This window comes from Neopsephotus bourkii, unplaced genomic scaffold (genome assembly GCF_033783945.1).
Source record: "Neopsephotus bourkii isolate Nb327-2 ecotype Australia unplaced genomic scaffold, CSIRO-AGI_Nbou_v1 NB_1476, whole genome shotgun sequence".
NCBI classification, from domain to species: Eukaryota; Metazoa; Chordata; class Aves; order Psittaciformes; family Psittacidae; genus Neopsephotus; species Neopsephotus bourkii.
The window spans coordinates 639,871-709,650 of record NW_026901952.1 but is presented as its reverse complement, the minus strand read 5'-3'; the positions used below and the strand labels follow the sequence as shown (position 1 = coordinate 709,650).

General features: G+C 40.8%; 1 protein-coding gene across 4 annotated transcripts; it reads left to right on the top strand.

The window, feature by feature from the left end:
* Positions 1-11,816: 11,816 nt before the first annotated feature.
* On the top strand, positions 11,817-51,708 carry GRAMD2B (GRAM domain containing 2B). 4 transcript variants are annotated; one of them, XM_061369145.1, is made up of 14 exons: positions 11,817-11,998; positions 32,951-33,073; positions 35,070-35,157; positions 35,483-35,549; positions 36,501-36,604; positions 40,215-40,310; positions 41,447-41,518; positions 41,636-41,716; positions 42,396-42,507; positions 44,203-44,325; positions 44,517-44,604; positions 45,015-45,116; positions 46,677-46,770; positions 50,435-51,708. In XM_061369145.1, exons 1-14 carry the CDS (start codon positions 11,874-11,876, stop codon positions 50,474-50,476), a joined length of 1,317 nt encoding a protein of 438 aa, XP_061225129.1. In that variant the 5' UTR covers positions 11,817-11,873; the 3' UTR covers positions 50,477-51,708. The 4 variants fall into 4 exon arrangements, with proteins under 4 accessions (XP_061225129.1, XP_061225128.1, XP_061225131.1 ...); XM_061369144.1 differs by having other exon boundaries at positions 44,176-44,325; XM_061369146.1 differs by lacking the exon at positions 11,817-11,998 and adding an exon at positions 17,946-18,129 and having other exon boundaries at positions 44,176-44,325.
* The last annotated feature ends 18,072 nt before the right edge of the window (positions 51,709-69,780 follow it).

Sequence of the window (69,780 nt, the reverse complement as noted above, 5' to 3'; positions counted from 1 at the left end):
ATTTGTTAAATTTTTTGTTCACTATAGAAGATATTTTTCAATACAGCATAATACAGAGTAATGATCTGGATGAAGAGCCTGATTCTTTTAAAATTATAACCTATGTACCACTGGGAAGTACAAATGCTTGTTACATAGTGACAGATCTAATAGTGGTTTTAAAAGTGTTTCCTTATTTTTTCACGTTTCTGCATATGCTAATCATATTATTTACAGATGCTTTCCCCACAGATTGCCAGTTTTGTTGCACTAATCTTTTTTAGATTTTGATCACTTTCCTTCAAGGAATAGGAAAAATTGACATAAGATTATTAAAACAGATATGTAAAGGAGGCTGCTAAAAACTGCAGTTACCATTACCTGATGAATGCATGCACAGATGAGCAGATCAAAACTACCATAGAATCATAGAATAGCTAGGGTTGGAAAGGACCTTAAGATCATCAAGTTCCAACCCCCTGCCATGGGCAGGGACACCTCACACTAAACCATGTCACCCAAGGCCTCATCCAACCTGGCCTTGAACACTGCCAGGGGTGGAGCACAACCTCCCTGGGCAACCTATTCCAGTGACTCACCACACTAACAGGAAAGAATTTCTCCCTTATATCCTATCTAAACTTTCCCTTTTTAAGTTTGAACCCATTACCCCTTGTCCTATCACTACAGTCCCTAATGAAGAGTCCCTCCCCAGCATCCCTATAGGCCTCCTTCAGATACTGGAAGGCTGCTGAGGTCTCCACGCAGCCTTCTCTTCTGCAGGCTGAACAGCCCCAACTTTCTCAGCCGATCTTCATATGGGAGGTGCTCCAGTCTCCTGATCATTCTCGTGGCCCTCCTCTGGACTTGTTCCAACAGTTCCATGTCCTTTTTATGTTGAGGACACCAGAACTGCACACAATACTCCAAGTAAAGTCTCATGAGAGTAGAATAAAGGGGCAGGATCACCTCCTTCGACCTGCTGGTCATGGTCCTTTTGATGCAGCCCAGGATACGGTTGGCTTTCTGGCCTGCAAGCGCACACTGAAGCCGGCTCATGTTCATTTTCCCATCAACCAGCACCCCCAAGTCCTTCTCTACAGGGCTGCTTTGAATCTCTTCTCTGCCCAGCCTGTAGCTGTGCCTGGGATTGCTCCAACCCAGGTGCAGGACCTTGCACTTGGCATGGTTAAGCTTCATGAGGTTGGCATCAGCCCACCTCACAAGCATGTCCAAGGTCCCTCTGGATAGCTTTCCTTCCCTCAAGTGAACCACACAGCTTGGTGTTATCGGCAAACTTGGTGAGGGCGCACTCTGACTGGGTGTGTTGGGATGGAATGATGTCCCCCTCCCTTAACACATCTAGTTTAAAGCCTCCTTGACCAGTCTGGCAAGCCTCCTACCAAAACTGCTCTTCCCCTTCTTTAGCAGACCAGCTCCACCAGCCCCCACTAGACCTGGCCTACAAACTTGGGTCCCATGTTCAACACCCAGAACCCTGACTATGATACCACCCTTTTAACCATTTATTAACCTGGCTAATCCTCCTAGCTTTTTTTAGGTCCTCCCCTGTATCCTGGAGAATAGACGAAAAGACTATCTGAGCTCCAGAGCCCTTAACCACCTCTTCCAGGGCTCTGTAGTCCTTCTTTATGTTCCCCAGGCTACTACTACCTATATCCCTAGCACTCACATGTATCACCAGAAGTGGGTAATAGTCCGTGCGGCTTACTAGAGCAGGCAGCCTCTCTGCCACATCCCTGATCCATGCCCCTGGTAGGCAACGCACCTGCCTTGAGACCGGGTCAGGCCGACAGACGAGTGTTTCTGTCCCTTTCAAAGTAGAATCCCCTACTACTACAACCCGCTGCTTTTTCCTGGTATCACCAGTAAGATCTTTACCAGTGCATCAGCCGGCTGTTTCTGGCATGAGTGCGTTTCCTCATGAGCCCCCTGCAGGACAGCAAAGTGGCTCTGCGTGGGGACAACAGATTTAGGAGGAAGTCCCTTGCTTTTAATTGTCCTTTTCCTCCTTTGGTTTTTTGTTTTTTTTTTTTTTTTTTTCACCAATTCCCAGCTCGCGGGTTAACAGCCTCCTTCTTTCCTCCATGAGCTAAAGGGAAAGGTTGAGGACCCTGCACAGTTTAGTTTAGGCCGGGAGCAAGCATTCCTGCTTCCTCTCAGCTACCCTGACGTCTTGCAGCCTATTAATAGCATCCCGCAGCTCAGCCACCTGCTGCAGGAGGACCTCCACCAGGGAGCACTGACTGCAGCCCTGCCCATTGTGCGCCTTTCCCTCACCAGAGCAGTGCAGGCACTCAATACACCCCGAGCTCTGCACTGCAGCCTCCCCTCTCATCGGCGTTGTCTGGGTGCCTACGGTGGCCACCGCCAGGGCAGCCAGAGCAAAGCGCCCAAACCGAGCCCTGGTCATGCGGCGAGTGCTCACCATCCCGCTCGCCTGCCCCAGCAAACTGCCTCGACCCGCTCTGTTCTTCGCGCTCCCTGGGGCAGGTTTTTACCCAGTCAGGGCTGGTGCCGCTCCTCCTGGCTCCGCCCCCTGTGAGTCCCTGCTCGCGTCAGCTGAGCTGCCGGCTCCTGGGCAGGTCCTGTCGAGGACTTGGGGCTCCCTCGGTGGTTCTTGTCGCTCTGAGTTGAGGCTTCTGGACGCTGATCTCCCCCCGCTCCGGTGTTCAGGGTGTCCTCTCTTGAGCTACTCACCTCAGCGATCGACCGGCAGCCGTCATCTTTCAGCTCCTTCAGGCAATGCTACCTACATGGATTGAGCTGAACAGTGACTTCATGTAATTCATTTGAAGTATTAGGGACCCCAAAGACATAGTCCTGTATTGCTGGTCAAACTGAAGAGTTGAAGTTTTGAAGCCTCACTTATCGACATGACATGGGCAGCTTGAAGAGGCTTTTAAAACACTCACACTGTTGGCAACAGACTAAATTAGAATCCTCTGAGTTCCTTTAACGTTCCCCAAATACCCTCACATCTTCAAGTTTCACTTAATGTAATTGTAAAATGAGGTCTACTGTTAATCATCTCTCCAAGGTGGCATTAACTTCATTAGGTGCTGTTTGTACAATGTTTTAAACTCCTCATTAGAACATGCACAGGAGTATTTTAGACTAATGAGGCTCTATTTTTATAACCTTTCACTGCGTATTTGCGATTTCTTTTTAAGTAGCTGTTGCAGCACAAACTCTTTAATGGTAAATACTGGCATAGCAAACAGTTTTCATTGACTTGTACTTTCAAATAAATCACCCTGTTAGGTTGCAGACTGTATACCCACAAGATAGAGACAAAAAAATATAAAGTAAAAAAGACAAAAATAGAAAGAAAACTACACATGTGACCAACACCTCACCCCTGCAGAAGAGGGCTGCAGCCTCCTTTCTTCTCTGTGGCCCCACTAGACAGCCTGCTTTGTTGACCAGATAATACCCTACGCAGGACTGGTATAAACAGCAACTCATGTGCAACACCTGTGTTTTGGGATTAAACAAGTTAAGCAAATCAAGGGAGAACCAAAACCAAAACCAAACAAAACAATGTCCAGGTTGCAAAGAGGAAGTCTGCTTCTGAAACAGTTTCTGAACAACGTAATATCTATGCTTTCCTTTGCCCTTCAAGAAGGAAAGACATGAGGGTTATGTAATTTAAACTGTGTACACATAGCTAAAGATAAAACAGCCTTCAAGGAAAAAGAGCCACACCTTAAACCTTATCTTTCCTGATGCCCTAACAAGATTCCTTCTAACTCTCATACCTGACTAAAACCAGTTTTGCTTTAAACACAGCTGCACAGAGAAAGACAGATTAAAACAGATGTCTGCATACACAGGGGGGGTAGAAATTTATTTCTGAAAGTACATTCAAAAGGAAAAGGGTTTTTAAAAAAAAATATGTGCAATCACTTGAGATTAAAGTTGTCTCTCCAACTCTTTCTCCTACTGTTTGTGTTAAATACAATAGAAATATATGGTAAGTTATGGAATATAACAGCAGGGCCCATATTCTGATCAGCAGTTCACCAGAGCAGTATGCTGCCACTTTTATTATAAAGAAAATCAGTTTTAAAGTGCTTAAGTTTCCTGGATTTGCTTACTTTCCTTATGGGCTAGCCTGAAAAAATCCAAGTAACCGAATCCATGATGGTTCGGTTCAGACTGTCTTTACTGATTACTGTAGGCAAGTTCATATTAAGCAAGGTTTTTTGCCAGCTATAAATGAAGTTCACTCACTGTTGCAGCACAGGGATGCCTGACACTGATCTCATTAGAAGTCTGATCTGATGAAGCTTCTGTTTATTGGGACAGAGGGGGCAGTATAATGTCTCAAATGTCCTTTCCATTTTAAGGATTTGCTGCACTGACATTACAGCTGGCCTGTTATTTTACCAACAACTGTATTACCAACTGCTATCTCACTGACATCAAGTGTCTCACAAGTCTACCTAGCGCTACACTAGCTAAGCATTACTGGAATTCCTGTTTTATTCACTGGGCCATGCAGTCCTTGAGATGGTGTGTCACTATACAGTCAGCAATGGTATTTTACACTGTGCAGTATCTCATTTACAAAGTGTTTGATAAAGACGAGATCTAGATAGAAGGCAGTAGCATAAGCTCACCTAGAGATTACAGTACTACAGGTAAGCAGAAATCAGTATTTTACAACTCTGCTTACTGAATTTATTTCTCCCTTTCACATCAGAAGCCACTAGCTTGGTAAGATACTGAGTAAACTCCTCATTCTTAGCAACATTTTACTACAGGCCTGGCTGTAATCCTCACTGTTCCTGCTTTGAAAATATGACCTTCACAAACTCACCATATTCAAATGTGTAAATAAAAACTTTGTGGTTTTTTTGTGTGTGTGTTTATTATTGTCCTCTTACACTACAAAGAGGAAGAGGAAGAAGAGAAGAATCAATTTCTATTTTTTAATACTTAGACTTCAGTGCTGCAAGCCTCTAGACATCACTTCAGGAATAAGAAATGCAGCTATTCACAAAAGTTCTTTACTTTTTTTAAAGCATATCTTGGAAACATCCATAAGGCAAAGAATGGGCTATTCACTCAAATAAGCAGCAGCCTGCAAAAGTCTCATGCAGTAGCTTATTTACTTCACATGCCTACATTCTCTTCTTTACTACCACAGAGTCTATATTCCCATTCTCACCCAAGCCACTCAGACCAGATATTATTAGTAGCAGGAGTCCTTGCGGCTTTTTTTTTTTTTTTTAATTTTTTGTTGTTGTTAATTCAAGTCTCTCACACTGGACAACAAACTCAGGCACTCTTTGTCATATTTATCAGCCTCTAGTGCTCAAGCATTAAAGCCACACATACACCAAAATTATAGATTTCAGGGTTTCCTACTGTTATAAGAAAATTTTACAAAACCTCATCTTCCGAGTCAGAGTTGCTTTTCATAACCCCACCAGACTCACTTCTCCACTCCAGCAGCTTTCTTTCAAGTTCATTGGGTGTGGGTTTGTTTTCTAAAAAACTCTTTACTGCCTGGAAGTAGAAGCTCCTAAATACAATACACCCAAGTACTCCATGTGGGTAAGTAAGTCTCATCTATGTGGTTCCAGAAGTTACAGGGGAGAAAGGTGAGCATTCATACAATGGAGCAAGCACAACTACATCTGCTGAGTTGACCACCATGTCAAGAGAGCAAAAAATACATAGTTTTAAAGAGAGAAAATTAGTCACTGGCTTTCATAAACATAGACACCACATCATTCAGTTCATTCCTCTGCACCCACAGCTGCCATTCTTCTTAGCTACATTTTCATTTACCTCTCACTTCACATGACCTCTTTAAGTTTGTTGTCTCCTTGCTCCATAAAGGTGTTTCTGATTCTACCAGTTCTGCTCTCATTCCTCATTCAGAGCAGCACAGAAGGAACCACAGAAATCCTAGGTATATGCCTGCAGCATTCCACATACTCAACGAAGTACTGATACAAGTTTAAGCAGAAACAGGCACAACTCAAAACTCACTGCATACAAACTGAGTGTATCTCACTGCTTTCAGACTAAGCATAGGGTAGAAAAGATCAAATACAAGCTCGAGAGGAAAACCAAGAAATCTAGTATTAGAAAGAGGAATAGAATATAGGAACCTAAAAGTAAAACTTACCTAAAAATGTCCAAACTGATTTTATAGTGAATTATATCTGATCCATATTTCATTCTGGAATTATCTGTGGAAAGGTGCACTTTTCGAATGTAGAATTCATAGAAAAAATACTAGGTTTTGCAAGGGCTTGGTCCAGGCAGCAAAACAGAAAAAAAATAGATGTCATCCAAAGCACGAAAGACAATGTCAGCTCTGAATCCGAGCAGCTGCTTCTTTATATAACACAGAAAACAAAAATTATGTGAGTCAAAACCATAAACACTGTGCCCTAGGCTACTAGCGAAATGTTATCTTGTCACTCCCCCCCCCCAATCACTTATTTAAGGATCATATCAGACTAATAAGAGAACCATAGAATAGTTAGGGTTGAAAACGACCTTAAGATCATCTAGTTCCAACCCCCTGCCATGGGCAGGGACACCTCACACTAAACCATGTCACCCAAGGCTCTGTCCAGCCTGGACTTGAACACCGCCAGGGATGGAGCATTCACAACTTCCTTGGGCAACCTATTCCAGTGCCTCACCACCCTTACAGTAAAGAACTTCCTCCTTATATCCAATCTAAACTTTCCCTGTTTAAGTTTCACCCTGTTATATCCCTTGTTCTATCACTACAGTCCTTAAGGAAGTGTCCGTCTTCAGCATCCTTATAGGCCCCCTTCAGGTACTGGAAGGTTGCTGAGGTCTCCACACAGCCTTCTCTTCTGCAGGCTGAACAGCCCCAACTTTCTCAGCCTGTCTTCACACAGGAGGTGCTCCAGTACCCTGATCATCCTCATGGCCCTCCTCTGGCCTTGTTCAAAAAGGTCCATGTTCTTTTTCTGCTGAGGACACCAGAACTGTACATAATCAAGTGAGGTCTCACAAGAGCAAAGTAGAGGGGCAGGATCACCTCCTTTGACCTGCTGGTCATGCTCATTTTGATGCGGTCCAGGATATGGTTGGCTTTCTGGCCTGCGAGCACATACCGAAGCCGGCTCATGTTAAGTTTTTTGTCGAACAACACCCCAAGTCCTTCTCTGCAGGGCTGCTCTGAATCTCTTCTCTGCCCAGACTGTAGCTGTGCCTGGGATTGCTTCGACCCAGGTGTACGACCTTGCACATGGCATGGTTAAACTTCATGAGGTTGGCATCAGCCAACCTCACAAGTATGTCAAGATCCCTCTGGATGGCATTCCTTCCCTCCAGCATATCAAGCAAACCACACATCTTGGTGACATCAGCAAACTTGCTGAGGGCACACTCAATCCACTGTCCATGTAACCAAAGAAGAGGTTGAACAAGACAGATCCCAACACCGATCCCTGAAGGACACCACTTGTTACTGGTCTCCAGCTGGACATTGAGCCATTGACCACAACTCTTTGCGTGCAGCCATCCAGTCAGTTCTTTATCCGCCGAGTGGTCCACCTATCAAATTGATGTCTCTCCAATTTAGAAACAAAGATGTCATGCGGAACAATGTCAAACACTTTGCACAAGTCCAGATTGATGACGTCAACTGCTCTATTCCTGTCTGTCAGTTCCGTAGCCCCATCATAGAAGGCCACCACCTTGGTCAGGCAAGATTTCCCCTTGGTGAAGCCATGCTGGCTGTCACCAACCACCTTGTTGTTTTTCATGTGCCTTAGCATGCCTTCCAGGGGAATCTGCTCCAAGATTTTGCCAGGCACAGAGGTGAGACTGACTGGTCTGTAGTTCCCTGGGTCATCCATTTTCCCCTTCTTGAAAATGGGGGTTATATTTCCCTTTTCCCAGTCATTGTGAACTTCACCTGACTGCCATGATTTTTCAAATATGATGGACAATGGATTAGCAACTTCATTTCCCAGCTCCTTCAGGACCCTCGATGGATTTCATCAGGTCTCATGGACTTATGCATGTTCAGGTTCTTAAGATGGTCTTGAACCTGATCCTCTCCTACAGTGGGCCTAAGGTCTTCATTCTCACAGTCCCTGCATCTGTCTTCCAAGACTTGGGTGGCATGGTCAGAGCATTTGCTAGTAAAGACTGAGGCAAGTAACCCATTAAGAACCTCAGCCTTCTCCAAATCCAGGGTAGCCAGTTCTCCTGATAGCTTCTGGAGAGGGCCTACGTTGTCCCTAGTCTGTCTTTTATTTGCAATGTACCTATGGAATCCCTTCCTGTTATCTTTCACATCCCTAGCCAAGTTGAATTCTAACTGGGCCTTGGCTTTCCTAACCTGGTCCCTAGTTTCCCGGACAACATCCCTGTATTCTTCCCAGGCCGCCTGTCCTTGCTTCCAACTTTTATAAGCCTCTTATTATGTGCAGTCTTATTCAAATTTACAGGCCTGGGACTTAAAATAGTAGCAACACGATGAGTATTGCTAATGTATTTCCTGCCATTTCTTTTCTCAGAAAAAATACTTCAGGAATTGAGAAAGCAAAAATAAACTACCATTTCTTTTCCCGGGGTAACTCACTTAAAAAAAAAAAAAAAATAATTCACAGTAGTCATGAGGCTAAAAGGAGAAAAGAAAATTGTAAATTTTTCAGGACAAATTCTAACCTTTCAACAATGGTCACTGCAGACAGAGATTAAAATTGTGTGATGTTCAAGGACACCAACCACTTCCCCCTCCCCCCCCCCCGCCTATCAGAACCAATTGTAATACTGCTAGACTCCACAAGATACAGTCTCATGGGTAGGAGATAACAGTGTCAGTGACTAAGGTCAGAATTAAAGGGCACAGTTTGATAACTGAGAAAAATAAGGATACACTTGGCCAAATATACATATGCGGTTGAAGAAAAGTAGATTACAGGAAAAGAAGGGGAAAAGCTGTTTTCATTATATGAGACAGAAAGAGATAACCAAAACATGTACTCAAGCTTACAAGCCACTGAGGTACTAATTTCTTCAGAACACGAAGAACAATTCTCTGGGGAAAATTCTGCGTACAGCAGATAGCCACACCATCAGGGGTATCAACTTCTCTCCACACCTGATCCACTGCTTCAGAAAGGAAAAAGATATTGGTGTCTGTTAGCTACTGCTTAGAGGTCTGAAGCAAGAAGCTAAAAAAAGTAAGTACTGTATCTGCCACATGCCTTTATAGGTGGCATTTCTGTAGGTATCTAAACCTCCCCTGGAAAATTTTCAGGTACCAGGAATCAGAAGGACTGTGTATGATTGACTGCTTTAAAAATTTTCATACTGATTATAAAGCACAAAGTTTGCATAGACTTGCATCAAAATAGGGCAATCCTGAAGCTTATCCTACTTCTTAGATTCCCTTCCACTAAGAATGGCATGAATTCAGGTCTTTTATAAAGGCACCATCACATCACTCCTCTTGGGATCCTAACTGGAAACTGCCATCTCCTCTTTTTCCAGCCCCAAAACAATCTCCAAATCATCTCAAGATCACAATTGTGCGGTGGCACTAGGTATCAATGGTAAACTCGGTTTGTCTGAGCCTTATACTAAAGAGAGGCACACTACATCCTTTGGGCATATAATGACTTCAGTACCACCCTTGTACCACTCTGCTCCCCCCTGAAATGCATGTTGAAGGCCTGATCATCTTCTTTCCAGCAATCCAGGCAATTACTGCTGCAACACTCAAGAAAGATGAGCCCTCTTAATAAGCAGCAGCAGTAACAGTCTCATGGCACTGTCACACAAGCCTGTTTTGTCTCATATGGCCATACATAACGCCAATGTCACTGCCACACAGTTCAACTGATGGGCTTGGCAGTGCTAGGTTTGCAGCTGGATTTGATCTTTAAGGTCTTTTCCAATCTAAATGATTCTATGTAGTCAGTCCCTGACCTACTCCTAAACTAGCCCAGTAATACCAGCTGTGTAGCCACAACAGCATTTAACTCACCAGCGAAGTACCTAGCCTCATTAGTATAGTACTAGCATGGACAAAGCTAGAAATCTTCCAGGACAGACACGTGATTGTGGTCATATAACTGCAGATTGGAAAGCATAGATTTAGCCTGAGGTAGCATATACAATGGAATACAGTAACTTAGAGGGGAGTATGGTGCTCTGTGAGAGAACTTAACAGGTTTGTGGACAACAGCAAAGTCACATAAAATTGAGAGGAGGAAATTGTGTCATGGTTGCTCCTTGCTAAAAATGTTCCTGTAGTTACCCATTCAGGCAAAAATTAAATTGCCCTCTCTGTGTACTTGCTCTTTAACATACAGAAGTAACATAGTTGCCATTTTTAAAGGGTTTTATTACATTTTATTATATAAATAGATTGTTTTCAAAGATAAATACTTCATATTAATAACTTCAGAGTTCACTATCTCATTTAAGAGTTCTAATCAGTTTTAAGGATGTTTGTTTCTTCTAGAAGAAAAAAGACTTCCTATCCTAAGTGGATAGACGTGAACAACAACATAAAGCCAAGGCCAATTCTCCTTGTGACTAGAGAAGGAAAATAGATTATTTTTTTTTTACTGTATTTGTTGAAGGTTATACTGCTTTTTTTATGGAGAAGGAATAAAGTACAGAGACTTTGCCTACCTAGGCAGCCTTCTGTTTGTAGCCTGCAATCACACAAGATCAAGCAGAATCAGGGTAACAAAAAGGCCTAGGAAAACAATGACGCATAGCACAGGTACTGAAGGAGGCATTAATTAAGAACGTTTAACTCAGGAAAAACAGGAAGTCCAACTCAATTTCCAAGCAGCTTAAATACTGTTCCTAAGTACAAGCGTTCAATTTATTATTAGGAAATCCCTAAGAAAATAAAGAGTGCATACTTCATTCTTTTTCTGCCTTTTTTCTTTCAAGTTTTTTCACATTTTTGCAGAATCTTTCCTTCCAAGGAAACTGCTGTTTTGTCTATACCATTCCTTCTTAGCTATTATACTAACCCTGCTTTTGATAGCTATTTTTTCTCCTGTTGTTTCTGACATTTATGATTTCCTTACAGTTTGCTAAATACTAACCACAAAACACATTTTATATTTTAAAACACAGTCATGCAAAGAAACCAGGAACAAAATAAATCACAAAAAACAAACAAAAAAAAAAAAACCCACACAGAGAAAGACATTGCAATTTAACTAGACGTCTTTGAGCATACGAGTAAAACCTGGGAACAGTCCGAATGAATGTGTATTGCTTCACAAATAAACTGATTTTGTTCAGTTCAGTTTTGGTGCACTGAGAATTAAAAGATTATCTGTATTTAAGCTGAACCGCAAGGACTTGACTTTACTGAAGCTACATGCACATATGTGCATCAATGTGTCACCAGAGAAGCGCAATCTAATAGTTCTGACATGTCAGGACAGGTGGATACAGGCATCTCTGAAAGCTAAACAATCATGTTACTCAAACTTCAGAGTGAGGTAGGTAATTCACAAAGCATAATTTATGACAGACCATGTTAAAGTTTTTGGTACAAACATGTTAATGACACACCATTTGAGACAGTTTATTTTACATTACCTCTTTTTCTTAATTCATTAAAACAAGTTATTGCTGTTAATAATGACATTCCAAAGACACAGTGCACCTAGATTTGATTATTTTTGTTTCCAAGTAAACCTATGAAGTGCTGCGGAGAAAAAAGAAAACAAGTTTATGATGTCACATGAATATGTTACTCATTAACTGATTTTAAAACCTAACCTGAGCTGGAGTCACAGCAGCATTGCACTTCTTACAGCAGTGAAAAGTTGTGCGTTTGAAGGAGCATACTGGAACTGAACTTCCAAGCTAACTTCATTAAAATGAGGAGGAAAAGGAGTTCCTTAGAGGACTCTGTTTACCATTTTCAAACTCAAAACAGCTTCCGAAAGTTAAGTAATGACACTCCAGTCAGCCCGACAGAAAGTTTTGGATCAGTATTTATAAGGTAAATCCTGATGTGTTTTGAGTGTTCTGTATGTACTTTATTCTGGGGAGGACAGCACAGGAGGCAGCAACAGGGGACAGCCTGTGGACAAATACACCGGTGATAATACCCTGATGAGGAAGCTTTTAATATGAAATGGCAGTGCATGCAGAGTTGGTAATTTCACTTATGTTACTGATTGAACTGGAAAGGGGAGCACTACTGTAAAGGAGAAATTTGTAAAGGAGGCAATTTTGTTCTCTCTTTGTTTACACTGAAGTAGGGCTTTGAGTGCATATAGAACTGTACACAAAGTCTTAAAATGACCTCTGCAAGGTCATCCAATACTGTCTATGGTATATGAGTGGGTCACTGCATAAAACAAATGTAAGCTTTGAACAGAGAATTTAACAAAATGTTCTGATATGTGTTTTGGCCTATATGAAATGCTTGTTTTATAATTCTCACTAAATTGTGTTTCAAGATAAAAGCTACAATAATCACAAGGAGTATTCATGGAAGTTGAACACTCAACATGAATGAATACTGCTGAAGACTTTGCTGATAGAACAATTGCAAACAGTTTCTAAGGGGAAATCTGTTTTCTTACTTTGGGAGGGTGAACTCTTGTGGATTGTGGACTTCAATTGAGATGGGATTCATTGTAATGAAGAGTTCTGGATAAATCATGCACATTTTAGACAGCACTGGTACATGAGGGAATGTGGCATCAGAGGGTTACCAGCATTTACTACTTATCCTACCCCATCTACTGCAGGAGAGAGACAAGGAAACATCCATGGAATTTATGTCAACTCCTTATGAATAAAATAAGGTATTCAGAATAGCTTTAGACATTTACTAGCTCTTAACCAATTTGAAAATTCTTTACCAAGCACTATCCTTAGTATCTGCTCAGTGTGCAGCTACCCTGAAGAGTGATTTGGAGGGGCACCTCTACATGTCTTTGTGCAGCTGAATTACATTTCTTTGTAGCTGTGCACAGATATGTGGGGTGATAGCTCATATCACTAATTGGGTCATAAGTATAAATAAGTCTGCTGGCCTCATTTTTTCTCTTTTGAAATGTTATTAGGTCTTTTTAGTATTTTACCTGCATAACATTCTTTCTTCCAACTCAAATGTCAAAGAGATAATGTCTGTTTGAACAGAGAATGAGGAATCAGAAATTTTAATTAGAGCCCTGTCATGGTTTAAGCTGAACCCAGGACAAGCCCTCAAAGGCTCTTACCTAGAGTTAGTCCCTTACAACCTGCTTTTTAAAAAACATCTACATGTGGGGTTTTATGCCTCTCTTTGATCTCATCCTCCAATTAGGCATGTAACACATGTACACAGAGTAGCATATGGAGGCTTCAGCACAAGTAGGTGATGTTTAATTACTTCTAATTTGGGTAATAGAAAGTTTGCCCTCGTTTCTCTGTCCAACCCAAAACATGGGGCAGACAGATTTACCTACTTTTTTATTTACCACTTGATAACCAGTACACAAAAAAAGGCTACTATATATGCTCTGACAGCATGTGATAAGCCCTTACAAAGAACAGAGTACTTTGCATCAGATTTCTCAATAATCAACCTGCCTGCCAAGTAGCAAGTGGCAAGGACAGGCCTTCTAGAAATCCAGCTCACTCAATTGCTGTTTCAGTAATAATAATATGATCATAAAACCCTGCTGTGAAACTATAACTCTATCAGTAGAAAAGATGGAATAGCAAGCTGCAAATACTAGTCAATCTAATAAGAAAATGCATGATCACAGAAGCATAGAAAGGGTTTAGAACAGACTTTAAAGATTTTCTATTTCTGTCCCCCCTGCCATGGGGAGGTACACCTTCCACTATACCAGGTTCTTCAAAGCCCCATCCAAACTGGCCAGGGAAGCTTGAGCTGTCATCAAACTTGCTTTTCATGTGTTTGTCACTGCCATGATACACTTTTTTCCAAGTTTTTTTTTTTTTTTTTTACATGAAAAATGAAGAAAAATGCTCTGGGGAGAAAGAAATGCAGGCTCTGCATTGTTAGGTACTATTTTCAATACGGTCCTATTTACTTAGAGCATACAGATAGATCTATGATTGCTCTTGTTCGTCCTAATTATTCATACCTGAGGACAAAATCTGACTATATGCATAAGTTTTATATACCTCTGTTTTCCACTCACTGCAATTGGCACCATGTGGATAAGCACACATCTGCCAGAATTCAGGGGGGTATTAACATTTCAGACAGGGAAGCTCACAGTTTATCACCATGGCAGCATGTTATTCCTGACATGGAGCGGAACTGATTTCAGAAGCAAATTAAGACTCTGGAGCTATAAAGGACATGTCAGCCATGCATAATAGATGAGAGATTTGTATGGATAAAAGTACTGGCCACATGTGTATGCAGTATTTTATCAGCATGAAAGTACAGACTTGCTCTGACATTAAAATAAAACATTTTCCAGTAGTCCAGATCAAAACACTGGCAACACAATAGATATCAACCTCCCTTTTGGAACCCACCTCTGTAATGTGAGTCAATACCCTGCATCCAGATCTGTTAAACTTTAGAAGAACCTTAGGCCTCACAGTTTTGGCCAGCCTTCAGAAAGACTGTGAAAAAAGTACACTGAACACAAGAGAATAAGATTTTTAAGCAATATACATCAGCTGACCACCAGCTGTGTGAGTGTCACACATGGTGTGTATGTTAACATCAACCTTAGCAATAATCAAATGTGGGTTGTATATCAAATGTTCATTAAAAAATATCTACAGAGAGAAAACTTGAATGCACGGAACCTGTCTTGTGTCCAAACAAAACCTAGCAGAGACAAAACAATCTTCATAGTTTTTGTTACAACTTGTCATACAGTTTTTCTGTTATTCTGCTGTGCACAAAAGATAGGTAAATACTAACGTCAGATCACAGCTGAAAAACACAACTATTGTATTTAATTGGTTAATGCAGTGCATCAAATGAGCTGCCAAGCCAGGATTAGAGTCAAGGACCCTTTTGACTCCCATTTCCATGACTTTGCATTTACAGAACATGTCTCCATATTCTACTTTTTTCCTGGTGGTGATATAATAATAATAATTATATAATATCATAATGTTAAATAATAATAATATTTTTACCTAGTATGAATGTTACTAGCAAATGCTTCACTTTCGTTTTTTAACCAAGTATTTGTGGAACCAAGTATTTAGTAATGACTCATTTTTACGGTGCTGCAGATATCAATTTAGTTGAATATAGGGGGTTTTCTACACTAAATGACTTGACTAATTAAACAGAGTGCTTTGCATACCTTGGGAATGGAGCCAGATAAAACTGAAACAGAGACTCTATTCCAGGGACCAACTAGCTCCTTCCCAGTACACATCTCTACCACTGTGGCAGAGACAGGAACCTCTGGGGAAGAGTGAACAAAAAACTCAGTGACAGCATTTATTTCCTGCAGCTAAACCTTCCAGATACTGAGAATATAAGCACTCAAAAGACAGTTGATTTATTTGTTCAAATACTAAAATGTCAGATTTTTGCCTACTGTAACCCAGAATTATTCTGCTGGAGTGGGTAGAATGACTGCAGAACAGTTTGACTTGGCCTCAAAATTGGCACTAAAATAGCAACCAATACCTTTCTAGTGTAACGGAAAGCCTCCAAAAATGAGATGAAGGGTAGGCAGTCACTTTACCTCCTGTTTTCAAACACACTGTGCATGCGTTGGTAGCATACACTGATATGAGAATAATTCCCAGGGAACCCAAGGCCTCACAGAGGTTGCTGCACCCCAGCAAAGGGCCCTGGGTCCAAGCAGACACAGGATGCCAATGTTGCCTTCCCTGGCTCTTTCAGTTCCAGCTCTACTCACAGCCCAGAGAGCTGAAACAGGGCCTATCCTGTTATCACTTGGGTAAATGGGGTGCCTCTATATCACCAGAGTTGTGTCTGGCATAAAGGGAGAGAGAGGCTCTGCAATGCAGCACCAAATCTGCTCAGGTGCTGCACAGAGGCAGCAAGCGAAGTTTCACAGGTGCAGGACCTAACAGATCTGAATAATCTTTCATGTAAATTACTTCTCATTTCTCATCCAGGTATGCCTTGGTTTCTACTTTAAATAATATATAAACATTAGTTAGTTATGTTTCCCATAAATACAGGCATTTTAAATGTCTTCATTTCTACGCAGCTTGGTACAGTCTAAATTTTCTTGGACTAGAGCTAGTTAATATCACATACCGCCTAGCCAAGACCATACAGCACTCTCACATTTTCTGTAGGATCTGTGTGCCCAAGCAGCTGTGGCAGTCCTGAGCCTGTCACCATTAACACCTCTTTCTTCTTACCGATTCTCTGAATATATTACAATACCTGATACTTACTTCTTGCATCTTCAAAAGACAGTGTAAGTATTCCCTGGCCAGTTTGGGGCTTCGAAGAATCTGGTCTAGTGGAAAGTGTCCCTGCCCATGGCAGGCTGTTGGAACTGGGTGAGCTTTAAGGTACTTTCCAACCCAAACCAGTGTATGATTCAAAGCATCAAGCAATCCAAACAGTACCACTGGAAGGTGATTGAATTGCTTCATATATCTTTTAATCTGAAATGTACATCAGTATCTATCTCCTACCCTGATGTCCCGTAACAGGAGGCCACTCATGTACATGTTCTCATCTTACTTTAAGTGATTTAATTAATTAGATATTTAATTTTAATTAGAATTAATAATACCACATTAAAACCTGAAAACAGGACTTTTTCTAGACATGTTAGTTTGAGGTCTGTCCCAAGACTGGCCTTCCTTAGATTGTATCATTATAGCCACAGACTCCATCTTCACTTTGCGAACAGCTCGCCAAATTGAACACTGACTCAGGTATAAACCAAGTAACAAAAACATTTCTCGCATGCTGCTGGTTTGTATCTGCATCAGGAGATGCCTTTAACTTTCCTGAGGGCATGCAGCTTCCACAACAGTGAAACTCACCAACAAAGTTTGTGTTGGCAAGCAGGTATTCTTTATTGCAGCCCTGGGAGACATGGGGGATATCTCCACCTCGTCCTCGTCCCAGCAACAACCAGGCTGTGATTAGATTATCACTTAATATATATAGTCATTATAATTCTAGTAAATTATATACATATTCATAACATTTCCCAGAACTACTTTAATAGGTTTACGTCTACGTTGTGCATGCACACAACAACGTGGTAGTGGGCTTTGAGATCGCTGGTGGTCATTTCTTCATCATCACTTCTTTCTTTGGTTGAACTTTTGGTTTGGGAAGTTCCATTGGCAAGCTGCCCACCACTAGTCCAGTTCTAACTGGCCACTGTGAAATATTTATCCAAAATATTTCCTTCTTGCTATTATTACTTGCCATCATGGTCAATGTTGCTGAGATACAAAGCAGAACTAAATTTACTGCTGAACAAAAAAAAAGTGTATTTCATTTTGTACTTCCCTGTTTCAACAGCCTAAAAGTCAGGTGAAGGCTACGCTCGCTGCTTTTTGTACAGCTCCAGATCGTTTCCCGAGCAGACAAACCAGCCCGAGCTGCTCTGGAAACAAAAAGCCACCGCAGGCAGCCGCAGGTGGGAGGGCCACATAGTCACCACACAAATTCGTGTTGGTACAGCTACCTGGACACTGGAATACAGCCTGTTTGGTGAGTCGGGGCAAGCAGCCCCACGCGCCGCTCGCTGGCCGGCCCGGCTGCCCTCACCTCGGGGCCCCGCTCGCTCACTGAAGGCGCCCTTTGCTCGGTTCCACGAGAAGCACCGCCTCACACAGCAAAGTCCCGGCTGAACCACTTAAGGCACGCAAGGGATGGGCCACGCTGAACCCGACTCTCGCGACGGGATGGGCCCCTTCTCAGCTACAGCCAGTCCGAAACCGGCGGAACGCGACTCCACAGCGCCCCACGCTACACCCGTTCTCTGGCTCCAGCATGGCGGCGACAAGACCCGCCTCGGGGCGGGGCTGCGCGGGTAGGTGCGGCGATTGAGGTCCCTGAGGCGGCGGAGCGTGTTGTGCGGTGGCGATGGTGTTAATGACCGAGGAGCGGTGCGATGTGGAGGAGCAGAAGGTGGTGCGGGCAGCCGGAAAGCGGGAGAACAGGGGCACCTTGAGGCTGTGAGTACTGATCAGGCCGGGGATCCTGCGGCTGTTAGGCTCCTACCCGGGCTGACTGCCGGGGTGGGGGAGGCGGCTATGGGGAGACCCGAGGCGGCCGCAGGGCTCGGCGGCGTCGGGCGGGCTTCGCGGCTCTGGGCTGCGACTGTGGTTTGGAGTCCTTAAGAGAGAGTTGTGGAGGGGTTTCCGCGTCCAGGCTGAAGTTGAGCACCAGCACATCTGCCCTCAGCCAAGTTACGCGGACTTCGGGAGCGGCTCCAGTCGCAGCGTTAAACTCCGAAGTCGTAGGAACAAGGCTTAGTGGTACAGCTTCGAGCAATTTTATGCAGCATCCTGGAAATCCTTCTCTGCCGTGGCACAGGAGCACGGCAGTTGTGCTTTATCGTTTACGTGCATGGCTCCAATGGGAAGCTGTGATACTCCTCTTTGTGTGCCAGGAAAACCCAGAACTTTGTCAGAAGTTCACAAACTTTTGTACAGGCAAGATGCAGTAAAATGCAAGCTCAGCCTGACTCCTATCCCAGAGACAGGACAGACTGCGCCGCCAAGGCAGTGGGTGCTTGCTTGCCTTGGCACAGTTCCCCACCATGCTTCTTGCCCAGTGTGGCCATAGCCTTATTGTGCTTTTTAACCTGAGAGATACTGTATAAACAGAGCAGGTAAAGAGATCAAAAATACTTAATATTCTTGAAGAGGAAGAGGAGGCCTTGATGGCTGGCAAAGGCTGCTTAGGCTAGCAGATGGAAGGTAAGGAAGTCAGAAGGCTTCCCCTTCCGTGGGTGGAGGTATTCCCTGCACTCCCCAAGGACACTGAACTTCCTTCCTTCCTGTGATACTTGGGATGCCAGATGTTGAAGGCTGCATCTTCTGCATTGGTCTTTGCCTTTCAGTGAAGGTCTCAAGTTGTTTTAGTTTTTGTATGCCATGGTAATGACCATAACGTGAAAATCTTGCTGGAATCAAGCAGCTGTCCAGTTCTATACCAGACTCCCAGTTCACGTGGGACTTGGTAGTACGAAGGTGCTGTTTGAGAAATTAAACATCTGTGACATAAGGAACTAAAAAATCTGGGTGTTTCTCCTCAAAAGGAAAAACAAAACAAAACAAAGACACACACACCAAAAAAAAAACCCTAACTTTTTTTCTACCCTAGGATGGTTCCTCTCCCCATAAAACTTTTATTCGCAAAGATTTAAGATTAAACAGCCTCCCAGAGAAAGGAGAACAAGCACTTTCTGCAGAAAGAAACTCTGAGGAGGTCTGTGGGTGCTTTTTATTTCCTAACTGTTGTATCCCTGATCTCTTAAGCAGGTGTATTCCCTAAGTATGTATCACAGTGAAATGTGTTGCCAGAAATAACTTGCTTGTTAGAGAACACTGGGCATCTAAGTGTCTTCTCAGTGTTCTTTATCCTGTATGGAGCAGTCATACCAGTCAGAGACTTAATGTTCCAAATGAGGCATAATTCCTTTGTCTCCTTCAGAGCTTTATGACTTCAAGCCTTGGGTTCTGATCCCTCATGCAGAATTATGCCAGTGAACCAAATGAAGTTCTTCGGGTATGCAAGATCTGTATCAGATTTTTCTCTCTGGAACAGGACTAGGAGTCCAAGCCAATGTATAGAAAGCTGTCAGAGGCATTGCACATATGTTGACTAACTCTCTGTCCTGGGTTCAGCTTTAACAGTCATTTCTGGCCTTCGTGCAATGCTGTTTTTGACTTTCAGCCTGGGAACAGTGGTGATAACACTGATGTTTTTATTTCTTACAAAGTAATGTTTACTCCGACCAAGGACTTTCTGAGTCTCATGCTTTGCCAGGGAGGAGTAGAAGCTGGGAGGAAGCAGAGACAGGATACCTGACCCAAATTAACCAAAGGGGTATCCCATACCACAGAACATCATGCCTAGTATATAAATTGGGGAGAGTTATCCAGAAGCCCCAGATCACTGCTCGGGTCAGGCTGGGTACTGGTCAGCAGGTAGTGAGCGATTGTACTTTTGCTTTGACATCAGATCCAGGGACATCTTTTTGTATCCACCGTTTTGTATGACATCCATCTTGTATATACACATGTATATATGAGGCAAAAGCGATGCTGTATTTTAAAACGTGGGATCTGAGCACGACATGAATGGCATAAAATAAGGGGTGGATACCAACAGACAATGCAGCTACTCCAGCTCCAAGCACAGCAGCTACACCAACCCCAGCAACAAGTACAGCAGCTTCTCAAATCCTGACCACAACAAACGGCACAGCTACTCCAACTCAAAGAACAGCTCCTCTTAGTACCCCGATTGCCCATGCTGGGCTGGATATTCAAAGGCAGGGTCTCCTCTACACATCATGCAATTGATGCTACATGGAGTAAGTGGGCTGCGCTAATTACACAGTGAGCTCAAACAGGAAATTCCAGTCATCCAGGAATTCTAGAAGTCATCATGGACTGGCCAGAGGGCAAAGATTTTGGAATGTCACCAGGTGATGCATGCTAAAGAGACCCCACCATATAATAAACGGTCAGAAAGTGAAAAGCAGTATGTGTTGTTTACTGATTGGTCCTGCTGTATTGTGGGAATGCATCGGAGATGGAAGGCAGCTGTATGGAGTCCTTGACGATAAGTTGCAGAACCTGCTGAAGGAGAGAGTGAATCAAGTCAGTTTGCCGAGGTGAAAGCCATCCAGCTGGCCTTGGACATTGCTGAATGAGAAAAATGGCCAGTACTCATCTCTATACTGACTCATAGATGGTGGCAAATGCCCTGTGGGAGTGGTTGCAGCAATGGAAACAGAGCAACTGGCAACGCAGAGGTAAACCCATCTGGGCTGCTTCACTGTGGCAGGATATCACTGCCTGGGTGTAGAACCTGGTGGTGAAGGTACGTCATGTAGATGCAGATGCACCCAAGTCAGGCCACTGAGGAACACCAGAACAACCAACAGGTGGATAAAGCTGCTAAGATTGAAGTGGCTCAGATGGACTTTGATTGGCAACATAAGGGTGAATTATTTTTGGCCCAGTGGGCCCATGACACTGCAGGCCATCAGGGCAGATGTAACTTACCTATGGGCTCATGATCGAAGGGTGAATTTAGCAATGGTCACTACTGCCCAGGTTATTCATGAATGTGGAACATGTGCTGCAGTTAAGCAAGCCAAGCAGTTAAGTCTCTTTTGTATGGAGGATGATGGCTGAAGTACAAATATAGGGAAGCCTGGCAGATTGACTGTATCACAATCCCACCAACGTGCCAACGCAAGTGCCATGGGCTTACCATGGTGAACTCCAAGAGTTCAAACAGAATCTCACCTGTTCCATCATTTCAGCTGTGGAAAAACTGTTCCAAGAGTTGACTGTACTGAAAGGGTGTGTTGGCCAGGAATCAAAGCTTCCCTCTGTTTTGTCTCCAGGTGTTTAATTTTTGACTGCTGAATTAGCTACAGATGTAAAAAGTGAGGGTCAGTCTTAACCAGTGTGATAAATGGAGGTCTTGCTCACTGTGACTCTCCTATTTTAGCTGTCAATTTTTGCTGTTCAGTAGGAGGTAGGCGTGATGCAGGGGAAAGCTAGGTGGTCTGTTATGCTGCAAGCTGCAGTGTTTAGCAATACTAGCCTGACGACTGTGAAAAGACTGGATAGGCAAACAAAGTTGAAACGCTTTGTCTTAAACTAGAAGATTATTTAAGTAGCTGCTGGCTGGAAACAAAGCTAGAATTTATTTGCCAATCCCATTTAACAGGTAGCTGGATCCTTCTGAGAAACCGTCATGTTCATTTAACTGTGAGTTAACCTTCGAGATCAAGTAACTTTGGTTTGACTAACTTGAAGCTACAGGGCAGATTGTTCAGCTGAAGAACAAGGACACAGTATGGGGTTTGACTGAGTCAGAAGTGAACTTGCTACAAGTTATATTGCTGAAGATTTATTTTTAGAAAACTTCGTTAAGTGTGTGTGGTTGTGGTGGAGTTTCATTCCCTTCATGTTTTCATTCCCTTCATCTGATGCTGACCTCTATTTAAAAAAAAAAAACAAAACCAAAAAAGCCACAACAAAACCCCCAGAAATAGCAGTATTGTAGAGGCTGAGGGAATTTTACAGTGTTTTTCAAAGCTCCAGAAGAGATTTAGGTGAGTACTGTAATGTAAACTTTCAGGACGTATGCTTAAAATGTTCAATTTAGAGGTGGACTTTATAGCTTGGTATGCTTCTGCTACTATCACAAAGGTCTTGCTGGGGGATAGGTTCTTCTGAAGGACTGATGCTGCAGAAATGTTTCAGGGTGTTGTTTTTTCTTTGGTTTGTTTTGGGGTGATCTTTGTGTTTGTTTTTTGTTTGGCTTTTTGTTTGTTGTTGGGTTTTTTTTATTTATTATTGCAAGATTAGATCTGGAAAGTGATTCATGAACTTTATACAGAAGGGGTTAAATATGTTCACAGTGATTTAGAAAATGGGCTTCTCTGGCATGTTCGAAGGTTCCTTCCAACCCTAACTGTTCTATGAGTCTATGCTTAGCAACAGTTATATCTTTGAAAAGTGTGCTGTACATCTCTGTGGATTGTACAGCCCCAGAGATAAATCTGCATGGAAGACAGGTGCTATTATTATCCAGACTCAAAATAGCTATGCAAAAAGTTTGTCATTATGTGGAATTCCTCCCAAGCAAATCAAAAGTTCCTGAACAGAAAAAAACTTCCAAGTGGTGTTCTTTGACCATTGCATCCTGATTGGCCAAAAAGGATTTGATCTTGCTTTGTATTTAGAGGATTTTTTATTTTTTTATTTTTTGTTTGTGACTTGAAAGTGTGGTATGTTGTGTTTGTTGTGGAACTGGACCTGCCTCAGAAGCTGTCCGCCCCAGTGCAGTGACAGCTGATGGAACAGATGCTGTATTGTTGAAAACTGAGTGTGGTGTGTTAGGGAGAAGTGACAGACACATAACAAGAAGTCTGTATTCCATGCCAGCCTCCTTCTGCTTTCACACATACTTGCTTCTGTTGAAGTCAGTATATTATTTTCTGGTTTCCACAGGTAGTATTTGGCCTAATACAGCTAAATCTGTCTGTATTAGGGCAATGTGCCGAGTTACTGTATGGTAACATACCCCATTACGTTAAGTGGCACATTTTGTTCCCTTACAGTATAAGGTAATTTCCAGTTACTGAGTGTAACTCAAAGAAATGAGAAGGCTGGGACTTCAGATTCCAGAATGTTTGGAAAGACTTACTGGGTGGTTTTCTTTTGAGGGTTTTTGTTTGGTGGAGGGTTTTGTTGTTGTTTTGTTATCGGGTTTTTGCATTTTGTTTTTTTATTTTGAGAAAAAATACATTGCAGATAGTGGGGAAAATATGCTACTGAAAGCAGTGGAAAATGCTTACAGGCAGGCAAACTACATAATTCTGGGAATAGAGGGAATGTGATTTTTATGGTTTTGTTTGCCTGATGTGTTATGCTATGATAACAGGTGTTTCCTAATAACTATTGATAAGTTAAAAGACATTAATTGACTGACCTGTGCATAATCACAACTCCCTAACTTTTTTTCCTAAACTGTCTTTTTTTCCTAAACTGACTTTCCTAAAATGTCTCTTACACACAATACAGAGAGGAAAGGGGAGGTTATTTATTACTGATTCGAAGTTTTATTTCAGCTTTGAACCAGATTAACTCCATACCAGCAGCCAAACTTCTGTGGGTTGGGGTTTTTTTGTGAAGGGAAAAAGATGTAGGTATGTACCTACTTTATTCATGATCTGTATGTTCAGTGGTTGAAGATATTAACACATGTTAAGTATCATATTTTTTAATTCTTCCTTGGTAGTTTTTTCCCTATTTTTTATAGCAAAAGTTATAATGCATGATATGAAAAGGATAGCCTTGCAAAGTGAATCATGTAAATTAGAGGTGTGACAGAAAAAAGGTTTCCACTCTGGATGACCTCCATTTGTTCATGATGATGATTTTTAATAGCTCCTATTTTTTATTATATTCTTGTTGTTCTTTGTTCACTGTGTATACATCCTTAAGTTACAAAAGACACTTTTTAAAGATAGTTGTGCTATGTGTAAATGCACACCATGAATCTGAGCAGCCTTTTCTTTGTACCGAGCTACCTCATCAGCTAACCTGAAATACACCCAAATGCTGGTTATACGCAGTCTGTGACAAATGCTTGTTAGGCAGCATAATACTATAGATAAGCTTTGGTCAGCAGGATTTGCTGCTGCTATTTGACAGGTGATTTATAAGCATAGTATCAGAGTATTGTCTTTTTACCACCATCTCCATAAATGTTGCAGTCATATGGTAGAAATTACGTGCTTATCTAATAATACCACTGCTGGGATTAATGATCTGTTGCCAAGACCATTCCTTTTCTGTCAGCCTTTTTAGACTTAACATTACTGTTACACCAGAGAGATTTTGTGTTTGGTTTGGCAACCTTTACAGACCTCTTTTGTGGTACTTCAACCAAAATTCATAAGTAGCGGTCTGGATCCAGCTAGCTGATCAGCAAAAGTCTCTTCAAATATTGTCATCACAGAGCAAATAACTTTTCTGCAGATAATCAGAATACAGTAGGACAAGTTGTCTTTCCCCATTTCTCCACTTTTCCTTGAAAAGAAACTTCTTGTTTTATCTAGGAAGATTTCTGAGCTATTCAAAATTACAGAGGGATTATGTTTTCTGTAAATAAATATTTGAAACGCCCGTTTTTCCTTCCAGGTAACGGAAGTCGGAGATTCCAGGAGGACATGGGCATCTGCTCCCTGCCAGCCCACTGTATAAGGGCCCTTGTCTCTTTATAAAACGGCGTAATGTGCTGTTTCATGCTTGGGTGATTGTTACAGTAATGGAATTATGTACTGGCAGGTGGGACACCTAAATAAAATGGAGAACCAGTGGGTGTGTGCAGAACACTGTTGCCTCTTCTTACTTCTCTTCTAACTGAGCTTTAATGCTGTACTGAAATACATGTCCTTTAACTAAACTTCTACCTGACACAGGCTAGCTTTGTGAAAATAACACACTAAATTGAAGGAGGTTAATAAGCTTCCAGAAAGTGGCAGGTAATGGTGTGGAGATTGCAAACAGGCAGCAGAGAAACTCAGCAGCATAGAGAATGCAGACTGAAGCCTTCACTACTGTGAATAGATGGGGGAAGAAGCCTTCTAGTTACTTTATGAAGCCTTGTAGTTACTTTATGAAGCCTTGTAGTTACTTTATTAAGAAACAACAGTTCTTGATGCCCTGCCAAGAAACAACCATATCTAGGCATGTCCTCTAGCATTCCTGTAGGCGCTTCAGTGGTTTAGTCCTCTAGGAATCTTAGTTTAGGATGTTTAAGAAGGACAGACCACCTAGTCAAGGAACTTTCTTGATGGTAATTTTACAGCTACCATTTGTGCTCTGCTAGTTCAAGAAGGGGCATTTAGGTTTTTTCAGCCTTTTCTGGACAAGAAGGAATGTTATAGTTCAAAAATGTCCAGTAAAAAACATAATTAGATAAATGCCCATTTGGTTTTGTCAAAGTTTACAATAATATGCTATAACATATTATTCTAATGCTGTGGCAAAGTTTATATAAGTATGCTATGGCAGAATAGGACAGAGTGGATGTTGCTGTGGAGGACAGTGTGTGGCCACTGGAAAGGCTCCTACTGAAAAAGGAGGCTTACAGAAAATTCAGACAGTGTCCTGGTGATAGAAAATAAATTCAAACTGGCCCTAGCAGGTATCTGGCCCCCACATGTCACATCTGATTCTTATAAAAATATCTTTTTCCAAGACTTTGGAAAGAAAACGGTTCTGTATATACATATATATCAGAGTCAAAAGGCACTGTTATGAATAGCGTCAGTGAAACCCATTGTTAGAAGCGAGTATTTCCTACTGTGAAATAATAGTTCGTCTACATTGTTCTGTCTTTTCTGGGAACAGAGAGGCAGGTCTGTAAGAAAAATCATAGGTTGAAGAGATAATGGTGAGAAATTCAGCATTGCTAGGCCCTTGGTAAACAGTGAACCTCTAACAGTGATTTCACCTTGATCCCCTTCCATCCTTAATGGAAGGTGTGAGGAAACAGGTGAGATAGACACAATTATATGTTCATTTTCATCGCAGTTGTTGCTTTGCACTGTTCTTGCTGGAGAACCTACAAAACCATTGTTCTCTGGCACCCCCTCTCTTTGTGTACAACCTGTATGAAGAACCAGAATTATTTTTCCCATGTACATTCATTAAAACACTATGTGTGCAGCACATTTATTCATTGTCTCTGTGCAGCATACTGAGTCATTATTTCTAAACGTGCCATAAAACAAAAGCTTCTGATCAAGCGATTCATGGCAGCTTCACTTTTTTTCTTTTTTTTTTTTTCCTTCAACAGCAGAAAGGAATCATGATGTTGGCAAGATTGCTCCCATACCTCTATCATCATCTGTAGCTGTTCTGCATTCTTAATAGCAGCTATTAATAGAATTGCTGGTGTCTGTACTTATTTTTGCCTTTAGTTAGCTCTGTAAGCTAAAGATAAAAATGGGATCTGATACAAGGTTGCATACTTCCCCTTCAGTAGGAATTGTGGTCCTATTTTTTGTCTTGTTCTGGGTTAAAAAAATAAAGTAGGCTAGAACTAGAAGGCAGGAAATCTTTTCCTCCAAAAGGCTGCCAGTGAGTTGGAAAACGAAAAAAAAAAAACATGCTCCAGTCCAAAGCAGATGTGAAATGAGTATCTCCCCTAAGATCTGTTGCTCCACATTTGTTCTGAAATGCACCGTTTCGGATTTGTGTCATGTACTGGATTTAGCCCTGGCTGTGTTCATGAAAATAGCTGTTGGTCACCCTGCTTGGACTCCCATAAAAATTGCATCATGGGAATCTTGTGAAGTTGAGTAAAAATATATATGAGAAGACACTTGCTTTTTGAAATGGGTATCTGAAATGGAAACTCTTAAAAAGACAAGAGGGCTAAATGGCTTATGTTGCTGTTCCAGTTAACTTCATAAAATATCTCATTATAGTGTCTCATGTTTCAGAGCACAGGGAATTCTTCTGTGGTGTTTTGTTTGGTTTTGTTTTTCTGCTGAACTTGATAGCAGTCTGATTTTGATTAGACAGGGAATACAGATAGTTAATAATAGATGGTATTTAGAGAGGAGAATCTACATACTTACTAATGACATCTGCAGTGTCAAAGTGATCTTGCTGATGTCCGAGTGCGAAACTTGATCAGCTTATTATGTGAAATGTCTGTTCAGCTGAGGAAAAAAAATTTCAGGATTTCCTCTATTCTTAACAGTGCTGAAGGGGTTTCTGTTCAGTATTAACTCAAAAATTCCATTCATCCTTTTAATAAAAATGTAGCAACACAGACATACAAAACTACTCAGAGGTCAGCAATTGTGTTCCAAGCTGTGAAACAGATCATAGTAAATACTTCTGAAATTAATTACCTTCATATATAAAGTAAGATTCACAACTTTAAAAAGTCTTTAACTATTGGTTTGGCTCCTCTTTCAGTGATAGCTAAAAAACCAGATTCTACCTGTGCCTGCAGGCCTGTTTCAACTTAGAAATGTGTAGAGAAATGACTTCACTTGGAGTATTGTGTGCAGTTCTGGTGTCCTCAACATAAAAAGGACATGGAACTGTTGGAAGGAGTCCAGAGGAGGGCCACGAGGATGATCAAGGGACTGGAACACCTCCTGTATGAAGATCAGCTGAGAAAGTTGGGGCTGTGCAGAAGAGCCTGCAGAAGAGAAGGCTGTGTGGAGACCTCATAGCAGCCTTCCAGTATCTGCAGGGGGCCTACAGGGATGCTGGGGAGGGACTCTTCATTAGGGACTGTAGTGATAGGACAAGGGGTAATGGGTTCAAACTTAAACAGGGGAAGTTTAGATTGGATATAAGGAGGAAATTCTTTCCTGTTAGTGTGGTGAGGCACCCGAATAGGTTGCCCAGGGAGGTTGTGAATGCTCCACCCCTGGCAGTGTTCAAGGCTAGGTTGAATGAGGCCTTGGGTGATATGGTTTAGGGCAAGGTGTCCCTGCCCATGGCAGGGGGGTTGGAGCTTGATGATCTTAAGGTCCTTTCCAACCCTAACTATTCTATGATTCTATGATGTGTATGCATATCTGTTCATCCATATGCATGTCAGATTCAGTTAATGTGCAGCTGTATACCTTTGTCTTCATTATGCTGTGTTTGACTGTGATCTCATGAGAAGAAAATGGGCCTGCTCCTCGAACAACCTGAGGCACTTAAATCTCAGTCTGGTTCATACCTATTCTTATTAACAAACTGACCCTTTCCCTTATGCAGGGTTTCAGATCTCTGCTCCTTGATTAATGCTTCGTGTATCTCCATATTCAGTATAAATGCATCTCTTGGCTGCGTATCTGTCATACAAAATACATAAGAAATGCTGTACTTTAGAATCAGCTGCTTTACTTCCTTCACTTTTCAGCCTTAAATACAGGCTGTGTACTAAGTGTGTGGGATTATACAAATATCGAACACACACATTATGGCTATCCTTAACAGCAGCTGTTAAGCAGCTCTGCTGTTTTGTGAGTAGGGTAGCTGTAGCTCATTTTCTGTCTGTTTTGACAGTTTTGGAGTCTTAATGCTAGTCAGTGTTTGGTTTTCCATTTGCACAGTAAAAGTGATACTTGGGTTTAGAGGTTGATGAAATCATAACATTATTGTGAAGCATATATTTTTAGGAGATGTATTTTCTCCCATAAAGAGTGCCTTGTGCTCCTTAACACTGGAGCATGGCTGTAGAGCTACTGAAGGCGTTTTGCTTCTGAGTGGCCAGACTTTGTAGAAACAGGCATTTAAATCCTTGACCTTGACTATTGTTAGGTTTTCCAGTACATAAACCACTCTAAACTGATATGAGTAGGACAGCAGGAGTCTAAACAGAGTTTACAATGGAAAATGTATTTTCTTCAGTCTAGGGGTGAAATAGTTCAACTGTGTAAAATACGAAAGCAAGCTAAAGTTCATCAGATAAAGCACTCTAAATTCTGATTACACAACCAAAAAAGGCTTGTTCAGGCTTTTGGGGCATAGTGAAGATGTTTAGTGGAATGTTAGTCCATACCTTCTGAAAGAAGGTGTAAGACTTTAGGCCTTGCAAAAGGAGGGTTGAGATGATTACCCCTTCAGGGAGTGATGGGTCAAGGAAAGTCTATGCTGAGGACACCTTTGGTCTGCAGCACGGTTGACAGGGTGTTCTTTCAAGAATTAACACATTTCATCTAAAGCCCTTGCAGTCATCTCTGCTTGAAGCATGTTGCCAGTATGTCTCCAGGATGCTTTCTAGATAGATAATTCACAGAATGGCTTGGGTTAGAAGGGACATTAAAGGTCATCTAATTACAAACCCCTGCCACAGACAAGGACACCTCTCACAAGGCAAGGTTGCTCAAAGCCCTGTTCAACCTGGCCTTGAACAGTAAGGATTTTTTTCCTAATGTCTAATCTAAATCACCCCTTGTGATTTAGATTAGATCACCTACCACTTGTCAGCTTAAAGCCATTCTCCCTTGTCCTGTCACTGCATGTTCTTTTAAAAAGTCCCTCTCCAGATTTCTTGTAGGCCCCGTTTAGGGACTGGAAGTCTCTCTGAGCCTTCTCTTCTACAGGATGCACAAGCCCAACTCTCTCAGCCTGTCTTCACAGGAGATGAGCTCCAGCTGTCTGATCATCTTCACGGCCTCCTCCAGACTCACTCGAGCAGATCCATGTCCCTCTTTTGGTGGGGGCTCCAGAGCTGGATGCAGGACTGCAGAGATGGGGGCTCTCTGCAGAACAGAGTAGAGGGGCAGGATCCCCTCCCTCAACCTGCTGATCATGCGGCTTTTGGTGCAGCCCAGCACATGGTTGGTTTCAGGGCTGCAAGTGCATGCTGCTGGGACATGTTGAGCTTCTCACCAACTAGTGCTCCCAAGTCCTTCTCCTCAGGGCTGCTCTCAATCCACCATCCACCCAGCCTGTATATGTGCTTGGGATTGCCCTGACTCAGGTGTAGGACCTTGCACTTGCCATTGTTGAACTTCATGAGGTTGGCATTGGCTCACGTCTCGAGGCTGTCAGGGTCCCTCTGGATTCCATCCCTTCACTTCTGCATGTCAATGGCACCACATAGCCCATTGTCATCAGCAAACTTGCTGAGGGTGCATCAGTCCCACTGCCAGTGTCACTGACGAAGATGTTGAACAGGATTGGTCCCAACACCAGCACCTGAGGCACACCACTCTTTACTGGTCTCCACATGGACATTGAGCTGTTGACCATAACTTTCCTAACCTGATCCCTGGCTGCTCTGACTATTTCTCTGTACTCCTCCCAGGCTATTCATCCTTTTTTCCACCATCTGTAGGCCTTCTTTTTGTGTTAAAGTTTGTCTAGGAGCTCCTTGCCCGTCCACTCAGGCCTCCGACATTCCTGCTCAACTTCCTGTTTGTAAGCATGCATTGCTTCTGAGCCTGGAGGGGGTGATCCTTAAGTACTAACAGTGTTTGTCCTGCTCTGTCTCCTCTGTTGTTAAGCCTGCCAAAGGCCGTCATCTTGATTTGGGATTCTGAAATTTTTTGAGCCTCTTCCTTTAGTTTTTGGTTTCTGAAAGAATAACCAATTTCTTTGAATAGACTCAATTCTGTTATAAGAATAGCTTAGATAACATTATCTCTTAGTATTTGGGCCTTTTGTGATACTTTGGTTCCTACGTCAAAGCCTTTCAGCCTAACTGCTAGTCAGTAAATCCAATACCCAACAGTACCAAAAGATGCAGTACATCGTTGTATTTCTGATGGATGTTTCCTCATACGTTGTACTAAGCATGATTATGGACACTAGGGGACAGGTTACTCTGCACTCTTTTGGTTGATCATTTGCAATAGTGCAGCAGTCTAACAGCTGTTGCAAAATTAATCCTGTTTGTATAAAAGAGATGAAGCAGGGTAAGAGGACTTCTAAGGTAACATGATGACCTGGTATGTATGTTCCATTTACAGAAGGGAATGCACCTGAGGGGTTGCACCAACGCTCACTCACATTAAGCCCTAGGGAAACTCTAGTTTGGCTACAGTTTTGCAAACAACTGAAATTGAATCTCTGGTTATTCAAGATGCAGTTTTCCTCCTACATAATTGGTCTGCATTTTGTGGTCTGGGGGACTAGTTTGTTGTAACTTCTTGTGGCTTTTGAACTTTTTAGGCCCATTACCAGGTGGACCAAATAGTGTGGGTGTCCTTTAGGGTGGATCTGAAGAAGCTTTATAGAAAGGTTGATGTGGTTGTGGGGATTTAAAGACAGTAACCACTGTACAGTTCCAGAGTTTTTGTTACCTCTTACATATGCCTGAGAAGTGTTCACATGTGTAAGCTTATCTGGGGTTTGTCAAAGACAGCAGTTGTTCCTTGAAGCTCGCTTTCTAAACTGTGGCCTACTACCACATCTCTCTCACAACATTTCTGTTCATTGCTTCTTATTCAAGCTAGTTCTGAAGGGAACAAGAAAACAGTTTATATTTAAATTGCTGTCTTTAATTATTTTCCTCTTGAAAAATCCTAATTAATATGACACAGCATAATTTTTACTAGGAGTATGGATTTCTCAGATCCTGGAGAAGGTTAATGCCAAAGAAAGCCTTTTGAAATTCAGAAAGCTTTCTGCAGTGTGAAGAACTTGACACACCCATCTGTCAGAAAGTTTTTGTTCCACAGAAACCATTCAAATCAGAAGAGATGAAGTTCTCTGACTTCTAAAGTATGTTGACGAATAATGTGCTTCTGAACACTTCACTAGCATGAAACTTAGAGCACTGCCTTGGTTAATGTATTTTATAGCATTTCCCCTTTTCTGTTATTTAACCTTAAATTACTCAATTCAATTATTGGAGTATATTTAAAAAGGGAAAAGAAACATCTCTTGCAAGAAGTTAGTTAGGGTGCTAACTAATGTTTAGTTTAACTCACTTAGATAAAAGATAGAATCCCATAGTGAGTGCAAGCCTTGGCTTTGAAAATTCTATAGCAACTGTTCTTTTCTTGTAAACTAGAGACTACTTTTTTCTTTTCTTTTTATCTGTTATTTTAAATAGGCTTGTTAGTGGTACCAAATACACAGTGTATGTTCTATTTGAATTTTTTTTTATTTTCATATCAACAAAGGCCTGATGTCATACAGTTTACGTGCTTTGCCCTGATATTTGGAAATACAGTTCACTTATATGCAACTATTCCTAACAACTGTAATGAACATCATTTTGTTTTTTAAGTGGAGGACCCTTTATTATGAAAATCATGCAGGTGGATTCTTACAGAAGAGGTGAAGCGAAAGACAATGTAGGACCTAGCTTCCTCTTGCAGCGCTGAGCCACAAATCATCTGCTAAGAACTAAGTACTGTCACACAAGATATTTTTCTCCAAACTCACCAATTAAATTAATTTCCATTAGTCATCATGGCTGAGTACTGAAGATGGAATGAGTTTTTCCTAAACAAGGCATTCTCTTTGGAATGGAAGTTAGCTACAAATTTTATGGGGGCTGAAATGTCCATGGCAGTTTTTCAGTTTTCCTCTCTTCATTGCTGAAATTTCGGTGAAGGAGTTCAGAATACTGTTCAGGTATATAATACTGTCAAGTCAATAGATGAAGACTTTTCAGGACCTTACTATAAAAGACATGTCATAATTTTATTCTTTAATATGTGCTGCATTGTCAACATGTTGCAGTGCCATTTGACATCAGTGTGAATCCTGCAATACACATTGTATCTTCTTAATTATTTTATTTTTCCTTCTGCAGTTCAGATGGAGAAAATGGAACAGATGAAAAAAGAAAGTCAGGAAAATTGCCTACAGTGTTGTTGCAGACCCCTACCAGTGAAATGGAATATTTTGATGACCAGAAGAAAGTTGATGTTGCTAGGTAATGTCAGAAATGCTGTCAGTTTTCTTCTAGTCAGAAGGAATGCTTACAACCCTTTCAAGAGGCTACACTGAATAGCAAGATTTATCAAACATTCTACTTGGAAACAGGAATCAGAGCCACATTCCAGGGGTTGCTGTTGCCCACCACAGTCAGAATTTAGACGTGGGCTGCCATAGCTTCCCTGTTGGAGGAAAAAAATACATTGCACTATTTCATACTACTAGTTACATCCCTTTCACAGAAAATTTCACAGGCAGTCAAACTGATCTGCAGTTTGAGCACTGCGTTTTTATCAGAACACTTTAATTCTGGAGTATTGATTGATCATGGTAAAACTATGACATAAGTTTTAATTTTGGACTCTGTGCTGTATGTTGCATCATTATTGTAATGACTCTGCAAAAACAGGCACTCTTCCTTTTTGAAGAACTGGAATGCATTTGAAACTCTTCTAAAAGAAAGCAAATGATACTAAAATCACACTGGGAGGGCCTGAATACAGATTTTGCATCCCTTTCACTTTGTCAACTGAGCAGCCAGTGCAAAAGTCAGCAGTCAGCCTGACTGTGGTTTTGGTTGCAAGGCAGATATTTAAAAAACATCAGTTTCCTGAAGCATCTTTGAGGAGGTTTGTTGGGGTTTTTTTTGCAAACTCTCCTTCCAGTCTTACCTCTCACAATGTAACTGAGTGTGTGCTGGGCAGGGATTGGCAAAAGAGCCTTTAAAAAAAAAAAAATGTTCACTGTTCCTTTCAGTTTGACCAGTGCTTTACATACGCACACAAGTATGTGTACAGTGTATTCTGGAGTTTTCTTCTGTGAGGGGCCACTTGAGATGTGCAGCCAGTCCTCCTGCTACCCGAATCAGCCCTGCTCTACAATCACTTTTCTAAATCCAGCTGCATCTCCATTACACTTGGGGGTTCTTTTCCTGTCAACCTTACAGTTTTTACTGGAAATCCTGAATCTCTCATATTTAGGAAAGTAAAGAAAACTTATTGTGCACGATAAGGTGCAGTAATGGAAACTTGTGTCGTATATTCGTTTCCCCCTTGAATCTGAAGCACAATATGTTCTTCAGGTCATTCAGTACAGGAGTCCCGTTGTGATTTTCATTTTGTTCTTCAGTCCTGCTCTTCAATCTGCATCTGAAGGCCTCTAAAAAATGCTTAGTATGCTTTTGTTCTGTGCTAAATAGCTCTCAAGAATAATGTTTGTCTCTTTCTGATTTATGAAGCTGTTATCCTACATGTTCTTGTTTTCTGAACAGTCCATGCCATTAATTTCTCCTTTATGAAACAAACAAAACCTTTCCCAGCCATCTGCAGAGGCTTTCCTCTGTACATGTTCTGCTCTAGAGTTGCTGGGCTTTTGGCTGGTTTTGTTTTTCCAATACGTATGGCTAGAGCTGTACAGATGCAGCCTCCTATACAACTGGCACTCGTGATTCCATTTCACCTTCTCTACGACTGCTGGCTATTTTACTGATTTCATTGCACTGTACTACAGTTTATAGCCATCCTCTGACTTGTGCACCTGTTTCTTCTCACTAGCACTTTCCAGATGTGCTCAGATTTTGTAATAAAAGTTCACAGCTTTCTGTATGCTACCTTGCACTTTCAGCTACCTAGTTTTACCTCACTTTATCTGACATTAGTAAGCAACATGCGTAGTGTTAGTATTTCACATTTTGCTGACAAATGTGGATCTAAGCACTGTGGTCATTGATTAAGTTGTAAAAATGTCTTGAACTTTCTTTACCTTTTTACAACTAGTAATTCAAGATATTATTTCTGAATAAAAGAAGACCTTCAGTGAGAGTCAGCATAGTTTAATAATAATATATACTCTTTATTGCTGTATAATCCCTGATGAATCAGATAATGGTTATTAAAGGGTTAATATGTTTCATGGAAAAGCACATCCTGTTAGTAACTTACCAAGACTAATGAACTGAGGCCAGACTGACAAGGGATGCCTTTTTGTATCTTCAGGACAAAGAACAGCACAGATAGTCCATTCCTGACAATGGATATCAAGAGTCACTCCAAGATTGAAAGGAAAAAACGTGCCTCAAATCAGGTAGGCCAGAGGATAGGCTTATTTAATCGTATGTATCAAGAATAAATAAATACCTACCATGAGAGCCCCCTTGTTTAGCAATATTATAGTTCATGGTTGTATAAGGACGTAGGTTCCTTCTTCGGCAATGTGTTATGTACCATCAGAGTGTGGGTGTAAGCAAAATACAGACTTCATAGTCACATAGCAAAAATGAGAATTTATTGTAAAACAAGTGGTCAAAAATGAGAAGGTACTAAGAGGACAGGAAGTGGAGTGGGTCATTTGATTTTAATACTGTCTAATAAGGTATGTGTCTCTGGGCGTGGGCTTTCTTGTTTTTTAGCTGAAGGCAAATGCACACTTTCATAAGCTGTTTCTAGATGTTCCTATTGATGAGCCACTGAAACAAAGTAAGTATTAACTCCCTTGTCATTGCTGGCTGTGGATCTAAAATAATGTTTCCTGCCAACCGTGGTGACATACAAGACAGAGTACCTAAATTTTAAAAACCTAAAATTCCAGCTGCCTAGAACTACAAGGCCTTCACCTGCTTGCAGTAGGTGTTTTTATTGTAATCTTGCAAAACTTAAATCTTCAGACACTGGGCATCTTTGGAAATCATAGCTCCCTTTGGACTTCTTAGCAGAGTAACCTAGTACATTTTTTGGTACTGAAACTTCCTTACTAAAGGCGTTACATAAGACAGCACTGGTCAAGTGACTAGCTGAAGTTTTTGCTGTTGATGATGCTTTAAGATCTAAAACACTTCTAGAACTTGAAATGTTTAAAGATTCTGCTGTTCTCTGTGGTAGTTATAACACATAATTCTACATAGATAGGTATAAAAAATGGTACTTGAAAAGAGTTAATGAGTGAGAAATGCTTTGCTTAATGGCTGTGAAGTAAAGGCAGTATTACTTTACACATGTTGTACCTCTGTTGTCACTTAGTCTAGATAACTGCTATGGATCTAAAAGCTTGAAGCTAAAACCTTTTCTTTAAACTCTTCACATTTACATAATATTGTTACCTGAAAGGTAGTAAAAACGTTTATAGGAAGCTAGGTAGTAGTCTCTCAGAAAGTATTTTTGGCTTCTGGGAGCCAGTTGCATGTTTTGTGCATTTCAGTCTCTGTCCTTTAGGTATTTTGAGTCTAAACTTAGGCCTGCTAAATCTCCTGAGCCTGTCAGTGTTACTTAAACTTACTGAATATTTCAAGGTTTGACAATGTTTATCAAAAGCCACAAACCTATACATATTACAGCTTTGGTTTTCTTTTTAGAGCAAAACAAAAGCCAAACTGGTAACAGTTGGTTTGGGTTGTGGTTACCTTGAAGATTATAGACTATCTATTGTTTCAGGCTTTACCTGTGCTCTTCAGAAAGAAATTCTGTACCAAGGAAAATTATTCCTTTCTGAAAACTGGATTTGCTTCCATTCCAAGGTTTTTGGTAAAGACACCAAGGTTAGTAAAATCTTTATGTACAGAAGAGTAATGTTATTCCTTAACACTTTGTTCATCACCAGAAGTTCATATTATTATGCAACGCTAGAACACTACTAATACTTCTGTGTATTCCTGAATACAGTCACTGTTCAGAAGTGATGCCTGAAAGTCACATTAGAACTGGAGCCTTATTAAAGATCAAAGTCTCTCTGTTAAAGACTTCCTGTCAGGAAAAAAAACCACAACCAAAACCAAAACACAAACCAAAAAGCAAAACCCAAACAGATAAAAGGATCTTATATGCAGAAGTGAGAGCATTGACAACCCCATGTAACATAAATTATACAAAAATATTCCCCTTGGGATAAGTAAGTATGGAGAAGAGGAGGAAGGGAGGCTGAGAAGTATAAGATCTTAGATAGATGGGGAACTGGAAGGAAAGAAGGGATATTAAGACAATTAAAGAGGCTTCTAAGTTGAGGGGCAAAGGTCTTTAAGGAGTAATTCTAGCACTCCTGTTCTGCATAAACTGAGAATAGGGAAAGAAAAGCCAATTTGCTAGGTTTTTACTTGTGAGCCTAGTATAAAGAGCAGAAATGAGATGTACTGTCAGGAAGATCCTAATGCACCGGATCATCATTTATGCTTTCTTGGGGCAGATATGACCAACCTAGGACTTGGGCCCCTGTGCTGAATAATATGCATACAGACAAAAATAAATCCTTTCCAAAAAAGATCTAGTTCTGTTGATTTGGAGCATTTGGAATAATTCTGTTTACATGAACCCTGCTTTGATTTTGAGTTTTTGGGAGAGAGCTGGATTTGCTGGAATGATTTCTTTGGCCTCTTTCTCAAGTACTTCCTTGAACATAATTCTGGTTAGATCCCGACCCTCAGTGAATTGGGTGTCGAAACCTGTTTAGGAGGTCAGTGTATCTCATTTCTCTGCTGTCATCTGTTTTGGTGGGACACCATCTGTCTTTGAAATGGCTTTTAAAAAGTTGGAATAGGCTTACAGAATGCTTAAAATTATTAACAGTACATTGTTCATAGTGACCTTATGGGTTATTGTTTTACTGCTTGGCCTAAGAAATTCAGTCATGGTTGATTCCTGGTTAATGGATTCTGTTAGTTAGAGGCAGTGCGTTAATGCAGATGGTGTGTATGTTGGTGAAAGCCATGTGGCACAAAGGAAATAAAAGTTAACTAATGATTGGATGCTGTAGTGGCTATCTTGGCTATTAGTTTCATTAAAATCGAATCTGATGTACTAGCAATCCACCATTCACCAGAAATAAATAAGACTACTTCAAACTGTGGGACGGCTTTCTAAATTCAAACTAAGCTAAATATTTACAAAAATCTAGTAGAACCATACCAAGTAATTTCGGGGGGGGGGGGGGGGGGGGAAGAAGCATAATAATGATGATGTTATACTAGAAAAATTATCTTTGTCTAGAGGGCTTAAAATGCAGAGGTATGCGTGTTTATGTGTACAATGAAAAGGATTAACATATTACCTGACAAGGTAGAGTAGACAGTATTTGTAGATGTGGCTATAGTGATATTCCAAATTATTCAATTCTGGGTCATTGTTTTCAGAAAACATTTTTTTATTGAAAGGTTTGGTGGAGGGAATAGCCATGCAAGTCAAGAGATTTGAGTCAGCAGTGTAAACACTGCATATTCAAAAATAAAAGACTGGTTCTGCAGGATTGAATAGGCTTTAAAAGACATCACTGTCATTCCAGATGTTTCTGGTTTGTTTGTATATGTGGGCCTTGAGTCTTTCCCGAAGGTAAGCATTTTCTTACACATTTTAGTTGCTCTCCAAGTTGCCTGCAGGTAGGCCTTGTTTCCTGAAATAATTATTATTTTATCCAGATAAAGTACTTTGCAGTGATTTTGCCATTTTAATCTAATGCTGAGGCAACACTGCAGTAAGCAAGTACTTAATCCTAAGTAAGTACACTTTAGTCTTGATTAGAGTAATGCTATCCATCAGAATAGCATGCAGTAGAATGTCATTAACATCTCTGATTTAAAGTGCTTCGAGGTGAACGGAGCCAAGTGCAAAACTTCTAAATTGCTTTTTTATCATTACTGTTAGCAGGATTTTTGCTTAAAAATGTGCTGGTTTGATTTTGGTTTGGTTTGTGGTTTTGTTTTTTTTTTTTAAGTTATGCAGATTCTGTTCTGACTGCTTGAAGATTCTGAGTTTTTCCTATCAAATGTGTTGTAGCTGCTTCATTCATTCCACTCCCAGAAAGAGCTGTTTTCTAAAACTGTTGCAAAAACTTTGTGGAATTATGCAATGTCCAGTTTAAGAAGAAAAGTTAAAGAGGAGGACCTGTTTAATCACCTGTTTTCAGAAAACATGGCTTCTGAAGCAGGACTAAAAGAGTTGATATGGTAGAACAGCAATAGAACAAATGCTGACCAGTTACAGATTTTTAGATTCAGGCCTGGAGCTAAGAATAATTAAAATCATATGCTTTGGGTTGGTTTGGGTTTTTTCTGCTAGCACACTTTAATGAAACTATGTACCAAGAGTGAGTTTCTAGCCCTTGTATGACAACCAGGTGCTTGACTAGCCATGCTTCAACAGTGGTAGCAATCTTTTGCTCAGACTAACGTATGCAAATGCACTGCTTTGTTACATGAAACAATTTTTCATTTCATTACTTTGTCTTGCTATTCTGAACAAAATGTAAGTTAACAAGAGGTTCTGAGCAAGGTTTTATGAAACTATGGGCAGAGTATCTTCATTCTCCTCCTGCACTGGTACGTTTTTAATTCAGTGCTGTGATCGTTTATTTGGCAATCTTTGGACCCTTTTAATCTTGCTGCCAAATTACATGGGTAGCTGTGACAGTGTGTGTTTGAGAAAGTTTTAACAGGTGCTATATTGTATTTGCTAACTTGCTAAACTTAAGGCTTTTCACTGGAAGTCAGACCAGGTACTTGGTCCTTTGTAAGATGGGGTTTACAAAAAGCTCATACAAAATATCAGAAGTTAAGTACTTTAAAACTTAGCAGGCATTACACTTATGGGGCTGGATGTAAACACAAAGCAGGAAGGAAAATTGAGAACTTTTCAATGTAAATGTAGACAGTATGGATGGCACACATAGGAATCCATGTAAGTGAGTGGATGTATGGGTACTGGATCTTTCAACATTACTGAAGGACAAGCTGTTTACTCAGGTGCTCATTTCAGACTGAAGTATCTGCAAGTCATGAGAAGACTTTTATATTCATTCCTCAGCAAGCCTCTCTTCTCTGACGTGTTTCTGAACAAAGAAGACTCACTTTGAATGGTTTGTTCTTCAGCTCTACAGTGAACTGAGCCTGTATAAGAGCCAGAAGGGATAAGGAAAGGAAGACATGAACAAAAGCTGGAATTGTCACCTGATAAAAGCAGAAGTAGAAATAGTTAAGAAATAGTAATAATCAGAAACCACATATGTTCCATGTGAAGTATTAGTAATCAGGGACATAGTGGAGAAATCTTTGGAGAGTGTTTAAGGACTTCCTTATCACAGTTGGTAGGTTGGCTCCTTGTGAAAGAGCATTCAGATTTGTATGTGCACATTGGGGCTCTAATGCTATGTTGATCTCATTTTAGATTAGTATACCTGTGCTCTCAGTGACACTTTTGAAAAAAACCAAAACTGCCCTTCTTGTGCCAAATGCTGTGATCATAGCAACAGTCACAGATAGGGTAAGTACTGGTAGAGAGTGAAGCTGATTGCACTTTTGCTTGCTTGCTTTTTCCTTTTTGTTTCTACTTTTCCCCTGTCTGCCCCCCACTTGGCAGTAATGTGGGAGATTCTTGAAAGTGCCAAGTGGCCACTTAAACAGCTATAGGAGTTGGTCACATGTGGGCATTTAGACTCAGGACCTTGGAGGATCTGGTTTCTTAGGGAATTCTAGCTTCTGCCCCCTCTCTCCTGACAGGCAATGACCTTTTTTTTCCCTTTTACTCCCTGTCTTTTTTCCTTGGATCTGCAGTAAACAAAGCTATGTAGAACTTGGTGAGAAAGTAAGAAACAGAATAACAGAACCAATATTTGCCACCTGCTCTCTGTAATCTCTCATTCCCTGTTCTCCAAGATTGCTGTGTAATAGCACTGGGTGAACTGAGACAGCTGGGTCAGGAAGTGCATACACGAGCTTTCCTGCCTTGTTGGCAGCTCTGGCATTATTCTTTCACTTACTTGGGTCTCTTTCCTGACCAGCAGTATCTTAGATGCACAAAATATGGTTGCCTGCAATGGTACTCAGTGTTGCAGCACAGTTGCATAAGTGAGTAAGAAATGTGATTATTCTAAGTGCAGCTTTAGAACCAGCCCATTTGCATTGCACAAACATCTTGTGGGTACAGGAGACTGTTCAAAAACTGAGTTGTGGTAGTTGATTTGTGTTGGTTTTTAGTTTTTTAAGTTTGGGGTTTTGGTGTTTGGTTTTGGGGTTGGGTTTGGTTTGCTTTGCTTTGCTTTGGTTTTTTAATTGGGTTTTTTTTGTGTGTTTTTTGTTGTTGTGTTGGGGTTTTTTTGCTTTGTTTTGTTTGTAAGAGGTAGATTTTAAAAGTATGCAAAGTCTTGTTAAATAAAGAACAGATCTGGACTATGCTTCGATCCCTGGAGTGATACACGGTAACTTTTATTTGCCTGTTCTGTGTTTCTTGTGATTAACGACAGGTCATAGGCTTAGAAGGAGTGGAGGTTTTTCCTGCTATGTGTAAGTTCTTGACAATAGTTACTTAATCAGCAAAACTATCTGTCAGTTGTATTTACATAAGAGAAAGCTTTTACCGTACGACTTTTCTAAAGCAGTTTTGGAACTTTTGTTTTTCAGTACATGTTTGTCTCCTTACTCTCCAGAGATACCACCTACAAGTTATTAAAGTCTATCTGTAGACATCTTGAGGTAGGTACCAATGGCAGTGACGATGGTATGTAGCTTTGTGTTCATTATTACTGCTTTGCTGCTTTTAAATGCTAGGTAGTTTCTGAGTGTTCTTGTTAACGCTGCTGCTTTTTTCAGGACATGAGCATGGGCAACAGTTCAAATCCCTCTTCTGCAGAAAACAGCTTCAGGGCTGATCGTCCTACAACTCTGTCCTTGGTAAATGGCTTAGATGATTGTTCTTCTGTTGTATAGCACCTTTCATTACAAGTACTACTTAGAAAGTCTGAAGAAAGGAAACTGAAAGAAATCATGGTGTGCGTTTCCAAAACTTCCATGAGTTTGTTAACATTAAGAAGCAGTGGGAATGATTAGCGTAGGTTTAATTTGATCTTATCACATGCAATACATATACATGCGTAGGCTTTGAGTATATTCCAAAGTCTGTAAGCTCTACATATGTCTCTTTAGCAGTCAAGTTTCACAGCACTCTGTACTGACTTAGAGCTGCCTCTTCCTCTGCCATGAGCAGTTTTTGAAGTTGCAGTCATTTCTCTGTGAGCCAGTTCAGACATCTGAAAGAACTGTGTAGCCACATGTGATGACCAGAGTCTAATTCTAGTGACACCTGTCCTGGACTTCTCAGTTTTGTCTGTCTTTTGCACACAGACTTAATCTTTTCACGTAAATAGACAGGAAATGAGACTTGAGTTCTGGTGATCATAGGAAGCTTGTTTTGCTAAGTTGATCTCAACATCTTGATATCAGAGATTGTCAATGGTTAAACAGTTTTAAATCTGTAATTGTTGGTTCAGTTTCTGAAGAGAGGTCAGAGAAAATAAGGTTGCTTAGATTTAGAACTTGTCTGACCTTTCTGGTGACTCTTTCTGCCCATCAGGATTTCAATGAAGACTATTCTGATCTGGATGGAATAGTGGAGCAGCGGAGACAAGAGATGGAAGAGTCCAGCAGCTCAGGCTCACAGACCCCAGAGCTGGAATGCTTCGAAGGTGAGTGGGATCATAGGTCCCCAAGAAACTGAGAATGGCTTAGCTCTCAGTTTTGCTTCTGTAATCCCCCCCCCCGCCGAGGGGAGTCCTAGAGAGTTACGTGATTTCTAAGGTCGTCCTCAAAGGCACAATACTTACTGCATTTTCATTATTATCTTCCTTTGCAATCCAAACAGGCAATGACTTGGTCAGCAGTGGATCTGATTGTCACTACTGCATCCAGTTGCTTATAAATGTAGTATTTTGCTTCCACATCTTCCATCAGTTGTGCTAGCAGAAATATAATGTAGGATATGTTCCTCCTTTACATAAAAGAAAAACCCACAAGTAAAACTCCCTATTCTAAAGTAGTTCAAATCACAGTGTGACTTCTTCTAATCTATGCAAATAGTGTTCTGTACTGTGGTAGCTTTCGGTCATCAAAAAAAGTTATTTTTGACGTGTGTTTTTGTGAGTTTGTTTATTAAAACCTCATTTTATTCTTTACAGTTCTTAAGAACTTGAAGATACTGTCCAAAGCTGCTGCTTCTTAACATTGCTGTTTGTAATCTCATATGCCTCAAGTTCTTCACCTAATTAGCAGGAATACTGTGTAGAAAGTCACAAGTTCATAAGTATAGCAGAATTTGGTTTATGTAGCACATGCTGAATATTATTAGCAAAACCTAGGCTATTATTCTGCTGTACAACTAATATATTAATGTGTTGTTATGGTATTATTAGTCCAGGTTCTATCTTGACTATAATAGAATTAGTATTGTAAGAAACTTTTATCCTTACTTTTAAATTAAATACTGCCCTTTTTGTAACAGTTTTCTGTCCCATTAGTTTTAATTAATTTTTCTTTTTTTGCTATGTGTCTTTTGGGCAGCAGTATGATTTGCTTTCACTGGTCTTTGGTATTTGCTGTGTTATATGTAATTGTTTGGTTTGTTTGTGAAGCAGTAACTAAATTGTGCTGTCATCACTTGCCACATGAATGCATCTGAATAATGGCTTTACTTGCTGTCTTACTTCTTAACGGCTAGTAACTACTTCAAAACTTTCTTTTTTCCATTTCCACAAATAAAAACCAATATCCAGTTAAAGAATCACTCTAGGAAAAGGAACTGAGGGGTGAGGGAGAGCACATCTGTCACAAGTGAGATTCTGTTTCTTGTGCATCGTTAGAACAGTCCAGGGTGTGCAAGTAGAGCCTGAACAAAACTGAGTGTGACTGCATTTTTCTGTTCCATCTCTTTCAAGACATCATCTGTATTTAAAAAACAGTCAAGAAATGGGAGCTATAATCTCCTTTTTAAAGTAACAATGCAATATGTCCATTTGAAGTCGCTATTAAAGTAATTTGGAATCATTACTCTAGAGCATTCAGTCCTTTTGGAAGATAACTTTTGTGTCCGTATAATCTTCTGGTAATTCAGAATTTGCATTGGTTGCCACCTTTCAAGTAATCTGGAAATGTAAATACAACATTCATCATCCTTTTCCAATCCATGTGCTTCTTTATATTTTGTGATAATGTGGAGTTACTATGTAAACTCTTTTAAGACTACTAAACCAACTGCTGCTTTCTGTCAAAGTCCATAAGTGCTCCTTTTAAAATCCTACACGTCCCCAGCTCCTTGACTAACTTAAGCTACAGCAACTTTCTTTGACTTCGTATTTCAGATTTATTAAACATCTGGCTTTTAACAGATTATCATGTGGTTGAGACACAGACTCACTTGAAAGTTTCCAAGACTGAGGCAAAGACTGTCCGTTCAGATTCACATGGTAAACGTGGAAGTGATGGAAAAACCCAGAACAGTCCTCAAAATGGTAAAGAGTCAAAGGCAGATCTTCAGCAGGAGTTAGTTGAGATAAGTTTGCATACTTATGTCGGTTTACAAATTTGGAAGATCTTTTTTTGTTTCTCCCTCTGTTTATATAATCTGTTGAATGCTTTGAAAGCCCATTTTTTGCTGTGGTCTGCTTTGATCAAACTTAACAATTGGTTCTTTTCTTTGCAGGCCATTCTGAAGCCTTCAGGTTCTTCCACAAAGTGAAGTCCCAAAAGATGTTGTCTCTGAACCATGTACTTGTATTTTATGCAGTTCTGTAAGTGAGCAGTTAATAACAAGATTGTCAAAATACTGGGGTTAATAAACATAATTTAAGCTTCACTCAAAAAAAGGAAATTATTAGGAATTGTGGCCTTTATACTTTTCAGAAGTAGAATTGCTGGGGCAGGCTTATTTAAGAGGCATTTGTTTTTTAAAGCGAAGGATTTTTTTGTTTCAGGAAACATTGATCTTGCAAGTAGTTAAATGATTTTATTTTACATATGGCTTAGCAAAGTTGTATTCAATGCTCAGATTTTCATAACTGTCTGAATGCCACTGGTGTTCCTGAGATGTTTATCAGAATGGTACCTTTATTATTCAACATATACAAGGAATAATTTAAATAAATGTCAGGTACCTGTAAAGAGTCCATTAACTGGTGTACATTATTTTTCTCTCTTACAGTGTCTGTGTATTAATGTTTTCTACCTTCTACATGAGATATAAAATCAGTGTGCTGGAGGAGCGTCTGATTTCCATCACATCCTTTGATTCACATATGAAGGAGTAAGATATACACTGTAAAATTTCGGGGATTCTTCCAGTATCTGTCATGTTTATCTATTTTCTTCACAAACTGTGATACTGTTGTGCCATCATGCTACTTCAGTGTCCTGTATTTCTTATTCTAGCCTTATCTCACAGCTTTCTGTTTAAGAATTTCAGTACGAATGCGGTATGTCATGATGTACTACCGCCAGGAAAATGTTTCAGATATCTGTGAGTAACTTCACTGTGAACTGCTAAAGTGAGCAGTTCCTTTCCAGAGCAGTGATTCTGTGGAAAATATATAACTTCTGTCTTCAGTCTTCATATCGTTTGATTAGCCTAACATGACAGAAAGTACTTCATCTCTGGCCTAATACGTCTAACTTTCTTGTATAATGTTTTCTAAAGCTTTGGGCTGCCTATTCTCTTTATAAACTGGTATTGTTAAATTTTTTAATTTTTTTAATCTGTGTTGCGTGGATAGGAAATATGGCAAAATCAAATGGAGAGTCAGTGCAGGGGCATACACTACAGCAGTATGACACTATGAGTTGTATTAGCTTCCTGCTCCTCTCTTAGGACAGAAGCCAGTTAACTGGATACTTCTGAGAATACTAACTGGCTTATTCGGTATTAAATTTTGCATTAACACTTTGACTCTTCTTATAACGGTTTTTTTTCTAAACTGCTCTGCAAAGCATGCCTTCCAGTCATTTGTAAATCTCAGTGCAGTACCTGCTGCCACGTGCAGCATGAGTGGGAATGCTGGTTAAGCACCATCTGAAAAACAAGAGTGGGGAAATAAAATTCAAGATGGTGCTATACCCAGGCTGGGTGAAATTGTCTACAAGGTGTTTCAGACCTGTAGCAAGCTCTTTAATAAGTGTGCTTATTAATTCAGCTTTCTTTTGTGATCTATTAATGGCAAAGAGGTCACTGGCAATGCTCTTATGGTCATATTGAGTAGTGACTGTGCTGCTTAGGATACAGCTGCTCTCAGCTGTCTTCTGTAAAAAGCAATAGGACTTTTATGCATGTGTTAGAAGACAGAGCTAGGTTCTTGATAACGGAATAGGAAGGAAATGGTTCTTTATCTTAAAATACAAATGCAAACCAATGCAAGGAAAGGTGTAAACCTGTCTCTAATAGGCAATGTCAAAAGCCATTTTCCTACTTTTGGCATGTTTTTATTAGCAGCATGCTGTGTCCCTCTTCTGAAGCACTCTTATGTGAGAAACTCCTGTTTTCTGTTGCTCTGATCTTAAACAGTACAAGGTACCTAATGTGCACTTCTACAGTGTTAAGGGATTAGGCTTTTTTATTTCCCCCCAGCTCACAGAACAAGGAACTTTTCAACTTTTTTCTAGTGGAAATAGCTGTAAAATTTTCTATCCAGGCTTCTGGAGAATGAGACCACATAAAGAATGCAGTCAAAAGTGCAGAAGTGACTTAGGCCTTTGTTTCTGTACAAGTACAGTTAACAATGTCCCACTGTATTCCCACCTACATCTATCTCTCAGTTCTTTTTGTGTTTTGTTTTTTTTTTTGTGAGACTTATATCTTCATTCTGTTCGATAGACATCCAGTGCACCAAGGTTTGGGATCTCATCTGCAAATTAATGCTGATGACCTTTGTGATGAGTTAACTGCTAATCTTATAAAATTGGAAAAGGTAACTTCCTTTATGATATAATGCAAATGCTGATGTACTAATCAGGTTCTTGCTGAATTTCTACAGTCTCATATTTTGAAAAATGACAAATTACCCCCAGATTTGATACCAGAACCTGTCACATTTTCCCAGGCAAAGGCTTGGGTTTTGGACTATAAATTAGGCCAAGTACAAGCATTGATATGTGTTATAGTGCCTTGAGCTGAGGCTTACAGACAGGAATACTAATAAACTGGACACTTTAAGGGAGATTATTGCATGTAATGGTCTCAAATTTTTTTGTCCATCAAGGCTAAGAATTCTGAACTATTATTTGATTAACTTTTCTGTCTAGGGATTTTGTTTGAGGGCTTGTCTGTTTGTTGGGATTTGGTTGGGTTTGTTTTTTTTTGTGTTTTTTGTTGTTGTTGGTTGGTTGGTTTGTTTGTTTCATTAAGGAAAATGATGCTAACTTCTATATGTAGTCAGCCTCTTCATATGAAGTGGCTGGAACCTACCTGTTTCATTTTAGTAAAACAAATTCTACTGCACCAATTGTGTAATTCCCTATACCTGACCTTTACTTCCTACTGTCCTCTAATTGAAAACAAAATATACTTGCTGACTTAAACTGGAAACCTATGCAAAAGAGGAGTGGGTATGCAGACCTTATTTCCACTTCAGGTGGTGTGGTGGGTTAATTTTGGCCAGCAGTCAGACACCCACCTAGTTGCTTTCTCACTCTCCTGTCCTAGCAAATAGAATGAGAAAGCTTGTGGATCAAGAAAAAGGCAGTGAGTTTGGTTACTAGTTACCACCACAAGCAAAACAAACTTAACTTGGGGAAAATGAATTTAATATAGTACCAGTTAGAACAGATTTGGGTAGTGAGAAAGAACAAATGATACACCACCACCTTCCCACTTTTTCCAGACTCACCTTCACTCTTCCGCTCCCAACTCTTTAACCCACTCCCTGCCCTGGAAATGGGGCTAGTAAGGGACTACAGTCAGTACATAACAATTTTTTCTTTGCTGCTCCTACCTTCCCCCATTTTCTCCTGCTGCAACTTGGGCTTCTCCAAGGACTCCAGGTCTTCAGGAAATAACCACCTCCTCTAGAATGGATTCTCCATGCGCTGCAGCATGGATATCCTCTCTGCCGTGGAGCACCTTCTCCTCGTCTTCTTAGACCTTGGTGTTGCTTCAGCTGTTTCTCATCCTGTTACTCTCCCGTCTCTCTGTAGTGTTTTCCCTTTTCTTACATATGCTTTCCCAGAGGCTTCACCACCAGCTGTGCCCTGCAGTAGGTGCACTGGAGGCTGCCAGCAGGGATGCCTCCAGCACGGGGCGGGCCCTGGCCTCTTCCCACGACCACTGCCCCTGCAGCCCCCTATCCCACCCCTGCCCACAAACCTTGACAGCTATACAGGAATATAAAATATCATGTGTTGGGAACACATACACTGGCCAAGCAAGAAAGAAAAGTATTAGTGGAGTGAAAACAAAAGTTAGTTGAATTACTATGTGCTTAAGTCACATTAGATACTGTTGCCTCCATTTCTAAAACTGCCTGCCAAGGTCTTTCAACACCATTTTTTCCCAAACCAAGTTTCTCAAGTAGCGTAAAGCTAGGGTTACATAACATCACTTCCTTTGGTGTGCAGCATAGGTTTTAGAGACTGCCAAAAACAGGTTTCTGCCCCCACATCTCCACCCCCTTGGCTGTGGAAGTCTAGAGTAATGCTAGCATAACTCCTCTATATGTCCTGGATAATAACAGTATGAATACAAGGGGAAAATGCTTACCAGATGATGACCGGTCAAAATCTTTAGCCAAATTAGGTCATTTAAGAGGTTATTGCTTCCCAGCTCTCTGAGCAGGCTGGCAAGATGGTTGATGGGAGACCTTTCTTCATTTCAGTGGGAAACCAGCCAGCTGTTTGCAGTGGGGCTAGGCACTTTCCCACTCCCTTTTATGGTCTTTGCTTGGAGACACAGTAGAAGGCAGCTGGATGGTCATATCATTCAGCTATTCCCAGAGGAGTGACCCTCTGTCCTGAATTAACTTAAGTCATGTGCTTTTTTCAGTTAGTGCCTACATGATTGGCCTCTTAAAGTCTTATATTGTATTTGCCAAATACTCAAGACACAGTTGACCAATGTGCACATGAGCTAAAGGAGTACTGCCTGTAGCTGCATATTACTACATCCCAGACCTCTCTAATCTAGATGAGCAGTGGTTAGAACAGGATGTTTGACCCTGCTCTTCAACTGGAAAACTAAATCATTTTGAAATTAAATCTTATTAAAAATCTAATTGTTTTATGTTCCCTGAGTAAAGTTGCTGGAGCTGCTTAACTGCTTCATATGCTTCAGTGAAAAGGGCTAGTAATTGGCTGGAGCTGGCTTCAGCAGCAAAGGTAACATTGAAGTTCCAGTGTAACTTGTCATCTCTCTGCTCATTTCCTATGTGACTGCAGCAGTGTAAACCAGAGCACAGAAATCAGCTAGATGTAAAAACTAAAAATTATTCTCCAGTTAAAAAATGTGCCAAGAGTATGTTGCAAATGACCTTTTCAGTGTGACCTTGTGATTTTTACAAGCTCTGCTTCATCTGTGGAGCCAAGTAATTACTTGGCCAAGTTTTGCTGTGGCATTTAAGTGTATTTAACAGGTTGTTAAAATGCACCATGTGTATCAGAGGATAAAGCATTAAATTTGGGATAGAAAAACATAGCCAGATATAACTCATTCCCTTATTCTAATGTAGCTTGTTAAAAGGAAATTTCTGTATGTGTTTTAGATGACTCTTAGAAAGTTAGGTGCTTCTTGCTGTTTTCCTTTCCCCAAAATACCCCTCTTAAAAAATTGCTGGAAATAATAGGGTAGGATTAAGAAGTAGTATCATTGAACAGGAAGTACAATGTTCACAACAACAGCTTACAACTCCTCTAGTTAAAGCCTGAAAGTAGCTGACTAAACCTTATGTGCCAGTGACTGCTAGTTACTAAGATAGAGAGCACATGTGCCAGGGGACATGACATATTCCCCCTCCCTCTGCTTTGAAGGACAAGGAGATGAAAGGTAGATAAATATGCTGTGTGAAATAGGTCTGTGCAAATCATCCTTGAGGGTGCAGATGGCTGCTGTTGTAGTTGAGTGTAACTGAGGGAAGATAACTTCGGTGAATACACTAAATCTGGCAAATGGGCCATATCTGCTAATGGTTAGAAGACCTTATTTTGGTGCACACACATCACAGCCGGCTGTGTGGCTGAACCTTTTACGAAACTATTTGAATTACCCACTTAAGAGCTGCAGCTTTGAAATTTCAGGCTTTTCTTGGGTTTTTATCAAGTTCAAAATAATTGGATTTCTTGTCCCTTTCTTTCTAGCTTTAGTTTTTCTTCTATCTTATTTTCTCATACCAAACGAAGGAGAGTCTACAGGAGGAAATTGCAGGTGATACTCATACTATGAGAGCTAGGTGTGCTGCTGGCTGATCATATCCATATGTTTCCCTGACTCTAGTATAGGAAGCCTTTAACATGAATACCATTAGTATGAATAGTTGGGGCAGAATTAACATGCACACAGAGTGTATTAAACAGTGTCTTAATTGTTTGGTATCCCTTTAAATACAGTTGGTACCTCCCAATTATTTTTCTCTCTTTTTCTAAAAGATACAGAACAACTTACAAAAACTACTTGAAGATGATGAATGAAGCATCAAAGTTCTTGGACTGCTTCAGACCTCATTCTTCTCTCTTGATAAACAGTTCCAAAACAGCTCTGCTGGCCAGAGTTCAAGCTTCTTTATTTTCAGTCCAAGCCAAGCTTTAAATTACTGTAAAACCTATGTCATAATGCAGAAAGTCAGTTTATTCTTGAGCATGTACCTATATGTTTTGAAAACATATATGTTTTGATCTACGTGTATTGATGTTTTGAAAATATGGGGATTTTTTTCTTCTCTTTTGTGTGTGAATTAATGGATTTTATATAGCTTGCTTGATTTTAGACTTGCTTACACCATTATAAACCTGGTTCATCTCCTTTTACCTCAGCATTTGCTTTCTGCCTACTGTCATACAAGTGTAAATGGGAAGATTTCAATCACAGCTTATGTGCTGAAGTGTTGTGTAAATGATCTGGTACGTGTCTAAGCTATGGTTATGGACCAGTGCTGTGCTTTTCATTTTTATACTTTGTGCCCTGGCATCCCAAAGATCAGAAAACAAAACACCTCTGGATTTGCTAACACGAAGTTCTGAATGTTTGAGGTGTGCTCCATTCTCAGGTGCTTTAAAGAGGCTCAATTCCATTGCATCACTGCTGAGGGTAAGGTCTGTTTCTATTGGGGATTCAATTTCCATTGAAATCAGCTTGAAATACGTATGGACTTACCAGCTTAACAATCAAGTTGCTTACGAATAGCAATGTAGGGGATGACATATCTGCACAACTTAGAAAAACTGTTATGGTTTTTTTGTTCACTCACACAGTCTCTATCCTTTAAGTTAATCGGTGTGAAGACCTTCAGTCAGCTTTTCTTAGAGTTGCATGGGGTTTTGGATGACTGAGCAAGTGCAATTTATGCTCCAGTTGGTGGAAATCTAGTCTTAGTATGTGACTCCAGGGACCAGATATTTCCACATAAAGGAATTGGTGAATTAATGATGCAGCAATGCAAACAATCAGTAGAGTGAATAAAAAAGTGGACACCTGCTATGCTATATCATACTTTTTTTTTTTTTCCATAGTGCCTAAGATAGGGTAACTGGGGAATTTTAGCTTTCTGATTCACCAAGCAGGCTGGTTAGTTTTTAAAAAGCAGTAGTTAAGATAACAACTAGTATCTGTAAAATAACTGTATTGTTTGTAATATGCTATGCATTTTATAACCATTTCTGTGAAATGTACCTACTTCGTTTAAATAAAGTTATTTAAAACTACACTTTGTTGTACTGTAATTTGGATGAACCTAAGTTCTGTCCATTGGGTTTAGTCAAATACGATATTCATGGTAATGAGGCTCGTTCCTCACAGTACAAAACCCAGTACCCAACACAAAGAATTATGATGTACTTCCTCTCATTCAGCTGTACTCAAGGTCTTCCCAGACTGCAGAGACATAACAGTAGAAGCAAATTTGGCCCTCAGAGTTTTGAGGAAATCTTAGAATCATAGAATAGGGTTGGAAAGGACCTTAAGATCATCTAGTTCCAACCCCCTGACATCAACAGGGACACCTGACACTAGACCATGTCACCCAAGACTCCATTCCACCTGGCCTTGAATTCTGCAAGGGTTGAAGCATTCACAACTCCTTAGGCAGCCTGTACCAGTGCCTCACCACCCTCATAGTAAAGAACTTCTTCCTTGTATCTGACTTGAACTTCCCCTGTTTAAATTTGAACCCATTACTCCTTGTTCTACCACCACGGTTCCTGATGAAGAGTTCCTCTACAGCATCCTTGTAGGCCCCCTTCAGATCCTGGAATGCTGCTGTGAGGCACATGTTTGAAGCACAGCTTCTCTTCTCCAGGCTGAACAGCCCCAGCTTTCTCAGCCTATCTTCATACGGGAGGTGCTCCAGTCCCCTGATCATGCTTGTGGCCCACCTCTGGACTTGTTCCAACAGTTCCATGTCCTTTTTATATTGAGAACACCAGAACTGCACACAATATTCCAAGTGAGGTCTTGCGAGAGCGGAGTAGAGGGGCAGGATCACTTCCTTCGACCTGCTGATCACGCACCTTTTGATGCAGCCCGGGATATGGTTGGCTTTCTGGGCTACAAGTGCACGCTTAAGCCGGCTCATGTTAAGTTTCACATCGACCAGCATATATGTACACGCACACATATATATATATCACATAAATATAACAATGTGTATATATATAACCAATGCGTATATATATATATATATATATATATATCGACCAATACACACACACACACAAACACAAAAAGAAAGATACCATTCCTTAGTGCATGGACCAATCCTTGTAAAGCTGCTAAGTTCATCTGGTCCACGATGTCAGGTTCCATCTCTTGTAACAGTCTTTTGAGGCAGGAGAGGCTGTATGCAGTGTTGGATCGTTGCATGCTGGTGACACTGCAGAGTTCGTCTGGTTTCGTCAATGCTCATTCTTTGTTGGGATCAGAGGGAAGTCAAGGCCAGTCACTGGTGACCTGAAGACATATGGTTGGTGGGCTATAAAAGTGCTACATAGCAGGCAACAGCATACAATTAAATTCATTGGCTGTTTTCCCCTGAAATCAAAGCCCCTTGAGGTACACATTGGACTTCCCCATCTTCCCTCATTACCATATCTGGGTCCCTGAGCAGAAGCAGTCCCACGAGTGGGTTTGCCTTTGCCTGAAGCAGGAATAACCCAGACTTCCCCAGCAAATCCTTTATGTGCACCACAGGAACTTTACCCTGTTCTACAGTATGTAAAATTTCTGACTGGGCTGGGCCAGCGCTGTTCACAGATCCTCTGGTGTTGGCCAACCAGGTGGCCTTTGGTAAATGTGTATCCCAGTGTTTGAAAGCTCACCACCCATTGCTCTCAGTGTAGTTTTTAACAGCCCATTGTACCGTTTGATTTTCCCAGAGGCTGGTGCCTTGTAGGGGATGTGATATACCCACTCAATGCCATGCTGTTTGACGCCAGTGTCTATAAGGCTGTTCTGGAAATGAGTCCCATTGTCTGACAGTTCTCTCTGGGGTGCTGTGTCACCACAGCATTTGCTTCTCAAGGCCCAGGATAGTGTTCTGGGCAGTGGCGTGAGGCTCAGCGTATGTTTCCAGCCATCCGGTGGTTGCTTCCACCATGGTAAACACACAGAACTTGCCTTGGGAGGTTGGTGGCAGTGTGATATAATCCATCTGCCAGGCTTCCCAGTATTTGTACTTCAGCCATCATTCTCCATACCAAAGAGGCTTTAACCGTTTGGCTTGCTTAATTGCAGCACATGTTTCACAATCATGAATAACCTGGGCAATAGTGTCCATTGTTAAGTCCACCCCTCTATCATGGGCCCATCTGTATGTTGCACCTCTGCCCTGATGGCCTGAAGTGTCATGGGCCCACTGGGCCAAAAATAATTCACCATTATGTTGCCAATCTAAGTCCATCTGAGCCACTTCAGTCGGCAGCTTTATGGAATTCAGAAACACAGCACTGCATCAGCTACTAAGAAGGAGAAAAATGACTGCTACCGCTGAACTCAGGACACCATGGAGCATAAGGGAGTGCTGGGAGATTTTCTAGAACACTCTCCTGGAAGCTCAAAAGTGGTTCATTCTCTTTAAAGGAAGTAGATGGTGCAGGAGAACTCCTTGGCTTAACTTCAAGCTTCTGAGTCTGCTCAAAACCGAAGGAGAAATATACCAGAGATGGAAAAGCAGGCAAATTGAAATTGGTCAGACATAAAAAACTACAAGAAACAATTCTTCAGGTATGTTAACAACAAGCAGAAACAGTAGCAAAATACTGGCCCACGGTTGAGCATGAGGGGTGAATTAGTCACCAACAGGACTGAAAAGGCAGAGGTTCCCAACATTTCCTTCACCTCTGTCTTAGCAGCACTGAGTCCCAAGCGCTGGGATCAAAAATCCAGACCAATCCTCAGCAAAGGGAGTTGGTATGCGAACTATTACAGGAGCTTGACCCTACAAATCTATGGTACCTGACAATATACACCTGAGGGTATTAAAAAGAACTGTCTAGCATCATTGCAGGGCTGTTCTCCATAATCTTTGAGGAGTCATGGAGACTGGAAGAAAGGAAATATCACTCACATCTACCAAAAAGACTTAAAGGAGGATCCAGGAAGTTATTGTCTCATCAGTCTTCCTTCCGTCTGCAGGAAGGCTATGGAGCAAATCCTGATAGGGTTTATCACAAGTCAAGTGAAACACAAGATTGTGAAAAAGCACAGATTCCCCAGGGGCAAATCATGCTTGACAAACCTGATGGCCTTCTACGACAGCTGCTCTGTTGATGCACAGCGAGTGGTGGACGTTGTCTACCTGGATTTTTCCAAGGCTTTTGATACTGTTTCCTTCCTCCTAGAGAAGCTCTAGACAGGTAGTCAATGTGGTGGGGGGGGAGCTGGTGACCAGCTGCACCCAGAGGTTGGTGGTAAATGGCTCCTTTTCAAACTTGTGACCTGGCACCAGTGGGATTCCCCCACCGATCAATATTGGGCCCAATGCTGTTCAATGTCTTCACATAAGTGATCTAGATCGTGGGATCAAATGTACCATAACCAAGTTTGCCAATGTGTCATGGTTTAAGCCCAGCCAGTAACCCAGAACCACGCAGTAGCTTGCTCACTCCTCCCATCCTTACTTCCCTCCACCACAGGGGCATGGGGAGGAGAATGGAAAGCATGTAACTCCCATGGGTTGAGATAAGAACAGTCCAGTAACTAAGGTATAACACAAACCACTGCTGCTACCACCAATGATAATAATGATAAGGGAAATAACAAGGGAAGAGAATACAACTGCTCACCACCGGCCGACTGATACCCAGGCCGACCTGAGCAGTGATCTCCCCTTTCCAGGTAACTGCCCCCAGTTTATATACTGGGCATGATGTGCTGTGGTATGGAATACCTCTTTGGTCAGTTTGGGTCAGGTGTCCTGTCTCTGCTTCCTCCCGGCTTCCCTCCTCCCTGGCAGAGCATGAGGCTCAGAAAAGTCCTAGGTCAGAGTAAACATTACTTAGCAGCATCTGAAAACACAAGCCTGACCCGAGCAGTGACCTAGCCCTTCTGGGTAACTCCCCCAGTTTATATACTGGGCAGGATTAATATCATGGTCATCGGATTGTACAGTTTGTAACTGCTGTCCCACACACTTCCAATCCTCTACATAAGAGTCTGTAGAAGGGTACCAAGGATAATTGTGTCCTATCCATAGCAGCAAAAGAGTAACTTTCTGGGGGGCCACATGATACCCTTGCTCCTTTGTAATCTGCATCAGTGTTTGGTGATGTAATTGCTGCAGTTTAACTGCAGTCTGACCCATTATGCTACCTCAGCCGCTTCCTTATACCTGTGCAAAACACCTGCAGGGAAGAATGGATGCGTCATAGTTCTCTCTCCTGTTCAGCTCACTGGGGGTACTTCACTCGGTGAGTGAAGAGTCACTGTTCAGGCATCATTTGCAGCAAAGTATGAGATGGAGACAGCATGCGTGTACAAACTGAAACGCTTTTACTGAGTTTCTTGCCATATTTATACAAAATCACACAAACTATTTTTAGACAAGCTATTTTTAGATCTTAACTATTCAGCTGTTATCCTTGTTTTTTTACTAGCTAAGCTTTGAACAGTTTCAACATTACAATTCACACCATCCCCGCTTATCAGCTTGTGTCCTCCCATAAAGGATATGCTGCATACCAACATCTGTTATTCACATCTGTGATGTTTTATGGTTGTTCTGGTTATGTCACTCACATCTTCAACTGCCTGAGTTTTTTGGCAGGCCACTGGTATTCCCGCAAGCTCATGTAACATTTTGGACCTTGTCGCTTCTGTTCTTCTTTACTTCCCTCCCTTTAATTCTAAGTAACAGAAATCTGTAGTTCTGTTTATGTTTTAAAAATTGATGCCACAGTTTACCTTTTTCAAAGGAACTTCAAGAAAACCTAATTATACCCAGCAACTGAACTGAGTTAGCCTGTTATACTTTACAGCAGCAAGGATGTGCTCACTAGGGAAACAAGGGGAGAGAGAGAATATTTGGCATGTGACTTTACGTGAAGCAGGCAGGCTAAGTCCTTATCATTAGCCATAAGTGAACAAAATAATTCCCAGGGTGAATGTAATCAAAGCTGGATGCATTCGATACCAGAGAAGGTGAGTCTGGACAAAGGATGACAGTGTCTTTTCAAATGGCAGAGAATCAAATTGCACTGCAAAGAAAGCTGGTGCTTAGCACTTGTGACCCTGTGGTCACATCAGCTCATGGGGCAGTCAGTGTGGCCTCTTCTCTGCTTTTCATCTGGTACCTTCACTCCTCCTTTTGTGAGAGAGAGGAGGAAGGATGTCTAGAGGATGTCACACTGTTCATAGTATGGTGCAGCTGGGCAGTGTGTATGTAGTACTGTGGTACTTTTAAACTGGGAGATGGAGTGCATGCAAAACCCTGTGGGGCAAAGTTCAGAAGTGTGAGTTAAGTTATTTAGTCTTGTAACTGAAGAGGAGGGGTTTGTCCCAGTCGTGTTTGGGAGACAAGTACCAACAGCAGTAATGAACAAGGAAAAGCTGCTTCCTGTGAGAATGGGAGTCAAGCAAAGAGTATGGCGGCTTATCCTCCCAGTGTCTGTTAGGCAGTGAAACAAAGGCCATGAGGAGAGGTTGTGCTGTTGGGTAAAGGCAAAAGTACTAGTTTGCAGAAACAGGTGGGAAAAATGTGCAACCTCAGGGAAGTCTGAAATCTACACCAAATGTTTAGCACACAGTGTTAATAAAACTCAGTTATTATTTGCTATGTAGTCTACTTGGAAATCTGATTTTTGAAAGGTAATTTTCTTTTTTCTCTTGGTTTTGTTTTTCCAGTTTTGTCTATCTGTTGTCCCTCATAGCATGGTCACTAGAGAAACAACTGGGTTCCACCACCCATGAAGGACCTAGTAGTAGTACCAAGCTCTGGCAAGATGCTTTGAAACTGCAGATGTATAGAAGGCAACAGGGACACATCACTAACTAATGTTTTCTCTAGTTGTAGCTCGTAATCCAGTTATTTTTTCTTAACAGTCTTATCCCAGCCTCCTAGCTGTATAGTTCATGAGTGCTTACACTAAAGGAGGGGGAACAAAAAAAAAAAAAAAAAAAAACCAGAAAAAAAAACCAAAGAAAAAAAGAAAAAGGAAAGCAACAAACAGCTGATAATGAATTTTGAATTAAAAACTCCAGGCCACTTTGGTGGTTGTGGGTAGGAGCCAGAGACAAGACTTGACTTTTTAATGCACATTCTGCCACTGTCCAGCAAGACTCCTGGGATCACAAGATTAATTTAGAGTGGTTTTCTCCGCTTCACGAGTATGAACATGTATCAAATAGCTAACAGTCGCTGGCGGAGGTGGTTTCAGGAAGAATGGAAGTATATTATAGGCATGATTTTCTGATGTTTTAGAATTCACCTATCTTCAGGCTGCTGTCAAGAGGAAGAGTCTTCTTTTCATTTCTCCCTTCTTCCATATTCCCAGTTGTTACTTTCTTCTACATTCTCCCAGATAGTAGAAAGGAGGGGAAAAAGCAATGTGGGTTTGGAGAGGCTGGTAGGGTTAGGGGGTTGTTGAATTAGTTTTCTGCCAAACAAATTGCCTGACCTGGCTTGGGCTGAAGGTTATCAAGTTTATGGTGCTGTTAGTGTGAAAGATAAAGCTAGCACTCTAAGAAGAGGAAATATTATAAAGCCCCCTCTCAGCAGAAAATAAAATGTAGTGATCCACATTACATTTGCTGAAAAAACATACAGATATGTGTGTGCATGTGCTTCAATTTAATGGTATCACTGCTTTCTGAGACAAGGGGGCACAAAATCACAAAATGGAACATATAAAAACCTTTAGAATCAGTTTCAAGTAATGTTAAGTTTGATGGCTTTGTAACAGTAACAATGGAAAATTATTGAGGTGCATGATACACAGAAAAAATAAAGTACAGCTAGAGAACATACTGAGAATTCTTGTACAAGATAAATCATTATAGTTGACATAGTTTTAAGAAAAACAGTCTAGAAGAACAGGACACAGGGGTAAGGAGTACCTGGGAACTGCAGGTGTCCAGGCTGGGCTACAGTTAAACCAACTGGTAAGTAGGAGGACAGGAGGGTTATTATGTCTCTGGTGCTAATGGACCAATTAAACTGGTATGAGCATCTACTGCGCGTGCTCCAAAGGCTGCCAGAAGTGATGAAGATTGTTGGAAGAAGTAAACGACCCCCAGAGACCACCACCACAATTCCGTACGCATGTGGGGAACTCTCTGGAAAATGATGTAATCCATATGTAGCCTCATGAATATGTATGTATGTCCAGGGACTATATAAGGATGGCTTGTGTAGCGATACTGGGACACATGTTAGGAGGAGCTATCCCCTGTGTCTCCCAGCGCCGCAATAAAGAATACCTGCTTGTCAGCTTGAAAACTTTGTTGGCAAGTTTGTTCCTGGAGTTTTCTCCGAATCATTTCACCTGAACCTTCATGCAGTTGTGTAGTAATGCTCCCCACTTCCCGCTAAGCCTGCGCTTTCATTTCCAAGTTCCATAGTCAGCTGACAAACGCTATATAAACCTCCAGGATGGTGTTATTAGCTCAGCTGCAGCTGTCAGTGAGGGGTGGCTCCCAAGAACACAGAAGATTTTGCATTTACAGAGCAGGTGTGACAGGCAGTAATGATTGTGAAAAAGCTAACTATTCAGACAGAATACTGAGCAAACAGCCTCTGTGTGTAAACAACTGAGGAATAGCATCACTTGGAAGGATTTTGCCAGCACCTGCTTTCAGTTTGCCTGGCAAGACTATCTGAGTCTCACATGCAAATTTGCTCAACAGGGAAAATTGAGTAATCTGATTTGACACGCCTCGGTTTTTGCTTTGAACCCAGTGGAGTTTTCTGCTAAACATGGTTGTATGTAATGAGACTTCACAGAAGGGATGAATTTTGTAATTGTGGAGCTTTGTGATAGCTTGTTATTTAGTGAACAGCCACAACAAAATATGCCAGCAAATTTCATTTGTCCCTTAAATTATTCCCTGTTTTATCAGTAACCTTCCTGGATTTAAAAAAACAAAAGTAAAATCAGATGCATGTTATAAAACAATCTATTCTATACGCACTAACTCAGCAGCTGTTCTGTTTATTCCCTGAGCTTCACACAATGTTATGATGCCTGTAACTACTCCTGCCCAAAATACAGGCATTTTACTTGTGCATGCATAGTTGATTTTAGATCTTCTGTTTTTCCTCCTGGTGACATCTAATTACCCCCAAGATTGCATTTAGACAAACTGTCCTGCAATACCGTGCCTACTCAGATTAAATCTAAAATCATTTGAATGACTAGGCCCACATCCTTACCTCACTGTGGTTAAAGCCTGTGTCTACATACCTGGCAAGTAGAACCCTCAAAGGGAATGATCCCAAGAAAGAACTGATTAATAAAGTGCTGTGTTAGGATGCCAGCAAGATTGGTACAATAAAAAGAAGCTTTTGTCTTTCTTACATATCTGGTATCATCTCTATTCTAATTTGCAAACAAGAGGCCGGGCTGCAGAATCATAACAAGCAGACTTCGAGCAAGAATTCAAGGTAAATGTATGTGAGCGAAGCACTCTCCAAACTTGTGTTTCTAATAAAAAAAAACAGAAGAATGTTCCAGATATTCCCTCCTGAAGTTGCAAATGCTTTGCATGAAGCACTTTACCATTTTTCACCACTATGGGCAGTGTTTGTTGGCACACAACAATCTTTCCTCTCCTGGAAAGTCCAAATGCCTTTCCAAGAGTGTAGCTGTTGGTGAAAGGAATACCACCCTGAGCTGGATGTCTGTTTACCTAAGCAGACCTCTGTGCCAAAAAATTAGAAATTAGCTTCTTGAAGAGAGTGTCCTAAAATTTATTACCTCCATATACATTTCATACTGATTGGGCTCACTAGCTTCCTAGATGACTCTGAATTCAGTCCAGAGAGGGCTTCTCCCCCATTCTTTTTTCCCCTTTTGCCCATTGTGTGTGGAGCCTGTGCCAATGTATTTTATTGTGTATGTGACCTTCTTGCCTCGGCAGTTTTTGTTTGGATACTGTTTAAAAGTTCATTTTGTTCTTAAAGTTGAGAAGGTATCTTTTCCCAGGGTTTACATAACAAACAGCAAGCTCATGTAATGATGTTCGTAACTGAATCCTGTTCTGGAAGTGTGACGTTCTGTATTAAGCTTCATAACAAGCATTTGTTAGTCTTTGGCAATGCAGGCAGTTTGGACTGTACAGTAAAGGCCTTCTCAACTGCTGTTCTCACTTTAATGGTATCAATAAGGCAAATTTCCACTGACTTGGCATTTTAGCAGTGCTTAGCAGGAGATTAAAGGAAAATCATTACAATATGCTGTCAAGTGCAAAATAAGAAAACAGCTTTTTGCCCTAGATAGATAAGGGCTCCTTCCAAGATGAAAAGTTAATAGGTAACTTAATTATAACCTTACATGCTGGACCTGACACAGAAGGCAAAATACAGCTCTGAGTCCTTCCTACACTTGCACCTTGCTATCCTGGCAATATGCACAATTGACATCATTCTGGAGCAGGGGCAAGGTAGGAAGAAAGTCAGCTTGTACTAACAGCTGTTTCTGTGACGTATGTAATGAACAATGAACCTTCTCTCACAGATTAATCATGTGAAAAATAAATGCTTTATGACACTGGTTTATGACACTAGCATGAAGAGATGTTTTTCCATGTTTTCCCCCAAACAGTTCAGACCATTGCTACTGGGAAAAAAAACAACAACAACAAAACCAACCAACCAACCAAACAAACAAAAAACAACAGAGAAATCTACATTAGCTGCTTTGGAAGTGATCAGCCTTCTAAAGATTGTTCAATAATAAGGGCTATAAGGAAAACTGTTCTTGAGCTGAAAGTCTTAAACTTCTTGTTTGTGGGAACACAACTTCAACACTTCTTTTCCAAGTCCCTTCATATATTTCTGGTACTGAAATCACACTTAAGTTATCACAATGACTCCTGCCATGAAAAGACTTTGTGGTTTAGGGACTAATTAAACTATTAGAAGCGTAACAGATGGACTGGGGCTATCACAGTGACTCCTGCCATGAAAAGACTTTGTGGTTTAGGGTCTAATTAAACTAGTAGAAGCATAACAGTTGGATTTGGGTTAGAACTAAAGAAACAAGAGTGCTCAGAGCTGGGTATTGACATCTCCCACAGTTACTCCCTCTATCTTCTTGTAAGCCCATTGTCTGCCTGCTTTTCCCTTCTTGTGCTAACAGATGTAACCTGGATTCAAAAACTGTTCAGCTAAATAACAACCCATCCAAAAACAAATTTTCCCCTTGCTATTCCCATTATTATTATAATTATTATTGAGGTTTTAGTATCATATTCTATTTTAAACTGTAAACTGTATAATTACACTGTTCTTATCTCAACTCATGGGTTTGTACCCGCCTGGGGTGGGGAATGAATGAGGGGCTGTGTGGTGCTGAGTTACCAGTTGGGTTTAAACCACAACAGAAAGACAACCTAGTATCAAAAGCAAGCCTGTTCAGCATGCCTGAAATAGTAATTTAGGAGTTTTTGTGATACTGTTACTTTTCCTTCTATTCTTTTCTGTCATTTTATTCCATGCAGAGTGAAACAACATCGGAAACTGCAAGAATGGTCTGAAGCAAATTCTCTGTACACTCGCCCTGCACCCCTCTGCTTCCCAAGGAGCCATGGACACAGAGGCATGACATGGGCCAAATGCATCAGCACCAGTAAGATAGGCTTCCACACAGCTCTGGTTTCACTTCTTAACTGTAAGCATCAGAGAAAACTCCTCTTAACATATGACAATGGAGGATTATAAAAGGATAATGTATTTGCCCTGTGATAGTTTATTTGTGTTCCCTCAGGAAGCTGGTAGAGTTATCTACTGCAACTGGACCTCTATTACTATCACCAACCTATAGAAATCAGACTTAATTTTTTTAACTTTTGACCATTAGCCTTTTATGTCAAAGTTGGAAGCACGTCAGCCATAACAACTATGTCCCAGGATAAGAAGGGCTGCAAGCTAAGAAGAGTAACTAATTTTGCTCCTGCAAAATCAAGGCCATATGCTGGCATACTTCACTGGGTTTTTTCATCCTTATTTTGAATAGTGAAATCAGTCTCCAAGCACTGACACCAAACAGAAATCATCTCCCCCATCACTTCTTTTCTCTGCTTACTACTTTTATTTTCCTATTCACTTCTTTATGAATCTGCTCTGATCTGCAGTAAGAACCATGGCCATCAAATCCTGGGGCTGTTTTAGGGTTTACAGTAACCTCTTCAAGCTAATGCTAGAAATTCCATTTACATTTCTGCATTTGGAGAAAAAATGTGTGGTGATGTACAGTATCAACTGTACAGTGTGCTGTATAGTGTTCTTTTCAAAAGCTTTTTTTTCTGTCTTTCTGAAAACTTTTTAGCTCCCAGACTGAGATCTTTAAAATGCTTTGATTTCCAGTGTGGGTATTTATTCTGGTCTGAACTGATCCGTTCTTTTTTATACAATGTGCAAGAATGCACTGCAAAACTAGATGTATTGAAATCACACTGGAAAAACAGGGATGTTAATGTCTAAATCATAGCACATGCTTTTTCTATTATGTTTTTCCAACAAGGTAAAATTTGTTACAGTACACTCAAGCATGGGCAATAGTGTCTATTGTTAAGACACCTAGGCAATAGTGTCTATTGTTAAGTCCACCCCTCCATCATGAGCCCATCTGTATGTTGCATCTCTGTCCTGATGGCCCGAAGTGTCATGAGCCCACCAGGTCAAAAATAAATCACCCTTATGCTGCCAATCTAAGTCCACCTGAGCCACTTCAGTCTTAGCAGCTTTATCCACCTGTTGGTTGTTCTGGGGTTCCTCAGTGGCCTGACTCTCAGATACATGAGCATCTACATAGCATGCCTTCACCACCAGGTTCTGCACCTGGGCAGCAATCTCTTGCCACAGTGCAGGAGCCCAGATGGGTTTACCTCTGCACTGCCAGTTGCTCTGCTTCCATTGCTGCAACCACCCCCACAGGGCATTTGCCACCATCCATGAGTCAGTATAGAGATGAGTACTGGCCACTTTTCTCGTTCAGCAATGTCCAGGCCAGCTGGATGGCTTTCACCTCAGCAAACTGACTCAATTCACCCTCTCCTTCAGCAGTTTCTGCAACTTGTCATCAGGGACTCCACAAAGCTGCCTTCCATGTCCAATGGCTTCCCACAGTACGGCAGGACTGATCAGTAAACAAGGCATACTGCTTTTCACTTTCTGACAGTTCACTATATGGTGGGGCCTCTTCAGCACGCATCACCTTCTTTGGTGATGACATCATTCCATAGTGAATATGTCTGTCTATGCTTTATCTGCCCTAATTGCACCCTTATGTGTTAGGTCAAACTGCATCTGACACCTCTCCCTGTTACCATTCAGTAACTTTCTTATCCTTTGGTTCCTTTATATTATATTCAGAAACATTCTCTTCAAATATGTCCTATTTTCTGCTTTCTGCCCCACCTCCTGTTTGCAATGGTCCTGCCTTATCTTCTTCCCCAGCATTCCCAATGTAACATCCAGCATCTAAAAGCCTAGTATTAGGTAATCTCTCTTCTCTGCAGCACTGCCTATGTCTTTCACCCTGGCTTCACCACCTCCTTTGCTGGTGGTTTTGCATTCCCTACTTTCACTTTCAAGGCACATCGTTTTTTCACAGCTAGCGGCTGATTGCTGCCTTCCTACAGGTTGCACACTTACGGGGCTTGTCAGACTGCACGGAGTCCTGTCAGTATTACATCATTGTCATGAAAATACAATGAAAATACAAATCAGTAACACAGCTAACCAAAAAAAAAAAAAAAAAAAAAAACACAGAAAGGAAATCAGGAGACGAGACTGGGGCACAGCAACTAATGTTGGTAAAGCTTGCTTGGAACAGCAGCAGTGCTTGACTCACCAGTTTTGGATTTTCTACCTTGTGCTCCATCCCTGTCTTTTTTCTTATTGCCCTAAGTTTCTGTCTCCTTTGCTGTCATTCTATGACCCCACACACCCTCTCCTTCAGATAAGGTCTTCACCTTGTCTTTTTAACCTACAAATATTCAATACCGTAGTAAAGCTTAGGAGGATTGTTTGACTATCATGAAATTTCACCATAACCTTACTCTGCTGTTTGTTCTGCCTTGAACTATGACCATAAAATCAAATTGAGGAGGAGGAATATCTTTACTCTTTTATGGGGCAAAAAGATACCACTCATTTCTGAAACCTGTAATTGTAAGCATATATAGTCACAAGGGGGTACAGTCACATATGTGCTAGAAAGAAGTTCATATGCTGGGATTATTTGAGTACGTAAATATACAGCAATTGTGGTAAAATATGTAGTTAGAAGAAATACAACTGAAACAACATGTATGTGCTGCATTTTTTAGATACTTTTAAAATACAGCTGCTACACCAGGCTGAGGTTTCTATCATTACAGGTCTGTCTAAATCACAGGCAAATCAGTGAGTAGCCTCTTATAAATCTGCAAAAGACAGAAGATGATTAGTACGCAGTAATAGATTGGGCATTAAATGAAATCTTTAAGAGCAAAAGAAATTACATTTATCCTCTGTTCTTCTCAGTCTCTCACTTTTAAACCTGCATGCTGTCACTTCACTACCTCGGTAACATTCCCCTGAATAAGTAAACAGGTGATGCTAACTTCATTATCACATCTAAGGAGGTTTGGGAGACCTCTAAGAATAGTGCTACAAAGCATGAAATAATTACAGCAACTTCCAGCATTCCAGACTTCAATGCAACAAAAGGAAGTGCCTTCCTCTGAAGTTCAGAGAACTAGCTTGCACTGTTTGTTCCTTTTAACCCGACCTTGAAATCAGGTTTCAGGAAAACAGAACCGAATGTCAGAGAATAGTCATACATAGGGTCAAGTATGTATTAAGCATTTTTTTCTTCCCTAGAAATGCGTATGTGGCTGAAACACTGTTAATTTTATCTTTTCTCTTTTGAAGTTAATATTTTATGTAAGAATTGCACTAATCAGCTGAGGCTTTTGCAGAATACAGTGTATTTAATTACCAGCTCGGAAGCAGTGCTTCCAGATGTGCCGGAATACCAAACACATTTAGATGAAGGTTTGTGTTTTACACAAGCAGCTAGAGAACCAACGGCTGCCCTCAGCAGGCTTTAGCCTGATCAACAGCGACACCTGGAGGAATAGGATGATTAATAAAAACCGCTATGCCCCACCTTCCCGTGCAAGTCCCTGTCGCAAAATGCAGTGAAGTTTCCCTACTGTCTGGAGGAAAGCAGTGAGCTGTATGGAGAGTGTAAGCTAATCACTTAGCAGAAGAGAGAGGCTGTGAACAAGTATGTACCTGTGGCAGTGTGGTCCCCCACTACTTAAGCCATAACCACTAGTGGGGGTTCTTAACGACTGCTTACTCTGGACTTCGGGAAACGGATGGTTATATGGCAGTCAAGGGCTATCTGGAATGCTGACCCAGACCTCCTGCTGGTATGCAAACACGACTGTAAATCAATCATCTTGCTCTAGAAGTGCTGGAGAGCCCAGGTCCAAGCCCCGGTGAACTCTCCTGCAAGGCAGCTAGTTGTGCTCTCCCCCTGAGTAGGGACATCTAAAGTTACTCTTCAAGGCTGAGAGATTCCTTGCCACAACAGATCATTGGTGATTAACAGCATGCTAAACTTTGAAATCTTAGCTAATACAAAGGTTTGTGCATATATAATCCTTTAGACATAAACCATTGCCCAAGTCTGGGACTAAGGGTGGGTGGAGCTGCACCTGGACTCCTCTCTGAGAAAGAGGTTTAGAAAGCAAGGGGGACCTTCCTGAACATCATGATTCCCATGAACATCAATGGGAAGGCTTCCCTGACAGTTCTGTCTGACCCCATTCTATACACAGTAAACAATAAAATTTACCTTGTCACTGGATCTTGTTAAACCACTGTCATATTTACCTTTGAACTTTGCTGTATCAATAACATATATTGTTTTTCTTTCACGAGGGAAGTGCAACACTTAATCTATGACAGAACCTTTGCACCAGGTACCAACCATCAGGCAACCATGTTCAAAATGCAAAGTTAGATGAGACACTTTTCACTGCTTGAAAAGAAGTACTTTAGTGGCAGGAGAAATCCGCAAACAATCTATTAGTTTTCAAACACTAGTCATGTAGCAAACAACAGCATGTTTTGCTGATTAAGCAATACACATTTCAGAATACCAAACACAAGACATTAAAAAAGACCTTGTCAAGTCATTGATTTTACTCAATAATTGAATTCTAGTCAATTAAGTCATTTTACCTAGATATAAGACAAACATTTTTGTCCTCTTCTACATTGGAAATTAAGAGTATACCATTGTGCAGTACAGGCCCAACACCAACGTGGCATATAATTCAGAAGACAATTCAGGCAAGGAGGGCTCCTGTAACTTGCACTTTATTACATAGCTCCTGTTGAGATTAATGCAGAGACTTGAATTAGTACCTAATGAGTCCTGAATGCAGCAGCTATATATGTAATATCTCATACAAAAATGTTAAGTGCCACAAATAAAGCATTCTGGTAACCCATGGTTTTGAACCATCTATCAACCACACATAGAACTGAGCAATGGAAATGCCACGAGAAAACACCATTACATAATACTAATGGGTTGGTCTGTTAGTACTGAAAGATAACCGCACTTTCACAGTTGTTTTAAAATCAGCACTGCAAGGCAGCTATTTGCAAAAGCCCAAGTTTAGACCATTATTGCTGTGTAGCATTCCTGGTTCCTGTAAACAGTTCCAGAGCTTGCTTTTAGAAACTGTGATAGGATGAAACAGAAAGGAGCTGTCTGTGGCTCACAGCCTGCAGGCTTGATTTTTTGCCATTCATTAAGAAAGCAATTGTTCTGTTTAGTTTATCAGTAAAAATGCCATTAGTAGAATTTGCATTTTTCTTCAGTTAGTAATATGGTAAAAAGAAAGGAAGTTACTTGCAAGAATTCCCATCAAGGTCATTTCACAGTAAGCAATACTGTACTAACAAATGAATTATTGATCATGTGTTATTTAACACTTGTTACTCACTGGTGTTACACACTCAGTGGTAATTAAGTTTATGCAACTGTGGAAGCCACTGATAGAATTTGCATTAAAATTGCAAATTCCGTTATGCTGCACATACCAGTAGCTCCAACACATTTTATGAACTCTCAAATTGGTTTCCTAGGGTGAGATAACCCAATGACAGCTAATGCAGTTTACAGTCTTGAGTGGACTTTTCAAATTAAAAGCAGAAATTGAGAAACAGGGTGCTTACAGTACCTCTAAGCCTCCAGTATTTACTCATAATTGCTTATAGGCACCTAAATCCTTACTAAAACCTATTGCAGTATTGAGCTGTCTTTAAAAGGCCCTCTCCCCAGAGCCACTTCACTGAAAGCCATTGATCCAGTCAACTCAGGTAGGATTCTTCAACAAAAGGTACAAGGGTGGAGAGAAGCAAATTCCAAATACCATCTAAGGAATTCAAAGCTGTCTGGGAAGCAGATGAACCATTGCCATTACCTATTTTAATACCATAGCAGCAGTCCAATAGCAATGTGGATAATACAGTGTTTGTAACAGTAACTCTTATCTCAGCAAACATCAGGATGAATTTGTAATCTACTTACAGGGAGAGACTGTTACTTGCCTACATAAAGAGGATCTAATACACTTACTCATAATATATAGAGGTAGTTACAAGTATTTCAAGCTGAATCCTCTGTAAGACTACTCAACAGTTTGTGTTGAAGTAGGAATTATTATGTATCAAAATGCATTAAACTTTTTAAAAAAAGTTTGGTGTGTAATACAGTCACCCCTTTGATTACATTACTACATTTTTTATTCATACTCCTTTTCAGATAGTGATTTCAAGACCAGTCAAGCATCAGACTCATGGTTCATTGAACTTGCTCAGAACTCGACAACAAAGTTGACAAGCAGGTATTCTTTATTGCAGCACTGGGAGACACGGGAGATAGCTCCTCCTAGTGTGTCTCTGCCAAACCTCAAGACTGTGGTTATATTGTTGCTTAACATACATATTCGTTAAAAGTCATATATATTCGTTAACCATCTGAGAACTGCTTTACATAATTCCATGCCCATTTCCACATGTGCACAGAAACTTGGTAGTGGTCTTTGAGGGTCATTTACTTCTTCCAACAATCTTCAACATTTAGCTGCTCCTTGAACTCTTGTTCTGGCAAACTTAGAAGCATGCGCAGTAGATAAATGCTTACACCAGCTTAATTGGTTCGGTAACACCACAGACATAAGTGAAGGATTTCACCCCATCCTTCTACTTATCAGTTAGCTTAGCTACAGCATATCCTGGACATCTGCTAGTTTCAGATACTCTTTACACATCCTTTTTTCTTGCAATTATTTTTGTACTAAGGTCATAAAGACCTAAAACTACACCAACTACGACGATTTACCTTATGCAAGGTTGTCATTCTGTTCTTTACCTGCATTCTGGCTAGTTTGTATGAAACATTTGCCTAAGTTACTTTCCATTGCTATTGTTAAAAAGCCATTAAACTTGATGTTATTTAGGACTGAATTTATTTATTTACAAAAGATTATATTTTATTCTGTACTTCCTTCTCTCACTCACCATCCCATTTTTGTTCCATTCCATGGCCTGAGTTCACGTATCTTAAGCCAATGGCAGAATTAACCCTATGCCTGCAAATTAAAACACTGGATTTGTAAAATTACCCCAAAAGAGTAAAAAGGTCTTTATTTTCTCAAGCAGCAGATGTGACATAATGAGGATATCCAAAAACTAGTAAGGAGCAAGAGGAGTCTTCTTGAAGTTTTCATTGTTGAGAATTTCATAGTAGCACTCACTGGCTACAGAACAATGTTACACAGCCTCTGTAACTTGTGCAATTTTCAGAATAATTAAACCTGGAAATTGGATTGTTTCTTTGCCCTCTATCTGTTAATGATTTATTTGTCTGCTTAGGGGGTTATAAGCTCTTTCTGTGTGCTAATACACAACACTCTTTCATGAAATCTGTTTTCTAGTTAAGTGGCGAAAGGCAAAGAACTATGGGAGAGAATTCACAACTTTAAGAGACAGTAAAAAAAGCTTTGACTGCCTACCATTTGTTCTACAGAAGGTGACACCCAAGATATCTTCTAT

Bases quoted from the DNA above. Each gene is read 5' to 3' on its own strand.
- GRAMD2B (XM_061369144.1), top strand. From the start codon at position 11,874: ATGAGGAGGAAAAGGAGTTCCTTAGAGGACTCTGTTTACCATTTTCAA. The intron at 40,311-41,446 runs GTAAGTACTGGT...TTTGTTTTTCAG, and splicing joins TAGCAACAGTCACAGATAGG to TACATGTTTGTCTCCTTACT. The intron at 41,519-41,635 runs GTAGGTACCAAT...TGCTTTTTTCAG, and splicing joins CTATCTGTAGACATCTTGAG to GACATGAGCATGGGCAACAG.